The 56,756-nt window shown below is 45.2% G+C and overlaps 1 protein-coding gene and 1 long non-coding RNA gene across 3 annotated transcripts; both read right to left on the bottom strand.

The window, feature by feature from the left end:
• Positions 1–19,451: 19,451 nt before the first annotated feature.
• On the bottom strand, positions 19,452–30,703 carry LOC119401444 (uncharacterized). Of its 2 annotated transcripts, none has more exons than XM_037668264.2 (5): positions 30,569–30,703; positions 22,737–22,885; positions 20,968–21,035; positions 20,268–20,351; positions 19,452–19,742 (listed from the first exon to the last, which is right to left on the bottom strand). In XM_037668264.2, exons 1-5 carry the CDS (start codon positions 30,692–30,694, stop codon positions 19,603–19,605), a joined length of 567 nt encoding a protein of 188 aa, XP_037524192.1. In that variant the 5' UTR covers positions 30,695–30,703; the 3' UTR covers positions 19,452–19,602. The 2 variants fall into 2 exon arrangements, with proteins under 2 accessions (XP_037524192.1, XP_037524193.1); XM_037668265.2 differs by having other exon boundaries at positions 19,452–19,736.
• A 4,921-nt stretch (positions 30,704–35,624) lies between these two features.
• On the bottom strand, positions 35,625–52,036 carry LOC119401448 (uncharacterized). Its single transcript, XR_005185441.2, has 5 exons — positions 51,700–52,036; positions 47,623–47,826; positions 40,142–40,315; positions 38,150–38,320; positions 35,625–35,791 (listed from the first exon to the last, which is right to left on the bottom strand). It is a non-coding gene; the product is annotated as an uncharacterized LOC119401448 (long non-coding RNA).
• Between the last annotated feature and the right edge of the window lie 4,720 nt (positions 52,037–56,756).

The following is a 56,756-nucleotide window of genomic DNA, read 5'->3' as shown; positions in this document are numbered from 1 at the left end:
ATGTTTGCCTTCACTTTTTTTTTTTTTCATGTCCTGTCTTACATGCTGCTTGTTTCTTGTTATAATTCTCAGATACAACTAAAACGCGCGTTTCGCTCGAGCCAAGTGAAATAAGAGCGACTACCACATCGAGTTAATCGTTGTATCGTTGTGGTAGTAGCTTGTCGACCTCTTTCAATTAGTAGAGCAGTAGCAGACGACGCGCCGAGACCAATCCTAACGCGACCGCAGCGCTCCCGCCTGGTTGGCGATCGCGGCGAGCCGCTCCGCGCCACTGGAAAGCCGCGCTCTTTGCCAACTGAAGTAATCTAAAAACGTTGGCTACGACCAAGAAGCGACTCAGTGAGTGGTGGACAAAGGCACTGATCTCCACTAGGGGGAGCTGGATGGCGCATCGAGAGACAACGTTAATCAGGAAATTTTGTGGGATATATTGAAGGAAGTGGGCATAGGTGACGACTGTGTACAGCTTTTGAGAGAAATATACCGAGAAAATACAGTTTGTATAGAATGGGAAGGAATAAGTAGCAAGGACAGCGTTGAAATTAGCAAGGGACTGAGACAGGGATGCCCTTTGTCCCCGCTGTTATTCATGCTGTACATGGCGAGGATGGAAAAAGCGCTAGAAGGTAGCAACATTGGATTTAATTTGTCACACAAACAGGTCGGAGCGATGGTTGAGCAGAAGCTTCCAGGTCTATTTTATGCTGATGATATTGTCTTATTTGCGGACAGTCAAAATGATATACAGCGACTGGCAGATATATGCGGAAGGGAGTGTGAGGCTCTAGGACTAGGATTTAGTGCAACAAAATGTGGATTGATGATATTCAATGATCACGGAGACCATACGGTCTTAATACAGGGCCAAAAAATACCGAGGGTAAGCGAGTACAAGTACCTCGGAGTATGGGTAAATGAGGGGGATAGATATATGGAGGTACAAGAGAAAGCATCGGTAGCAAAGGGAAAGAGGAATGCTGCAATTATGAAGCACAGAGCTTTATGGGGATACAATAGGTACGAGGTGCTTCGAGGGCTGTGGAAGGGTGTGATGGTTCCGGGGCTTACATTTGGGAACTCAGTGGTGTGCATGAAGTCAGAGGTACAATCAGGAATGGATGTAAATAAAAGGACGGTGGGCCGCCTCGCCTTGGGCGCTCACGGGAAGACGACAAATGAGGCGGTGAAGGGTGATATGGGATGGACAGGCTTTGAAGTGAGGGAAGCGCAGAGCAAAATGAGATTCGAAGAGAGGCTGAGGAAAATGAAGAAGAGTAGATGGGCAGAGAAGGTTTTCAGGTATTTGTATAGGAAAAGCGTTGACACGCAGTGGAGAAAAAGAACTAGGAGGCTCACCAGTAAATATACGGCTGGCAGTGCGGGCGATATGGCAACAAGGAGCATTAAGCGGAAGGTCAGAGAGGCGGAGAAGACTTATTGGATGACAGCGATGGAAAAGAAGCCGGCTCTGAGTAACTACCGAAAAGGAAAAAACGAAATAAGGAGGGAAAGGTTTTATGATAATTCAAGGGGAAGCGCTTTACTGTTTGAAGCAAGGTCGGGCTGCCTGAGAACGCGTAGTTATAAAGCGAGATTCAGTAACGAAGAACTATGTACATGCTGCGGGGGAACTAAGGAAACGATGGAACATGTACTGATTGAATGTGGCGATATTCACCCAGGTATACGTGTGGGCACGAGTCTACATGAAGCCTTGGGTTTTAGGGACAACAATGGAAAGCTGAACACGCCCGCGATAGAAATAAGTAAGAGACGGTTAGAGTATTGGTGGCAGAAAAGTAGAGATAAAGTACAAAAATAAATAATTGGGGGAAAAAAGGTTATTCTGCCTTAAGAGGCAGAGAGATGGACTGTGAATTTATATTTTTTGTTATAATAACATAGATTTAATCAATGTAGATAAGGCATTAGGACAACATGAAACAAGGAAGTTTTTTTTCTTTTTTTTTCTTTTTTTATCCTTCGAGCCTGGTGGCAGACATGTCACCGCCCCGTTATAAAGGGGACGCTCATAGCATCCATCCATCCATCCAGATCGAGCCAATCGAGCTTAATCGAGCCCGCGGGCGTGAAGCCACCGGAAGCCGCCGTTTTTGTCCCGGAAGAGACCTTTTCTCTTCTCTTTTAAAGAAATACCTACCTGTAGCGCAGTAAACTGTACGAATCGGCCGAAAAAGTCGTCAGCGAAGACATTTCACGCGTAAGTACCTCAAAATTGCATTACTTTTTACGCATTTTGTACGTAACTCTATGGTTGCAGCGCTCCGCCGTATTCGGACGGTGTCGGCACGGCGTCTGTCATCTTTCGTGTAGCGTTCGTCGGCGTCTAAAGTGAGGCGTAATCGCAGCGTTTGAAAAAATAAATAAGAAAAACGATCATAACAACAGCCTTTGTCCACTGACCTCCATTAAAAAGGCTGGACGGCGCATCCCCGCTCTGCGAGGCGGGTACTTGTGAAGCCACCGGAAGATACCCTGTTTGTCCCGGAAGCTGGCGTCTTCTGTCCATCTCAGTCGCGCAATTAAAATATTCTCGGCTGGCTGTTTTAAAAATTTCTACTCACTTTCCAGAGAAACCGCTGCACGGTTGGACACTTCAGACGGTACGCTTTCTATTGCGGTACAAAACAGAAAAGCGATGAAGGACAGCTAGTAGACAGTCCCTTTAAAAAAAGCCTTCGGCTTCAATATCGAGGGGGTGGCTTCTCATTGTCTTGTCATCGCACTGTGACGTCACGGGGAGACCGCAACTCGCGATGTACTCGCGGCAGATCTGTCATCTGCTCCTGGTGCACGTAAACAACGATTAGTGAATTGCCGTCCAGCGAGACCGACATTGATTTCAGCGATTTAGGCTGCACGCAGGACGCAGAATTCGCAAATTCAGTGGAACTGTGTTGACTGGTCGGGATAATGTCCATCGCTGTGGAGCTGGCTTGCATATGCTGAGCGATGAAAACTTTAAAATCATAGTAAAATATTTTACATGCGTTGTCTGACTCCGTTATGTGGATGACGTTAAGACTGCATACGAAGGAAACGAAAAATATCTCTTTTGCGATGTCTCAAAATCATGTCAATGCTCCTTTAGCTAGTGCATACCGAGAGATAACACAATGAACTGGTGATAACTCACTGACAAACAGATCAGTTGACGTACAGAACAATTCATATATCGCGCAACAGGTAAGTATAATAATCGCAGGAGCTTGAAAATTTGGTAAGTTTGCTGAAAAAGTACACAAAAATATCTCCGAAGCACCGATATTCTTATTCAGATAGCAGATTTGGCAGCGATGAAATTACGGTAATGACATTAGAGTCATTAAATCGTATTTTACTGCAATGAGTAACGCAATGAATTACTTTTGTGGACTGATAATTTAGTAATGTAATGAACTACTTCAGGCGGGTAATTTCAGGAAATTTACTCATTATTTTACCTATTACTTTTCACTATAGTATGTCCGCTTCCTCTATGGCATGAAAAAGTGACCAAGAATGAAAAAAAAGACAATTAAATTAATAAGTGGCAAACCTAAAGTGTGGGAGCAATACAACAAAAATCCACGATATTTCAATGCATATATGCGGTAAATAAAGTGTACATGAGCTGGTGCATAAATAATGAACGTTTGTTAAATTTCAAAGTAAAATAGGCAAATGCCTATATTGTTCCTTGCGCTCCTACCGCGCCATTTTGATATATGAGCATGAATTAGAGGTTAAGAAGGGCTTTTATAGTGTTTTATAGTGCCCATAAATGCCTATTTTTGGCGTTCGTGCCTAAATGCTTATAAATGCCTTAAATGCCTATAAATGCTTATTTTCGAAATTGGCGCTTGTATGAACGCTATTTAGCCTCAAGTTTCGCTCCCGGGTGCTGTTTGAGACCGTTATTCATGTTACCGCGTAAGATTGACTGTTGGGTACTATGGGGTTCAATCTATATAGTCCTCTAGTTCAACCAACTCCCGGAAACAACCGCTAGCAGCAGTGAAGCGCGGGACACGCCGGCGAGCATTCGCCGCCGCGCTGACATGGCCCGAGCGGTTGGTGAATGAGAAACCGCGGAGAGCCGTCAGCTGAAAGGAGAGTGAAGAACAAAAAAAGAAAGAAAAATGTGATGTGCACACAGCTTTTTTTCTTTGTAATTTACTTTTTGAGGTGTTCACTGCAGTAGCGTAGCCAGAAATCGTTTTCAGGGGAAGGACGGGGGGACAACCATACTTTATATATGTTCGTGCATGCGTTTGTATGTGTGCGTGTATATACACACACGCAAAACTGAAAAGTTTCGGGGAGGGCGGAGGTTGAACCCCGCCTTACCCCGGGGGGGGGGGGGGGGGGGGGGGGAGTGCGACCCCTCCCCCCAGTGGTTCACTGCCAGGCGAGAAATTGGCTCTACGCAATTCGACCCGGCCAATAGGAGGAATTTCTTCCTTCTGGTCTTTTAGCAATATGGCTGTCTGCTCCTGCTCTGCACTTCTCAGTCATGTCGAAAAGACACTCAGGAGTGTACAGCAGAATGCATTGGCGGGCTAGTTGGTGAGAATCCATAGTGCTTATTTTAGCGCAAAAAAAAAAGACACTACAAGAAAGAAGACAGAACACAGCGCTGTGTCGCCACAAGAAAGAAGACAGAACACAGCGCTGTGTTCTGTCTTCTTTTCTGGCGCCGTTTTTTTTTTCCGCTAAAATAAGCACTATGGACTCAGGAGTCTGTTGACTCGACAGTGGCCACTTGACTCACTCTACAGAACACGGGAGTGCGAACCGTGCGGGACAAAGCACGCTGTGTTCAAATGTTGGCTCCTTTGCGCCGTCTTAAGCAATAGCATTTTTGTTTTCCTGTCGTAGATAGAGGTTGCGTAGGTCTTCGTTTGAAACTATTTGCCTTTATGTGAAAGTTTATTGTGCCTTTATTTACGATATTGGAGGCCTAAAACGTTGTTTTGCTTGCCTATTTTTGGCGCCTAAAACGAGCTTTTTTAGTGCCTAAAAATCCGGCCTCGATTCATTACTTTTCGAAAGTAATAGTAATGAAATGTCATTACCTTCGGCCATCTGTAACTTGTAATGTAGTTTAATTACACTTAAAACATTCTTAGAAAAGTAATTTGTAATGCTGTTTAGCTACTTTTTTGGAGCAATTTTGCCATCCCTGTCAGAGAGCAACAATTTTTGTCGTGTATTTGCATCTCATCGTCACTTCATCCATCTTAAGTTATCAAAGCTCTCCTTTGCAAAGGTCCTCGCTGTAGGCGGGCACTTCCGCGTCGCATATGTCTTCGAAGTGGTCGACGCACTCTTGCGGCACGGAGTACCTGCTCGATCCGGTGACCCACAACATACACACTGAAAAAAGGACAGACAGGCACACACAACAGTGTTAGTTGCAAGATTTTATCGATAAAACAGCAGCGCGATGGACGATTTGCAAAAATCTGCGGAACGGTTTTTCTGCTTTTTTTCTTCTTTTCTTTGTTTGAGTGCGTAGCACTTTAGGGGCCTGGCTTGTCCGCCGTCTCATGTCGCATGACCACATGTTGATCAATACAGGCCTAAAACAAGGCCCACAATGCTCAAAGGCAGTGCAATATAAAACTAGCAAGGTCTAAAATAATATAAACTACAGAAATAATCAAGAATTAATCGCAATAATTTACGTGCAATTGCGAAAAATGCTTCTGAAACATGCGGCTGATACCCGCGCCGCGCAAGAGAGGGCGCCACCGCCTCCGCAAGCGCGCGATCGTCGAGGCGGTGAGAAGTGGCAGGGGAATCGCTTGGTTGCCCGTGTCACGCACTTCCTCGGGTTTCACGGTAGTGGAGGTGTATTAAGCGCAGGATTTAGAACTACACAAAGACCTACACAAGAACTACATCTTTTTTTTTTTTAATCCCTGCACTCCAGTTCAGAGGCTGCATAGTTCGCAGACAGCCATTCAACTTAGTCAACATAACTCTTGCTTCTCTATGAAAAACGAATCACTGTCAAATGAAGCTTCGAGATGTTTGGGACCCCTGTTTAGTTAGACAGTAACCGAACTTTCATACACAGCTGGCAGCAACGTGTGTACCGGATGCGAGAAAAAAAAAACTGCGGTAGTAGCCTAGCGATGCTGCTAATGCTATTAGAACTATTTTAGGCGCACTCGCGCCCTCAAAAGTGAAAATAAAGAAAAGCACCGGCATCAATTGCAAAAAGACTACAATATGAACTGCGCCCCGCCACGGTGGTCTAGTGGTTATGGCGGTCGACTGCTGACCCGAAGGTCGCGGGATCGAATCCCGGCCGCGGCGGCTGCATTTTCGATGGAGGCGAAAATGTTTGAGGCCCGTGTACTTAGATTTAGGTGCACGTTAAAGAACCCCAGGTGGTCGAAATTTCCGGAGCCCTCCACTACGGCGTCTCTCATTCTCTCATAATCATATGGTGGTTTTGGGACGTTAAACCCCAGATATTATTATTACAATATGAACTGCGAATTTATATATACACGTACAGGACAAAAGACTGCATATTTGTGCATATACAACGCATGTTTTACAGAACTTTACAGAACACGTATTGCGCCTTTTCACACGAATTCAACAAAAGGGGAAGGGTTTCACCCAAACGATTGCAGCAATACTAGGGACGCTTTACATCATGTCTCATTTTCAAATACTATCCTGATGTTATTTGAATATTATTATTCTTCTAGTTATGAATGCACAAAGTGCTTGTTTAGCATACGAGCATTTTTGACGGGTTGTATTAACTTCCCTAAACATTATGTCGGGAAGCCATTCGTAATAACATTATTATGCATACTTCTGTAGCAAAACGTTTTGGTATTATATATTAGACTGCTTAACATCTCTGCCTTTCCTCTCTCTCCTGCTCCTTCCTTCGTTCCTTCACCATGTAAGCCATACTGATACGGATAAGCGTGCGGTTGTGCTACACTAGCTGTATGCCTGGCCTATGGACAGTCACTGTGGTGCTTAATTTAGCCAGCATATTAAAAATCTATATAAATATATTGATGATAAATTTTATCGAGTGTTTAGTGTGAGCCTTGGAAAGTAAAAGAAAGGGTGGGGAGATGTTGCAGCGTTGAAGTTTGTGAGATCACATGTGCAGCAGATGTCTCAGTGGCCAATGTGTCTGGATGGTGAGTCTCATTATTGAGTTTGTTGGGAATGTGTTACAGCGTCATTGGTATATTTGATTAACTTTATCTCTATATTGTGCAACTTATTTATTTCAGCTTTTTTTTTATTTGATGACTCTGTCAAGTCGCGCATGCCTTGTGTTCACTGCGGTGATTCACAGAAGCGATCTCAGGCACATTCTTAACCCAAATCATATATGCAAATGGACGCTCACATTGAAATTTGTGTCACGACTAATCACGGCGTGCACGTTACTAAGCGTTTTACCAAAAAGGTGAAGAAATACCAACTGATATTTTTAGCCATTCTATGAGTGGCGACGTCTTACCATCTCCGTGGAAAGGGAAATTCGCGGCGATGTTGCAGTTCTTGTTGTTAGTGTACTGGAACTTCACAAGGTGCGGACGGAAATGGTCTGGAACAGTTGTAAAATGAACATACTTGAAACACATTCAAAATCTTAAAATACAAATATTGCAACATAGGTTATTTGATTCGTATTCCATATAATACACCCGAAGCTTCGTTAGAAAGCAACTACTATATACAATTCTGCCTGTGTACAACCAGGTACAGAAGCCGGCGATCAAGCAAACTTGGCTGAACATGTTCGAGTCTGAAATCATTGCTTAAACGCTTTTGAGGAATGCAAACCTGTAATAAAATGGAATAGAACATGCACGTAAATTTCTTTGAGATGTATACCGTTAACTTAACACATAAATATCCACAACAGCAAAGCAGTGAAAACAGAATAAAATACGAAAATTAGGGAAGGTACGATCAGAGTTACAAGCTTATGGACCATAAAAACAATGGTATTATAGTCGGTCGTTCACAAATTGGACTTTGGAAGTACAGGTGGCATGCCGCGGTAATAGCAATAATATTCTTTCCTCAGATGTCACGCTTCGCAAGCTTCTGATGTCAAATGCGGACGAGTTGCTTCGTTGTAATTGCAAAATGTCTGGATTGAAATGTTTCATTCCAGTTTACGCGATTGTAATTGCAAAATGTCAGGATTGAAATATGTCATTCCACTTGTTAACGCGAGCATTGCACTTCCTGGCAATATTATTACTAAAAGCGTTGCTTCTCCTAAGAGACAGCTGATGTATAGGCGGTCGTCGTATCAAAGAGGTTATTGTATATGTCCTAGCTTGATGCCGTACAATTAAGTCGCATCGCGTTCATGTTGTTGGCACGTTTGTGACATTGATTTTTCAAAATGATGTTTTTGATATTTGTTCGACACATCTGGCCATTTTCGCAGCGCTCAAATTAATTTTGGTGAAGCTGTACCACGCCTGAGAGCGAAAAATTGGAGACCCCTTTACGTGACGCACAGATGACGTGGCGCAGACAAGACTACTGAGGGCAACAAAGCCTCAACAGAAATGGAAGAGGATTTTTATAAAAACTTTTCTGAAGGCCAACCATTTGTAGCACGAGGCTACTAGGAAATCCATACGAATTTCTCAAAAGTAAAGCTTCCCAGTTGACAAACAACGTGGACTGGGTCACGACTCGAACCTGGGACCAACTTCTACGCGGGACCAACGTCCTTTCGGAAAAGTCACTGGTGCCGGGTTTGAATCCTCGACCAGGACAAATTTATCGCCGCGTGAAATGCTTTTGCTTCTGAGAAATCCTCGAGGACTTCCTTGTAGCTTTGTACTTTTACTGAAGCTATTATGACAATTTTTTCATCTCTTGAACACTTCTCCAGTTTGCGGGCATTCCGCAGAACACATTTGCCATATTCGATATCTTTGGGTCCTCCTGCGGACAACCAAGGAAGTCACTTTTACTTCATGGTGGAATATGGTAGAGTCAGTGTTCAAAACTGCGCGACCCCTACATATTATCGAAAATGGAAAGCAGTGCAAATTCAGCGCCTGGAATAGTACACGTTTTAAAAAATATTACGGGTTCAGGGTTCGACGAAAAAAATTCGGTTGTCATCCACATCGTAGTCACCGCGTTTAAAATAATGGAACCCTATGCCAGTCATGTACAACCCTACTGTACCTACATTATTATGTTTGAAATCCAGGTCGCATCCCAAGGCTCAGGCAAGCTGCCATAAACTTTCGACTTTGCCTGTACATCGATGCTAATTTCACTGCGCCACTTTTCTAGACAACCAGACTAAGTAGAACTAAATTCTATAGTTTGAACGCGGTTTCATTCTGAGATCTCCTCCCATTGTTTAGGCGGTCGTCATTCTCGGTCGGAGTATTATAGAATATAGACCTTTATGCCCAATTATGGTGTTTTAGACTTCGAGTGGTCTTCGAGAAGGTTGCGATGTAGGCAAAACATCTCACCATCGTTGGTGATAGCGACTGCAGTGTCTGGTGACGGCCCGGGACGAAATTCAATCTTGTGCGTTCCTCTGCAATGCACAGCGTGTCACTCACTTGAAGGCAATAGTAAAAGTAGCTAAGACACTTTAATTTTATGACCTAGAGCCACATGCAGTTGAAGATGCGGTCTTTCATTCGCCAATCTGTGATAACTACACAGTCACACTGTCTCCACCACAACTTAACCCTCTCTCTTTCCCTCTCTCTTTCGCTTCATCGAACTGTGCCCCATGTGTGTACTTTTAAAACGAAAATTTAGTTCTCTAGAGCTAAAACTTTGCTTGTCTTTCAACATCAGATCAGTCTTGTGACCTCTACATGTGAAAATTTACAGACGCGGAAAAAATACGATAAACCGCAACGTTTTGCTTGGACAAAGAGGAATACCTTCTAAGAAGTATTTTTGAGAGTGGATGAGACATACGGTTTGAATCCATAAGACCTCTTTCTGCATTCCTGCATTGTATTTCCTAATTGTGCCATATTTAAGGACTGATTCAGGGGCGGAATCAGAGTCTGAACAAGGCGGTATAAATTGACCACGCGCCAGTTGATAGGAGCGTTTTGTCCTGATCACTCGACGAGGTCAGTTATTCTGAGGACATTTAAGAGAAGTTACTTGTACAGGACCGATGTGAGTGGCGTCTTTCATGTCTCCTTCTTGTGTCGTCTTGTATGCACTAAATACAAAAATACATACGCGACGACTGGTTATTTATTGTGTTCTGCCGAAAAATCCCACCACCGACGTTTCAGAGATATCGTTTAGCGACTACTTCGTACGAGTCAGCGAAGTGCTTACTTCTGCGTGCCCCGATGACCTTTCAATGACCACAGGTACACTGCTCTCTGTTTAGGCACGTATTCGGTTCTGTTGGCGTAGATGCACTCCAAGCTGGGATCATCGCTGGACGTGTACACCGCGACGGCGTCCGGGAAGTAATCGGCAACCTGCGCTCAGGATGACGTCACAAAGCACGTGACTCAAAAGCGGAACTTTTCAGAAAGTGAAGAATATGTTGTGATGGAAGGTTCTGTTTCATAATGACTGTCAGGAAAGAAATATCAGAAGCAAACGTGCGCAATAACACAAAAGACAGTGTCTTGCTTTCTAAGGTCCGAGATGGTGCTCCTTAAAAAATTCTTTCCAAGAAACGTTCCCTAAATATGGCATCTTACAACTTACAGTGCAGTTTGGGCACTAGCCTACATGAAGCTTTGGGTTTTAGGGACAACGATGGAAAGGTAAACAGGTCTGCGTTAGAAATATGTAAAAGGCGGTTGGAAGATTGGTGGCGTACAGTTAAGGAAACAGCACAAAAATAAATGGTGGCGAAAACTATGGTTACTCTGCGGTAAGGCGCACATAGTTGGGCTGTCAACTTATTGGCTTTTTTTTTCTATAGGAAGGAAGATTTAATTGATGTAGACAAGACACTAAGCCAAGTTTAAAAATAATAATAAAAAGTGTTTTTTTTTTAGCTCGGCGGCGCACAGGTCATCATTCTGTTTGGATGCTCATCGCATCCAAACATCCATCCATCCATCATTCTTGCAATCAATCAAGGAAGGTCTGCCCGAGATGTTATGTTTCAAAGACAGCTTTAGGAACCTAAGAAAATCTGCTTTATACACCGGCAAGAGAAGCCTGGGTGATTGGTGGCGGCAAACTATGGAACACACGGAATGAAACGATATTGTACAGTGAAAATGAAAATTTGGAGTAGGGGGTAGGTCACAAGTCCCAACTTATTAGCACAGTTAATACAAGCTAAGAGGTGATAGAGGACTAAGAAAAAGCTTGGTGGCGCTTGCCGTCACTCCTATTCAAAGGTAATGCTTCAAACATCCACCCATCCACCCATCCCCGTATAAACAAATTTTGAAATGATGCCTAATGAGGGGTCCATTAAATAGAGTTCAAATAAGTTAACTGCGGAGGAGTTCGCCCTCCCGTCGTCTCATGCATCGCGTTGGGGTAACGCAGGTCCCACGCTTGATACGTATAAGCCGAGCAGGGTGCACGTTTGGAACGCCAGCGCGCTTTTGCCCGTGAACGCCAGCGTCATCGAAGGGCTATCCGAGCCAGCGAAGCGACAGCGAAACGCCAACGTCGGCGTTAGACGCAGATCTAAGGAAGAGAGAAGCGGAGGAGAAACGGCAGCGCAGGGAGTTACCGCTCTCGGAGCAGCAAACAGTAGAACAGTAGAAAGGAGACCATAGAACCGAAAATGGATAATCGTAAAACAAGTAAGATAATCACAAGAAAATAACAAAGAAAAAGGATAGAAAAAGTCACATAATCACGCGAAAAGAACAGAAAAAGCAGCCAAGCACAAGCAAAGGATACAAAAGAGCAGAGAAACACAAGGGAAACACAAGCGAATCAAGGCTCCGCAGTTCGTGCAGCTTTCACGTGAGGTGGAATTGAGTTAGAATATTTTAGTGGATATTTCACGGGCACTTATGGACAATGATAACATATAATAATTGGGGGGGGGGGGGGGAGGTAGAGGGGTTACGTCTTGAAACCACGATATGGTTATGAGGGTCGCTGAGTGAAGGGATCCGAAAATCTTGACCACCTGCAGTTCCTTAACGTGCACCTAAATCTAAGTACACGGGCCTCAGGCATTTCGCCTCCATCGAAATGGCTAATGGGCAAAGTTCGCGCCTTACCTCGAATGCATCGACCTGGTTACGATGCAGTCTGTGCTCACCGAGAGATGTCACTGTCGAAACAAGCGCTAGCCACAGGACGGCCACGGCCGCTGGTGCTCCTAGTTTTACGAAAGCCATTTCTCCGTCGCGAGTTCCTTTGTAATGCGCGAGAGCTTCGTGTGTGCCTGTCCTTTTATCTCAAAGTGCCACTACGTTATAATTTCACTTAGGCTGCATCTGTGTACATTCAAATCGAGCAAGCTTTTTCAATCGAGGTTCTCACAGAAACCATTGTCCCATGTATTTGGGCAGGAGAAAATCGAATCTCAAACAACTCATTTTTTATCTCTTCCCTGGCTACATGCTGTGGCTTACAAATTGACAGCTGGTCTATACTGGGGCCTCATTTTGTAAAGATGGTTTCTTCTCTATCTCTCTGTTTCGCTTTTTGTTCTTTTTATCTTTATAAAACACTTGCTTTCATTATTGTTATCGCTGCACACTGACTGGATTAACTGAGGAGCGGATGATAAGGAGTAATAGACTCATGGGGAGAAGAATTCTCACAAAACAAGAACCTTCCTTTCCCCTATGGTGGTATAACGACGCAGCTCTAATCAGATAAGCAAAAGAATGCATTGACTCAGTTGCACAAGTCTGCAGATGTCATTTCATACATGTGGTACGGTTGATTAGATATCGCGACGTTGATTATGAAGTGGATTATATGAATTGAGGAAGACTGAGCCCGATAAATGAAAACATGATTTAAAAAAAAAACAGCGGTATTTATCAGTTTTCTATACACACAAAAAGTAGCACGGTTGAATTGGAAGTTATAAACACGTTAAGGCGGATTTAGTCATCGAATCACGTAGAATGGTATAGCCACTTGTACAGAGCAGCAGTATTAAAACGGGGCAAACCTACTGTAAAAAACAAACAAAAAAGGAAGAAGACACCGAAATAATGCGGTAGCTCGAAACGAAGTTGAATATTGGTGGTGCTCCCCATCGCGCACATACGTATTGTTATAACAATTCCCTCCAACGATTCTTAATTTAATGAGCTTTCGTTGATGTTATTTGGCTATTTCTGTTTTCGCAGAACAGAGGACGATATAGTTGTCGCGGTAATCTACAATTTAATTACTTCTCAGAACTCGTGCAACAGACGGAAGCCCTAATCAGTCATCTGCCGGCTAGACTTTGGAGCAATGCAGCGGTACACCCATTCTATCGGCTCTGACGTAACTGTCGATCAATGTCAAAACACATCAGGGAGGCTATGCAGCCTCACAAAGAAATGAAACATAGTCTGAAAATGAACATTTCGAGGTATATGCAGCTGTCTTGATGTGGAATGAAACCGACAGCGTATATAAAGCAAGAGAAGAATAACGAAATATTGCGACTACTTATACATTACCACATGTAATCAGGCCCGTAGCCAGGAATATTTTTCGGGGGGGGGGGGGGGGGGATTGCTGAAGGCCTTGATTATCTGAGAAAAACACCTATTTTTCGAATTAATTTTCGCTAAAACACCTCCCTCCATTAAAATTTCGGGAGGGGGGCGGGCTAACCCCTCCCCCCCCCCTGGCTACGGGCCTGCATGTAATAAACTCCGAGTGGCATTCGCTCCTGTTCAACGAAAACGCATATTTTATCGGAGGGTCAAGATATTATTATCATTTCTAAAGTTCTTTATTAGCAGACGGGGACCAGCTGTTTGACAAGGGGGCGTAGAACTTTGAATGACATGGTTGTCACTATAACAACGCATTCGGTCACTCGCGTGAATTTCTCTTCTGACTTTGTTAAAAATAAAATTTCGAAAAAAAAGACATCAAAGCACGAAATCGGTGATGTATTTTGAACTCAAATATAATGAGACCGTTGTACGACGGCCAGACACAAAAGAATAATACATTATCAGTACATGTGCACGTCTATAATGCAACTCAAGTGTTCTCGCTTGAATTATTTCATTAATTTATTAATTTATTTAGAGCGAACAGGATTGAGAAAACCGATGGTCCATGTTTTTCGTTCGCAGAAAATCGTACGTTGCCAACTATGAAGGCAAGAAAGCATAGCTTAAGTTAACCGAATATGGAAATCATAGAGCCAAATAAAAGACATTTTAAAAATACACCATTTGCCTTTATTTTTTTCTTATTCTATTATGTGTTCAAAGTTAATCATAAATCCCCCACTACACTTTAAGCAAAAAAGAGAGTCCTTTGACTCGTTTTTGAAGGCGTTGGCTTGCCAGGTATATGGCTGTCTTTAAAGAGTGGCGGTAAATCGGGCTAGTTGGTTGCTCATGATCGTAAAATAACAGCGCAAAAGACGACGGACGAACATGCAGTCAATTTTGAAGTCTGTTGAAGATAGCATTGACAAGGTTGGTGCCGTTCATTTTCAGAACACCACTGGGCTATCTGTTAGCAAGTTTGTAGAGTTACCCGCTTTTTACCTGCACGCGACTTGCGTAAGTTGGGAGGACTGCCTTTATATTTAGAAGCAAGGAGTGTGCACTGGTTCCTACCTTGCACCCATACTTAACGATGTTAGCTTCACTGGACAAACGAATTTCCATGCGCGTAAAGAGCACTAAAGTAATCGAAGTATTTAGATTTGTAGAGGATTACTTGGTATTATTTGACCTCGGCACTTCGCGGAAAGCCGACGTAGCAGATGCATTGGCAATCTTCCAGGAAGTTCTGTATCCATTGATAATCACGCATGAAACAGTAACAGACGACACCATCAAATTTCTAGACATTAAACTAACATTTAGTGACGAGCACACTTGTTGGATTTATGAACAGCGCGCAAACAAACCTTTGCTTCAGTATGACTCCGCACATTCAAAACTGGTCAAGCGAAGCATTGCTAAGCTATGTTTCACTAATGCGCTTAAGAAATCATGTTCTCATGCCATGACCGAGAGCCTTAACAGACAAGCTCTTCGTTTAGCATACGCGGGGTTTCCCAATTTTTTTGTCAACCTCAATACTTGAGGGTTTGCTCAGGAAGGAGCACAGGTTTGAGCAATCAGCTTGCAGGTTGGCTGCACAAAAAAAAAACAAAAAAAAAACACCGTTGTTGCATATTTACATACTCTTTCTCACAATCTGAAAAAAAAAAAGCTCAGCAAGCTAATGTTCGTGTTGCATTTTCTGCACCTGATAAGTTGTCTGAGATTTCCAGGATCACTGACCCGAACCGCAAAAATAGTTGCAGCATGCACTATTAAGCACAAGATTAAGTTTGTCCAGTGCACATTGAAGGTTGTGTGCCGTGTACCATTATCGTGCGGAAAATTGTACATTCGCCAGACGGGCAGGTGCCTAAATTCTAGATTATCTGAAGACAAGTACAATGTAGAAAAATATAAGCAAGGCAATCTAGCTCATCACTGTTCTCGCTGCCAGTGCGTTCCGTTGTTTGTCAAGTCGAGTGTCGTCGCTAAAAACCGGGAACAGATTACGCGTGAGATCCTAGAAGCTGACTTGATTGATAAGCTTTGTGATCAATGCGTTAGCATTGCTTTAGCTCTTCTTCATAAAGAGAAGGATTTTCTGCGCGTGATGTAATTCTCTGTTTTTTGTGATATGTGAGTGCTATAAATTTCTATGTTTCCGCATAAATAAACTAGTTGGAAGTCAGCGCTCGTTTGTCTCTGCGTGTTCGTGCGTCGTCTTTTGTGCTGTTAATTTTGTAGATCATCATACTCTCTTCGGAGAGTCGTGTGACCGACAAGAGAATTAACGCTACTCTTTAAAGAGAGTCGTATACGCTAGTCAGGACTCACCGAAAGGAGTCACACACACTCTTGTTTTCTTAGAGTGTACGCGGTGTCGCATAATGATGTTGCATCATGTGAAATAAACAATCAATATGATTCGAGTAGCTAATTCAACGCCCTGAAATGTAGATTGCAATTCTCATGATAATGCGAGATGCTATGTGCAGGGGAGTTTGTTACATTGTTGTGTTAAATATTAGAAGTTTGCACAAAGTGGCAAATCCACGGGAGATGCACACTACAAAAAATATAGATACAGAAAAATAGTTTTGGTATATCTGCTGTATCGAGGCGTTGCGCAGAAGCTCAAAATAATTGATGGCATACCGTTCAATTTTTGCGATTTATCATGCGCCTACGTACGTCTCCTCCAGAAGCGTCATAGGCTATTGAAGATATTGTTCAGCTGGTGTTTGTTGTATTTGCTAGATAGCATTGGAATAAGCCGTGCATTGAACCCGCGAAATGTACAGGACATCTGGCTGCGTGTAATTCTGACTCCCGCTGTACACGGCAGGCACAGCTTTCGCAGATGACACCCCGGGGTGTTTCCTTCATTACACTGGGACCAGTCGCTTCTCTCGTCTAAACAACCCACAAAAACGTAATAGCGCACGTGCTGTGTTCGTGTGCGCATGTGTGTGCTTACAATAAGCACCTGCTGCCATCTAACACATTGAAAATAAAAGCGATGTTTAGCACATTACGTGGTTTCTCATTTGGAGATATACATTCAGGAATGGACGAAATAACGTACCACGAATTGTGATCTTCAAGTTGTTAGTTAAATATTAGGTAAATAGTTAGCCTTCACTATGTACACACCATTAAATTTCGCTACTAAAACGTTTCGTATGTCATCCCCATATTTCTATATATGTTTCCTTAAGAATAGCTGAAATATATAAAAATATATGGACTCTATATGGATTCCGCACTCTAAGAAAAAAAAGAGTAGGTGTAACTCATTTCGGTGAGTCCCGACGTTTATGACTCTCTTTAAAGAGACACGTTACCTTTCTCTTGGGTCCCGCGACTCTCCGAAGAGAGTGTAATGATTTCCAAAGAGCGTTCCCTTGTATCGTTAAAGAGAGTCATATACGTGGCAAGCCAGAACTCTCAAAAAAGAGTGAAAGGACGCTTGTTTTTTCTTGGAGTGCGTAACGAACATATGGAATTATTGGAGCGAGACATTTAAGTAGAGTTGAAAGATATTTCTATTCTATGTTTTACTTTTTCATACAAGGACAGATTTTAAAATGGGAAGACGAAACCGAATACCATGTAAAGTCGTGGCGCCCAAGCTGATTTTTGTCGTCGCCGTCGCCGTCATGTCCCGGATACGTATATATATATATATATATATATATATGTGTATGTATATATATATATATATATATGTATATATATATATATATATATATATATATATATATATATATATATATATATATATATATATATATATATATATATATATATATACGTATCACAAAGAAAAATAAAGCGCAAGAAAAACATTCCGAAGCACCCGACCGGGAATTCGAACCATCGACCTCTCGCTCACCAGCCCGCTGCATTAGAGAACTCAACCATGCCCCATGCATGCACCAGCGAAATAACGGCGAGCTATTTATATACACCATTTACCGCTGGTGGTAAGCAAATGCCGGAGCAGCTTGAGCGTGTTTTCTATCACGCAACGCTCCTAATTTTCATTCAATTTGAAAACTGCCCTTGAGACGCGCACGACAATGTGACCCTTTTATGTACCCACTCGTGATGTGGAAGAAAAAAAACAAACAAATAATACCGGGCACTCCTAAAGGCACACCTAGACTTACTGTATATCCTAGGTAGCACATACAGTAGCTCTAGGCACACCTTGCATCAGACGCCCCCGTGTGGCAGGAAACGCAGGGGGTCACTCCACGCGCCGCAGTTTAAAAGAAAAAAGAAATATCTAAGAGCATCTGATTCTCCACTATCGACACTTGCAGCGCGTTGCTCAAGTACAAAGACGTAACTGCGACAGTTGTTAGTTCACGCTTGCCCTGTGCGTTCTTTAAGGGCGTCCTTCTTTGCGCTTCAGCGGCGAGCTGCAAGTATCGAGCTGCTTCTAGTTCTTCTTGTGACATTCCAATTTCTTTCTATCGCATTCATTGCTTCGGCCTTGCGGTGAAACTGCGACTTTTTTTTTTATTGTCGCTCTTCTTCCTCCGATCCAACAACACACGTCCGTCCCATAGTGAGTCTAAAGGGCAACTGCAGATAATAGCAGCTCTGGCTCGATCTCCACATCACGCAACAGAGGGGCACAGCGATGGGTGGGGAGTGCCGCCGCCGAGTATCGCGACTCTTGTGAAAGAGGCATCGGCGGTGGCGAGGGGCACCTGTGATGAGGCGCTTTATACATAAACCGGTATATATCCGCCAGCGAAAACGGTTTTAAATGTCATTTTGTCCGCTGCGTGACGTGATCCGCCGGAACCTAGCCATATATACACCGCTTTGCTGTAAAACAACACCGCACCTGCTGTAGTTGAGACAACTTCCGCATAACGACCGCGGTGTGCCACCAGTCGCACTACGGTGGCGCTTGATCCCCCGTCCAATGTCTTGAGTACTTATCTACGTGAAAAGCTGGGAGTATTAGCGACCACAACTAGGGGCACAAGGCGGCGAAATTTCTGCTATGTTTGCCTGAATTTATATGGGTTAGTGCAGGGGTCGGCAACCTGTGGTCCGTGGGGCACCATTATGCTGCCCCCGATACGACGTCAGAACATCCCCCCCCCCCCCCCCCCCCCGGCCAACTAACCGATGAACATCACCAGGACTGTCGGCGTCTATCGGTGAGCAACCTTGATGTAGATATTTTCGAATTGGCTAAGAATGTTCAGCACCATATGTCGCATTGAAAGAGGTTTATTTTCGGCTTGTAACCTGTGTTTCTAAATTGCTACCTTGTGACATGCGGGCTGAAAATAAACATGATTCCTATTCCAGTTTTTTACATCATGATTGTCAATTCACCGAATTTTTTCTCTTTGCCTGCAAAGCCCCCCCCCCCCTACCCTCCCAACCGATTTGCCGTGCGTGTCGGCATCATGCAACTCGGCCCTCCGCCTCAAAATGTTGTCGACCCCTGGTTTAGAGAGCTGTGTTTAGTGAGGCACAGCTCACTTGTGTGAGCTGTGTCTTACTAACACACATTCATTCTGTAGAATTGGTCGAGAGATCGCATGCCCAGTGAGCAAAGTTGCTGTCCACTTGGCGAGACTTCCTGTAATATGATTACGAGTGCAGGGACACTTTTATTCTTATCATCAATGAGACAGGAAGAGGTAAAGAACGCTCCGCTTCGTAGCAACTGTCAGCGTCAATGGAGCGAACAGTATAGCAGATATTTTATTATATTTTTAACGTCATGTGGTTACCATGAACAAGTGATCCACAGGTCTTATGCATAGACAATCGGCGAGCATTTTAATAAACCTTCGTTTGACGACAAAGGAAACGAGTGCCGTCCAGCCTTTGAGTGTCAAAGGAGTGCGTGTCCATCGTATTACGCGCTGACAGCGTCGTCGCACAAGCCCTCTTGGTAGTCGGGAACTTCGGCGTCGCAAATGTCTTCAAATTGATCAACGCATTCTTGCGGGTATGACGATACATCTTTTTTCGGCACCCACAGTATGCACACTGAAACTAGAAAGCGAATTAGTATGAAAGAGGCCATTTGTCCGGAGATTTAATAACACTTGTTTTTGTGAGAAGCGAACACGGTGGTTACTGCAGAAGACGGACACGGAGACTGCATGGAATTTATTTTATAAACCATCGCTTTCAAACACATTTGTCAGGTACTGTTAGACCAACTAGCACCTTAAAGGTGCGAAAGAAATTTAGAGCGAAGAAATAGAGTATATGTAGGCTATTATGCATCAACTTTTCATGATCAACCTTGTGTTTTCTGCGTTGAGGATCACGCTGAACACGGCGACTTATATGGGGAAATGAAATGGAGTTTCGCATGTCATTGTGCTGAGCCACTAAGTTGGCTTTTGTCTCAGGTGTCGGTGAAACCTTGAACTGTACTGTACTTTACAACATTGTATGCTTCGTACAATTGTTGTAAAAATTTGGCAATAAAAATAATGTTCATATTATCTTGTACATAGTGAAGTAAGTTCGGGATTAGTCCAAGTTCCCACCTCTGCTTCGAATACTTACCGTCACCCTTGTATGGGAAATTGGCGACAACACAGTTCTTGTTATTGGTGTAGTCGAACGTGACTAATTTCGGGTGTTTCTTGTCTGTCAGAAAAAAAGGTTAAAATGTGATCAGATTACAATCAAAGCGTAAAAACCAAGCCACCCCATCATTGGCGTAACTAAAGGGATTGGTGGGAGGGGGGTTGAGGGGGTACAAACTCCTCTCCCCAAATTTTTCAATTTTGTATGTGTATGTATACACGCATACATACAAGCGCAACATGTACAAAAGTATAGTTAAATCCCACCCCCACCCCCTCCAAAAAAAAGAACTTTCTGACTACGCCACTGCCCCTCATTGTATCTGTTGGTTACCACTTGCTTTATAAAAGTAACAAATTTTACTCTCGAGCACACGTGAAAGCGTAGGCGTGTCATTTTTCACATTCTTGTAGAATAGTATGCATTTTATACAGTTTCACTCGACAAATAAGAAAATATTGCACTCTATACCGGCCATTTCAGCAGACAAACTCCTACATACAAACTCCCCCACGAACATATATAAAGTATAGTTGAGCCCTCCGAAAAAATTTCTGGACACGCCACTGAAGCCCACGTCTTCCTCAATCAGATTTGCACTGTCATACTTTGTTTAGCGCTTATTCAACTGCTTAGTGAACAAAGCAACGTGATTAAAAGCGACGTATTCACGTACCGTTGTTGAAAAAGGCTACTACAGTGTCCTGTGTAGGTCCTGGGTAATATTCGGTCACGTAAGTGTCTCTGCAAAGGTCACCAATAGAAATAACGCCATTATAAATAGTTAAACCCTGAAGTGTTCCCAAACATCTCTGATATTGTTAAGGGCTGCTTCTTTAAAAAAAAAGTCACAGTTTCGCCGCAAGGGCGAAGCAATGAATGCGATAGCAAGGAACTAATGCTATACGAAGTGAGGCTCGCCAATGGATACTCTCAGTTTGAACAGCGCTTCTGTTGCAAAGGCGGCCGAAGCAGCGAAGGAAACTAGCGCGCTTCAAGTGTCGAGCTGTGACACTTGATAGTTCGCGCTCATCTTCTGTTCGTTTAGCGGCGTCCCTGAGCTCGAGTGACATTCGTACGCGCCGTAACATGAGCGCGGACATCACGGTGAAAGCGTGAAACATTCCTCTACCCCGCGCCACGAGAAAACCGCGCGAGCAGACAGCGGAAGGGCAAGGTTCTCCCATGCGCAAATATAAGAAGAAGCGAGCGAGCTCGCCGACGACTTTTAAATGCGCCCGTCGGGCTCCTAGCGCCACCTCGCTGGTAATGAAGAAACGCTTATTATCGCCTTTTGTCTCTGAGTCCGTCCAGCGCTAAATGGTGTGTATATAACGCTCGCCGTTAGCTACGTGGAGGATCTGCGTTTCGTGGCGTAGTGGATAGCGCCGCTCGCTGCGGAGCAGGAAGTCTCTGGTTCGATTCCGCGCTTCGGAAGCATTTTTCTGAGTTATTTTTCTTTGGGGCCTTTATATATATATACATACTTATACATATACGGTGCATGACGGCGGCGACGGCGACGGCGACGGCAAAATCCAGCCGAGACTGTCCATATAATTGCTATCGCAATAAAAATGAGGCCTTTTTCACCCTTTTGAAAAATACAAACTGCGGAGCAGAGCTGACGATTCGCTTGCCTCTGTTGACGCTTGTGTTGTGTTTGCCTGAGTCGAAAGTGCACGTTCGCCTGTCTTTGTTGGAGCTCGTCTTGTGTCATAGTCTTCCTAAGTTGAGCGACACCTCGCATTCGCTGGCGTTTCGCCTCCGCTTCTCTCTTCTGTAGATCTGCGTCTAACACCAGGCGCTGGCGTTTCGTTATCGCTTCGCTGGCTCGGACAAACGAATTACACCTTCGGCGATGCTGGAGTTAACGGGCAAGGGCGCGCTGGCGTTCCAAAAATGCAGCCTGCTCGGCGTCCATGGCGGGAAAGGAAATCTTCATTTGGTATGCAGTGGCGCCATCTCTTGACCTATTTGTTACTGACTTGGCCTATAGCGCCCTCTTTTGACCTATTTCGGTGCATTGCGCGTTACGCCAAGCTACGACATGAGACGACAGCCAAGGGCCCCTAAAGTGCTCCGCGCTTAATAACTTGATTATTTCATAATTTAGTTATGTTCAATTAACTGTCCAAAATAGATTAGTGCAGCGTAGCAAAAGGTTAAGTATTAATACTATTTGAAATGTTCCTAACCGCTAAGCACTGACCTTTAGGTGTGAACAATTCTGGAGTCTGTGCACAAACTGATCCCATGCCCATGAAAAAAAGGTCATTTCCGACGTATGAGTTTAACGAAAGGCTACTTTTTATTCGCTTCTGTTTTCAGCAAACATTGCTAGCAATGTGGATGAACATTCGCTGACATAACATTTTCAATTCTTAAAACAGTAGTTAAGAAGATTACGAAAACCTGTTTTTCGGACATGTGGGAATGCCTTACTTGTCTGACCGTTGGCCGCCATGCAGGTGCCAGGTGTAAACGGACTTCTTGTTCGGCTCATATTCTATCCGGTCGGCGGTGAGACACTGCAGGCTAGGGTCGTTGCTGGATGTATACACACCCACGCCGTCCGCAAAGATGTCGAAAACCTGCGCACATGTTTGCGCACACGAGGCCTCTTCGCTTATACCACGTAGGTGGATACAACGGTTCAGTGATTCCCCGAGCGGTTATGTTGTTCTAGATCTGTTTTTTTTTTCTGTGTAGAACCATCGAGTGGCTGCGGACTTCTGGTGAAACCATGAGTACGCATAAAGGCCCAGTAACGTGTACCTAGCACACGTTCTTTAAAGGAGTACTGACACTAATTTTAGAAACTTAGAGCGAAACTTAGAGCTGTAAATAAGAACGATGGTATCGAGAACCCCTAGAAGAAGTATCGTGGTGCCTCGGAACGCATTGAATATATTTTACAGCGAAAGCTGTTATGAGATCATTTCACCGGCCGTTTTTGGTGCCGTAGTTGTCCGCCGCCGCCGCCGCCGCCGCCGGTGTCCGTAACCAGTATCGCTCGAAATAAGAAAAAAAAACTAAATAAGAAAAAAATTCCAGGATGGAACGAGGTTCAAACCTGGACCCTCTGCGTGGGAGCCCAGTATTCAACCTCTGAGCCATGCCGGTGCTTGAAACTGCTTTGCAAAAAGGTCCTGTACAGGCTTCATGTCGGGAAGGAACCACATTATCATATGCAATATAGCGTGGTAAAAGAGTAGAATAAGCACCAAGCGTCGCACAACGCGAATTCTGTAACCAGGCGTCACACAATGCGAATTGCGCAACGAGTAGGTTGTTGAATGCTTCCAACCCATTACAAAGAGCTCTGCCATAATTCTTCATCGTCATCACGCACAGCATCAACAAAGTGCGCATAATGCCTTACATGCGTTTAGCAGGTACCACGGCTGTCTGTAGAATGACGAAAAATGGCACAGTGCCTACTGCCCTACTTCTCAAAAATTACAATCATTTATAGCGTAGTGGGTTCCTCGCAAGTGCACATCTGTTGGTTGCCAAGGAAGCCCATAAGGCTCCCATGATCCATTTCCTCAGGGTCTCAATAAAGTCAATTCTCTCTCTCTCTCGCTCTACGTTTCTCCGGTTAAAGTGTGTTATAAAGCGTGTTGGGACAGTTAAATAACGACCAGGCGTCACACAATATGCATTACGTAACTAGTGGGTCGTTTAAAGCTTCCAACCCATTACAAAGGGCGCAACCATAATTATTCATCGTCATCAACCGCCGCATCAACAAACTGCACATAATCGCTTACATATGGTACCTCGCTTCTCCGCAGAACATTGAATAATGTCGTGCTGGGTGCTTCCCAACTTCCCAAAAATTACGCTTTGTGGCGTAGTGCGTACGTTGCTAATGTACCTGTATTAGTAGCCACAGGAGAGTTTATAACGGGCTCTAGAAATGCCGCTCTTCCAGCTTTCGCTGTGACTGTGCTGCGCTTTCCGCGCAGGCCTGGCGTTTTTTTAATAAGGCTATTTAAAAAAAAAAGTCACAGTTTCGCCGCAAGGGCGAAGCAATGAATGCGATAGCAAGGAACTAATGCTATACGAAGTGAGGCTCGCCAATGGATACTCTCAGTTTGAACAGCGCTTCTGTTGCAAAGGCGGCCGAAGCAGCGAAGGAAACTAGCGCGCTTCAAGTGTCGAGCTGTGACACTTGATAGTTCGCGCTCATCTTCTGTTCGTTTAGCGGCGTCCCTGAGCTCGAGTGACATTCGTACGCGCCGTAACATGAGCGCGGACATCACGGTGAAAGCGTGAAACATTCCTCTACCCCGCGCCACGAGAAAACCGCGCGAGCAGACAGCGGAAGGGCAAGGTTCTCCCATGCGCAAATATAAGAAGAAGCGAGCGAGCTCGCCGACGACTTTTAAATGCGCCCGTCGGGCTCCTAGCGCCACCTCGCTGGTAATGAAGAAACGCTTATTATCGCCTTTTGTCTCTGAGTCCGTCCAGCGCTAAATGGTGTGTATATAACGCTCGCCGTTAGCTACGTGGAGGATCTGCGTTTCGTGGCGTAGTGGATAGCGCCGCTCGCTGCGGAGCAGGAAGTCTCTGGTTCGATTCCGCGCTTCGGAAGCATTTTTCTGAGTTATTTTTCTTTGGGGCCTTTATATATATATACATACTTATACATATACGGTGCATGACGGCGGCGACGGCGACGGCAAAATCCAGCCGAGACTGTCCATATAATTGCTATCGCAATAAAAAAAAGCACTTTCTGTTCCGATATTGAGGGAGCGGTTTCACGGTGACGTGTAAACACAGTGTGACTTGGGCCTATGTCACGTTGGGACAGCAACTCGTGATGTACTAGCAGCAGCTCTGACGTCTGCTGTCAGTTGCACGTGGCGCACGTAAACTGTGATGAGCGAATTGTCACCCAGCGACTCCGACAGTGATTTCGGCCTCATGCAGGACGTGAAGTTTGCAAACATAGCCAACTGTGTTGCTTCGTCATGATGATGTCCATTGTGATGCGGCTGGCTTGCAGATGCACGACGACAAAAATTTGAAAGTGATACTGAAATATTTTATACATGTTTAATGGCTCCGGTGTAGGAAGAGTGTTAACACTGCATGCCACGGAACCAAGAAATTGCCTTTCTGAGATGCGTAAAAATCCTGTCAGTACACTTTTAAACCCACTAAAGGCTGAATAATGCCGTCAAATCTGGCGCACGGGCGACCTCATTTTTTTGTTTACCTTCCATTGAGCTAGTATTAATCAACGCTCCATTCAAGCGGCAGCCAATGACATCATCAAAATAAGAAAGCTTTAATTTGAGGTTCTTTTGTTCGAAGGAATGTTGGAGTTTAATTTTCTTCCTTGGCAAAATACCGGTGCGTTTGGAAGTCAGAGAACATCTCGAGACGCTCGGACAGCTCCAGAGTTCGAAATGGACCGGATTTTGCTTGTTCCAGAAGGTGCACGATTCGCACACACGCATCGCCAGACGAAGAACCAGTGCTTTAACCACAAGTGTCTGAGTGTTGACGTATTTGTCTTTCATGCTCAAGGAAATATCGGAGGGGAGAAGAGAACGTGCACTACTCCTACCTAGTAACAGTTGCTACGTTCGACTTCACATACTGTGAGTCAGTCCGGCAGCGTTGCTTTTTTTTTTGTTTTCGTAAATGTGAGGCACAGTTGCATTGTCCCAGAATCTCTGTTCGCAGTGAAAACTTTTTCTAATTACTTTCCCTTTCTCAAACGCCGGGGACAGGCGCCGGCTCCAAAGCTTCGTTTGGTGACGTTAATTAAACGCCGCTTGTCACAGAGCAATAACAACGCTATGATAGGAAATTCAGAAGACAAATAGGTGGATCCATTAACCTGACAATCCCGCTGTATTTCTCCTCTCTCCTCATCTACCCTATTAAATTTTTCGAGACTTGGAGAGGCCGATCAGCCATTGACGGTGTCATCAACTTGGTCTCCGACGTTGAGCAGGAAAGATGTCGACGCAGATTAGTGGCCGCAGTTTTTCTTGATATAAAGGGCGCCTACGACAATGTCTTGCATTATGCCATCCTTGATGCGCTAGAGGATTTAGACATCGGCGGCCGAATGTATGCATGGATCGTGAGTTACCTTAGTGGCCGTACCGTGTATATGTCGACGAGCGACGGAGATACCGATCGTTATAATATTATCCGCGGAGTTCCCCAAGGGGGTGTTCTCAGTCCGACCCTCTTCAACATCACGTTGATTGGACTTGGTGCTGAACTTCCTGACACGGTGAAGGTTAGCACATATGCTGACGACATCTGCATATGGGCGTCTGGAGCTACACGTCCTCAATTGCGTGCCCGACTGCAACGTGCAGTGACCATCACAGCAAGGTACCTACGACGTCAAGGTCTCGCACTCTCAACTGAAAAATGCGCACTTCTAGCATTTACGCGCAAACAAATGACGAGGTACCCAATAATCGTGAATGGGACCGAGATTCCTACAGTAGCACAACACAAATTCCTTGGTGTCATCATCGACCGGAATCTATCGTGGTCTAAACACGTCGCTGCTATGAAGACAAAGCTGAAAAGTTTTGTCCACGTGGTTCGGTTCTTGGCAGGAGCAAGATGGGGTCCGCCGGAGGCTGCTCTCCTACAACTGTACCAATCTTTATTCGTAGGATACTTACGATACAGCATGCCCGTGCTCTCCAACATGAAACCTAGTTGTGTGCGCACGCTAGAAAGCATCCAAGCTCAAGGTTTGCGCACATGCTTGGGCCTGCCACGGTGCACATCAACCAATGGTACTATCGCCGAAGCTCGGGCTTGTCCCATGGATGTATATAGGCTCTGCGAGCCCCTTAGAGTCCACCTTCGCTTGCTGACCCGACACAGGCAACATCCCCTATCAGCACTCCCTGTTACCCACCCAGACTGCTGTTATTCTAGAGCTCTATCGCGGCACGAGAACATTATGCCATCAAGATTCTCTCCAACATCTATTCCTGTGACACCTCCGTGGGTTCTGCCTAGACCGCTTGTTAGGCTTCAGATACCTGGGATTACGAAGAAGTCCCTGGTACCATCTATCGGCCTAAAGCAACTTACCCTCCTGCACATTTATACAATGTATGGCGGTGCGGCACACGTATACACTGATGGATCTACCACCTCACGTGCTTCCGCCGCAGCCTTTGTCATTCCGCAAATGACCGTCGCTAGAAGTTTCAAGTTGGATCACAAGACCACTTCAACTGCTGCGGAACTTGTTGCTATTCGGGAAGCAATACGATTCATTTCCGCAGAGCCCGCTCGAAGATGGACGATATTCTGTGATGCCAAAGCTGCTCTCCAAACCATCGATTGCATCATGATACAAGGCCCGTATTATACCTTATCGATAGAAATTGCTGAGCTTCTTGGCAATGCTATGAAAAATGGACATCATGTAGCATTCCAGTGGATACCTGCTCACTGTGGCGTGATGGGGAATGAAAAGGCTGACGCCGAAGCTAAAACAGCTGTACATAATGCCCCGGAAGTGTGCATTGCGTTTTCGCGAGCAGACACTAACGCCTTACTTCGGCAAGTAATGCGCACCTACACTTCGGAGCACTGGAACAAACCAGAACGCCGGCACAAGCGGCTTCATAAATGGGACCCAGAAATGAAGTTTCGTATGCCTCACAAGCTGAAGCGAAATATGACATGCATCATTCACCGCATTCGTCTTGGTGTGGCATTCACAAGACGCTATGCCCACTTGATCGGCTGCAGTGACACAGGTCCCGATTGTGGTCATTGTCGGATACCAGAGACACTTCAACATATATTTTGCGTCTGTCCAGCGTACGCACGAGAACGACAAAAACTGATCTCATCGATTGGGCAGTATCATAGTAGGCCTTTAACCGATGAGGTTGTGTTAGGTCCTTGGCCTGACGTCAGCAGCACAAGCGTGGTCATAGAAGCAGTCGTAGCCTTCTTGCAAGCCACTGGACTGGATGCACGTCTTTAGATTTGCCCCAGCGTCACGAACTATATTCTCATCTCCCTACCTTACCATCGTCATTCATCACTCTTTCGCTCCCCTGTCCCCCCTCCCCAGTGTAGAGTAGCAGGCCAGAGCAAACTATAGCTCAGGCCGACCTCTCTGCCTTTCTGTAAATAAATTCTCTCTCTCTCTCTTCTTTTCTGTCCCTCTAAACTAGCTCCGGGTAGTCAATTATGACTTGTTCATATTGCAAATTAGTTCAGAGGAATCTCGCTAGGTGAATGGAAGTTCTCGAAAGGAACTAATGCTATCATTCACCCGTTTGCAACGCAAAGCTGCAAACGAAATTCAGTTAACTTCCCACCCACGATGTCGTATACGTTTTGTCATATTTAAGGACCATGTGCTTCGATTTGTTGATTAATTCGCACTCGCACTGCCAAACTAAAGAGGTCCTATTACAGTTTTCACACTAAGGAACCTCATTCTGTATAGCTTTCCCTATGTGTAACTCTCCACATAAGTATGTTCAATAAACTGAAATTGAAACTGCTGGTTTCCCGGTTAGCTGAGATGGTAGAGCGACTGTCCCGAAGAGTCGTCGGTGGAGTGTTTGAATCCCGAAATAGACGAATTAGTTGTTTATCGGGAAGCTTTGTTGCTCAGAAATATTTCCTTTGTACAGTGTTGTGCAACAAACACTTGGATGACAATGTTCAATTTAACAAAGTTTGCGGATTTACATCGAGGCCAGTATTCGCTAGTGTCATTTCCGATGAAACGTTCCTGCAAGTGTTACTTGCATGGAGATACAGATCTACTGTGCCGTCATTATCTGTTCGAGTCCTCTATCCTCCCATCACTGATCACATTTAATATGCTTGGTATTTCGCTGGTGCGTATTGACCACAGACCGATGTGAGAAGCAATAATTTTACAATGTACCGACCTCACAAGCTGCCTCAACTGCTGTCTACGAATGCATTTAGTGCGGTTATTACGAAGAACAAAGAGCAGCACGAACCATTCTAGTGCTGCTATACTGTGCTGTTTGAACAACAGTAGTTGTGTGCCGAGACCTCTGTCCCCTTGCTCTTTTCAGTAGCAGTTGTATAGAGGTCACTCCGCTTTGCCGTTTATGGCCAAGAGTGGCTTTCACGAAGTCATTTTCCTTTCGCATTGGAGCGGCTGACAACCGTTTTTGTGACAACTGTGTTAGCGAGGAGACATTACAGCACATCTTCTGCGACTGTCCTCGCTAAAACGTGCAGGGACAATCACTTGCTGTTGCTCTAGCTCGCATAGACTACAGACCAATGACGGCAGTAACCATTTTGTAATGTCGTCCTGAGAGATCATCGCGGATGAAGGCGAGGAAGACATTACGACAGATTTGCACCGGCGGTTGTAGACCAATGGCGATATTGTGACTGTGAGGATTGTAGCTTTGTGTGTGTGTGTGTGTGTATGTGTGTGTGTGTGTGTGTGTGTGTGTGTGTGTGTGTGTGTGTGTGTGTGTGTGTGTGTGTGTGTGTGTGTGTGTGTGTGTGTGTGTGTGTGTGTGTGTGTGTGTGTGTGTGTGTGTGCGCGCGCTACCCCTCTCCCTCTTTCCCTTTCTCTCTACCAGTAACTTTCAAACTCCCTCATGCCTTTCCCCAGTGTAGAGTAGCATACCAGTTTTTCTAGACTGGTTAACATTCCTGCCTTTCCTCTCTCTCGTGTTCCTTCCTTCCTTTGATGCAGTCGTTAACGTGCAGTTCCATTTAATAACGTGTTAGCATTAGAAGGGACACTATAACAACAGGTGCAAAAGCCCCTGCCTTTCTACGCATTCTTTCTCTTAAAAGGTATACGCTTAGAGGCTAATCCCGCTGTAGTCACTGACCAGTGCTTCTTTATACCATGCGTGCCGTAAAAGCGGTTGGCAACCTTAGTAAAGACGCCAAAGCAACATTCCAAGTCAGGAGTAAATGCAGGGTATGGATGGTCCCTCCTACGCTCACCTGACTGATGATTACGAAGCCGCACTAGGAACAAAGCATGAAACTAACCGGTCGCAACGTTGGTACCAGGGAAGTTGTCAGTGCAAACCTTCAACACACTATTCATTGCGTAGTGAGTCAAAGATGAATACGAAAGGAAAAATACGAACGCAGGGCCTGCGAAGTCTTACCAGCGCTTACGAAGTCTCTCGAATATTTCTGTTCTACTTGTGGCAAAACAGAACGCCTCCGCGAATTCGTATTTGCATGGCTTTATAGTCAGTCATTTGCAGCGATCATAACATGAGCCTCACCTGAAATGCATTGGTCGTGTTTCTGTGAAGTTTATGTTCGCCTAGACACAAGACAGTCGGCAGTAGAAACGCCAGTAATACGTGTATACCGACGACCGTTCGGGACATTCTAACTTCAGAAGTCATTGTCAGCTTGTCCCTACGCTGCTGTCCACTTTCCTCCTGAAGGATAATGCTTCAATCGAAAACACTGATCGGCTTATAAGCCGTAACACGGTCTCATTTGCCGCGTTGATTTTTTTTTTGTATGTGTGGCCTACTTCAACATTGTGAGCGACAGGTTGAAATCTGGTTAAACTGAATCAGCCCTGAGCAGCAGAAAAAGCAGCAGACCATTACTTAGTATTATTTGACCTCAGCACTTCGCGGAAAGCCGATGTAGCAGATGTATTGACAATCTTCCAGGAAGTTCTGCATCCATTGATAATCACGCATGAAACAGTAACAGACGACACTATCAAATTTCTAGACCTTAAACTAACATTTAGTGACGAGCACACTTGTTGGATTTATGAACCGCGCGCAAACAAACCTTTGCTTCAGTATGACTATACGCGCATTCAAAACTGGTCAAGCGAAGCATTGCTAATCTATGTTTCACTAATGCGCTTAAGAAATCATGTTCTCATGCCATGACCGAGAGACTTCACACACAAGCTCTTCGTTTAACAGACGCGGGGTTTCCCAAGTTTTTGTCAACCTCAATACTTGAGGGTTTGCTCAGGAAGGAGCACAGGTTTGGGCAATCAGCTTGCAGGTTGGCTGCACAAAATAAAAAAAAACACCGTTGTTGCATATTTGCATACTCTTTCCCACAATGTGAAAAAAAAATAGCTCAGCGAGCTAATGTTCGTGTTGCATTTTCTGCACCTGATAAGTTGTCTGACATTTCCAGGATCACTGACCCGAACCGCAAAAATAGTTGCAGCATGCACTATTAAGCACAAGATTAAGTTTGTCCAGTGCACATTGAACGTCGTATACCGTGTACCATTATCGTGCGGAAAATTGTACATTGGCCAGACGGGCAGGTGCCTAAATTCTAGATTATCTGAAGACAAGTACAATGTAGAAAAATATAAGCAAGGCAATCTAGCCCATCACTGTTCTCGCTGCCAGTGCGTTCCGTTGTTTGTCAAGTCGAGTGTCGTCGCTAAAAACCGGGAACAGATTACGCGTGAGAGCCTAGAAGCTGACTTGATTGATAAGCTTTGTGATCAATGCGTTAGCATTGCTTTAGCTCTTCTTCATAAAGAGAGGGATTTTCTGCGCGTGATGTAATTCTCTGTTTTTTGTGATATGTGAGTGCTATAAATTTCTATGTTTCCGCATAAATAAACTAGTTGGAAGTCAGCGCTCGTTTGTCTCTGCGTGTTCGTGCGTCTTCTTTTGTGCTGTTAATTTTGTAGATCATCATACTCTCTTCACAGAGTCGTGTGACGGACAAGAGAATTAACGCGACTCTTTAAAGAGAGTCGTATACGCTAGTCAGGACTCACCGAAAGGAGTCACACACACTCTTGTTTTCGTAGAGTGTACGCGGTGTCGCATAAGGATGTTGCATCATGTGAAATAAACAATCAATATGATTCGAGTAGCTAATTCAACGCCCTGAAATGTAGATTGCAATTCTCATGATAATGCGAGATGCTATGTGCAGGGGAGTTTGTTACATTGTTGTGTTAAATATTAGAAGTTTGCACAAAGTGGCAAATCCACGGGAGATGCACACTACAAAAAATATAGATACAGAAAAATAGTTTTGGTATATCTGCTGTATCGAGGCGTTGCGCAGAAGCTGCGCAACGCCTCGATACAGGTTGAAATCTGGTTAAACTGAATCAGTCCTGAGCAGCAGAAAAATCTGAGTGGCTGTCTGTCTGAGGCTTGAAAAACAGCGTCTTATCACTTTGAATAAACTGTCCCGCTGTCTCTGCAGCTGCTGCAGATTTAAATACAATTTAAAATGAAATATTTGACATCAAACTTGAATCGCCTCTATTTGTTCTTTACACATCATTTTACTGGGTGAAAGTACTTTATCTAGGGTGTATGACACTTGTTAGTGGCCAGAAGCTAAGAAAGCCTGATTTCTGCTTTGCTTTGCAGATGATTTATGTTGCAGTGTATGACGCTTGCTCAATTGCTTTCGTAGGTGAACTCATTTAGACTAGTACACTTGCATATTCTCGTGTGACTCGCTCACTCTAACTGGCCACGCTTGATGAGGTGAGGCTGACAGTATGTAAGTGAGACAAGCAGGTTAACCAAAAAAATAACGGTTCGTTAAACTGCCGGACTTTTAATAAAGTTTATTCATTCATTCGTTACGCGGCAGCTCGAAAAAGAAAATATGTCTGCGTCCGGCCTTTCTAGATTTGATATCCACATGTAATCAAACAGTGATAAATTTAACTTAGCATCTTTATGCGCATAAAAAAGTGCTCTTGGTAAGAAACGTCTGGCGGAAAATACCTCACGATGGCCTTCGAAGTTAATGCGGATTGCATTTAAGCAGTGTAGCAAAATCTCATGTTGCCAGGACGAAAACCATCATGCGTGAGCGCTATACTGGTAGCCGGACTCCTCTTTTTGCTTTTTTCTATACATAACCTTGCTAGCTTACTGTACTTGTTTAGTTGATTACCTTTAACTCCTTCTATACGTCTGCCTATAACAATGAAAGAAATACGTGTACGCTGCACCATCATCGCCATTACTGCGTTTTATCCCCCCCCCCCAAAAAAAAAAGACAACGCCGCTGGATCTTCATGCAAAATTAGTCCCTATATAACAATCGAATGACACAGCTATCGTCTAACAAAAAAAAAAACGAAAAAGAAATATTCTATTCGCAGGTTTGGTCTCTAAGGAGACCATATTGTGTGAAGGAGACCGCATAATGTGACTAACAACCACACCGCCGCTATCACTTGCGTAGATTTTATTTATAAATGCGATCAATAACTCGCTTCGACTAATTAAAAATAGTTAATAACGAACAGTTATAGCGGTGACTGGGAACAAGTAGAATTTAATCTAGCACGACAATGTTAAAATGTTTAGATGTCTAGCAGTGATATAAATGCTGCACTATAGCGTGTGTCAACAATATTGTCAGGGAGTATTTTTCACAATTCAATGCTGAGCTGAACGGCTAAGAATCAAATGCTTTCAAGTGTGCGCGAAGGGGTGCCTGAAGCAACGTTGACCATGCAATCTTTGGGTTAGTTCCAGCACGCTCTATTCCGACCTTACAGAAGCGCACCTTTCCTATCCTCCTGAAAGGGGAGGAGAGGGGGTTTGAGTCAGCAAGCGTAAAGATTCGCCCAACCCTTCTTAAGAAAGCCGCTCTTACGACAACGTCGATATAGGGTGCTACTCTGGACACTGTGAAATTCAATGGGCGTGAAAACGTTATTTATGAGTGCACTGCGCCCTCTCAAAACTCCTAGGTAGTACCCGAAATGTTATAACCGAAACTGAGACGAGACAATCGCCCATCTTCTCTGTGACGGCCCTTGCTTCTGTGTTGCCAAGAAAAGAACTTTCAAAAGTGCTAGATAGACTTGACAATCATCCATTGTCGGAGGAAAGGGTCTTAGGACTCCGGCAACACTGTGGTCAAGGCTTTCAGAAAGTGCCCCCCCTCCCCGCCCCCGAAAGAAATTCCTGGCTGCGGGCCTGACTCAGAGCCGGTTTTTTCTCCATAGCTGTCGTCCAGTAAATCCTTTCCGCCTGTCTGACTTTTCGCTTAACGCTCTTTGTTGCCACATCGCCTACACTGCCAGCCGTGTATTTACTGTGAGCCTCCTAGTTCTTTTATTGCGATAGCAATTATAAGGACAGTCTCGGCTGATTTTTGCCGTCGGTGGCCGCCGTCATTCACCGTATATGTATATGTGTATATATATATAGAAAAGCCACAAAGAAAAATAATTCAGAAATTCTTCCCGACGCGCGGAATCGAACGGGCGACCTCTCGCTTTGCAGCCCGCCGTGTTAGACGTTAGGCCACGACAGCACAGTCTTTCAGCCTGCTAACGGCGAGCTATTTATATACACCATGTAATTCAGGATGCTTTCTTAGTGGCCACATAGATGGCGCGACGTGCGCGCGCGCTTTAAAGATCGTCGCCCCGCCCCTGCGAACGCCGTTAGAGTGTACTACGCCGTTGCTGTTCGCTCTACAGGGCGTCGTCGCTTTCGTGCGCTTATCTCAAGGAAAGAAGGGGCGGCCTGTGGGGTGCTTCGCTTCGCTCGCTGCAGCGGCCGCGTTTGCGAAAGGAGCGCGCTGTTCAAACAGAAATAAGTAACAACTGTCACAATTAGTTCGCGCTCGTCTTGTTTATATACACCTCTTACATCAGTATCCTTTCCGAGTTACCACATAGATGGCGCGATGTCCGCGCGTGGCGCGCTTTAAAGATCGTGACCCCGTTCCTGCGAACGTGGTCGCCTTCGTGCGCTTATCTTGAGGAAAGAAGGGGGCGGCTGGCGGGGGAGCGGGGGGTTGTATGTCTTGTGCTCTCCCGGCGATGTCTGCGCTGAAGTGACAGAGCGTACGAAGGTCGCTTCGACGCTGCAGCGGCCGCGTTTGCGAAAGAGGCGCGCTGTTCAAACGGAAATAAGTAACGACTGGTACAGTTCGTTCGCGCTCGTTCTGTGTGTACCTGTTCGTTCGTTTCGTGCGTCCTGCTTTATGTTTGAGCAGTGCGCTTCCAGTGTCGAGCTGTGACGCATGATAGTTCGCGCTCGTCCTGTGTGCGTTCTTTTCGTGCGTCCTTTGGGCTCGAGCGACGCGCTGGCAATTTCGAGCTGCATTCCGTTCTTCGCGTTACATTCCAATTTATTGCTATCGCATTGATTGCTTCGCCGTTGCGGCGAAACTGTGACTTTTTGTGATGCTAGGCCACAAATCGTAATTTACAATTTTTGCTTTTAATTTTTTATCCTGCCTTGTGTTAACGTCACGTACCGGTGTAACAAGATATTCCACATTTATTAGGCAAACAACAATAAAGAATAACGAAGCGTTGACAACGTTCTCCTACGAAAGCGAACTTATTTATTGTCCGATTTGTTCACGTATGAGAGAGAAGTCTGCAGCGCTTTCGGTAGTTGTGAAAATGCGTCGACGGTAAGGCGTTCCTTTTGAAGTTAAGCATTTTATTTACGCTCCTCCATCAATGAAACCTTAATTGGAAGTTGCATTTCTTCTAACTGAAACAGCGCAAGAGTGTTATTAATGAGAACGCAAAAAGTATGTGACTTTCTCCAAGCAATAGTTAGCAACGTGCATTTGGTCGCTTAAAGGAAACAGAAAACCACGTTGTTAAGCTCAAATAGAGCTTGTAAGGCGATGCTACGTTTTACTTCCTATACTAAACCGACACTGTCAAGGCACGAAATATTGCTGCTGCTCTACTTCTATTGGAAGTCCTTCGGCTGTGGAGAATTCTTACATATATACACTGTTATGGTAGGTTTAAAAGTGAAAGGACTGAATCTGACGCGAACATCACGCTTAAACGTGCAGTGGGCTAGTAAACATTATTTGCAGCTATCAGAGCATTAACTATACTTTCGCTGCGCACGTCACGTCGCTGTTTAGAGAATGTGTAAATGCCCCCGCTTAGGGCGAAAGGTTTAATTTGTCTGTAATTCTAACTGTAACACTTAGTAGCAACTTACAGATTATCGCGTAAGCAGGAAGTCACATTTTTTGTCGCGCTTATTGCAGCGATTGTTAGTCTATAAATATAATGTAACAATAGGCCTAGCGGACAGTTCGGTTCCGCAGACAGTTGAACAACAAAATTCATTTTCAAGTACATTCGTACTGCAAAATTTTGTATCATCTACGTAAAAGACATATATTTGCGTCATTCTGAGATGTGGACGCTTGCATGTGCACCCAACAAATAATAATAATAATAATAATAATAATAATAATAATAATAATAATAATAATAATAATAATAATAATAATAATAATAATAATAATAATAATATACGGGACATTATACTTGCGGGAAAGCGGAATTCTCATTAAGCACGAGAACGTATATCGTCACGTCGATTTGATGGTAAAGAACCAAATAGTGGCACTAGTAAAGATGGAACTCTTTATTGGGTGAACTCACTAAAACAAAAAAGAGCATTTAATGTACAAGCAAGTAGTCTTACTATGACAGCGGTGAGCACGGTCGTCCATAACCTGATCGTCGGCGAAACGCGTTGGCTTTTATGCATGTGTCGCCGTACATTCCAGTGTTATCGCTGCTGGTCACGAAAATTCGAGAATGTACACGGATTTTCTTGAAGGTTGTCGACGAGGACCCCGCAGCAAAAGGGGAGGTCCCGACTCGAAGGGAGCTCGCCATTGTTGGCTTTTACTTCTGTGGAAACAGCGCAGAAGGTGGCGGCGTGAAGAAAGGACACCCCGCCTGCGCTTTGCGAGCGTAAACCCTAGCTGGCGGCTGACTTTTAACATGACGCGCCTGGTAGCCCATCGTTCCTCGCCATCATGCTTGCTGAGATCAGTAGCAAATTGAAGACGCCAGTTGAGGTCACCACGACGTCGATAAGTACGTGCATCGACCTCGCATTTAATCACGTATGACACATGGTGCCGGATGTGACGTCTGTCTCCACCTACTACTCGGACCAAAAGACTACGATAGTACCTATGTACCCGGCCGTAGGTACGCCGCCACAGGAACGACAAGATGATGACGACACCGGAGCCTGTAAAAACACACCACTAACGACGCTGCGGCGGCCGTACTACGTACTACTGTTGCCGATTCCTCTTTGGTTGTACCAAATCATACAAACAAATACAACTTGGCCTTCCATCTATCGGCCGCGCTAACACCGACGAATGATTGGTGGAGTCATTGCAGCACAAGACAAAAGTGCGGCGTCGAACCTGTGGAGGCTCCCGTGCGTCCGTGAAGAAAGAAAAACGCGCAAAACGTCTCAACGTACAATCTTGCAAGCAGGAAATTCTTCAGCTGTGTCTATTTACCTTGTCGACGCATGCGGCCATGGCATAACCAATAAAAGAATAGCAGCCATGACGTAATGATTACAGTATTACGCTTCGCCGTAAAACCCTTGTGTTCGATTTCCGCGAATTTTTATAACTTGCTTTTTTTTCTTATTTGTAATTTCTAATCAAATTTTCCCAAGCGTTACTTTGTATTCGTTACTTCATTTGCTTTGTTTTTACGTTGGGGGCGCTGCTACCGCGGACGGGCTAGGGCGCCTCGATGCCAGCGTTCCTTCACGAAGGAACGCCTGCATCGAGGCGCCCTAGGACGGGCGACTCAAACACACTCTGCCTGCGCTTTTCGCCCATATAGAGGATTCTAATGATTAGGCATTAATAAGGAGAAATTGGTGCGCGAAGCATACCAACCATTTGGGATTCTAGGTCTTTCTAAACTTATTTCTTTAGATTGTTAGTGAAAGGGCCCCGACTTGCGAAGGCGCATATTACGACGAAAGCATATTAGGCAAAGAAATCCAATTTGCTGTGCTTGTTTTCCTATGTGACTGAAAGAAAAATCTCACGTATGCATCTCCGTTTGCAGTCTTTCATTGTTTTATAGTTACTGCCATCTCGGTTGCATTTTCCGTGCTTTATGCAAGTACCTTTGACCGTACTATAATAAAAGAAATCCATGGTCAAGGACTCGGCGCAATACTCCGGATCAAAAGTGAGAGTAGTGATGCATGGTGAGCCTAGAGAGAAAAAGTGAGAACAGCACCTTCAGCAAAGACAAGAAATAATTCAGTAGTTGTAAGCAAATAAATAAAATACATGTTTTTGTTTCCTAAGTCACTACTTTAAACAATGTTTATGGATATCAATCTGTGTTCAGAATATAGGGAAATTTGCATTTGCTAAATGCTAAGCATAATTAAATTTTGTGGTTTTACCTGTAAACGCCACCATGTGATTGAGGGGACAGTAGTCAAAAGCATGCTTACAACGCTCAGGTGAAACACAAGTAATGTACACCGCACAATACATACATCACGTAGTCCGATAACAACAACATAATTTTATTGCCCTTTCGTTGAACGACACAGCCTCTAAAAACGTACGATGCCTTCGGCGCATGTTATGTACGGCGCGTCAGACGCCAAAAACAAACGTTCACGTGTGTTCCGAGTTGACACAACGAGTAAGAGGCAACAGAGCGCACATCCGAGAGATTCGCATGCAAATACCATGCATTAGTGATCAGCAATGAAGCGAACGTGTACGTACACATGAAAAGTGACACCCGGTACTGTCCGCAGTGCACGCGATTTGCTTCTGGGTATACGCAACAGCTGGGCATTGCGTAGCTTTCCTAAAGAGCACACACAAGGAGCAGCATGCGTGAATCAACTGCGCCGCGGCGCCGCTGGCACCGCGAAAAAAAAAAGGCTCGAATCGCGCATGCGCTTGCAAACAACACGGCGGAAATCGCGAAACGTTTCGAGGCTCCTTCGCTAGGAGGCGATGCGGGTTGCGATGTGGAGGCTTCACGAATGTGACGTCAGGGCCTCTCCTTATTTTTCCTTCCTCCATGATGTATGGACAGTTTAAGGCGTCTTGTTACAGGCGCGTATGTGATGCAAGAATGTTCGTTTATGAAGACTGCCTCGAGCGTTCAGCTGTTTCTTTATTACGAAAGCGAAAGCCTTAGATGCCCCACACAACGCGAAAATTGACTGTCGGTGTCCCGCGGCGTCGGCGCCAACCAGACTGATGCAAGAAATGCTCATCACGTGATGACGTAAGCACATGGCGTCATCATGACGTCACACATTACCGAATTTTGTGACGTCACCGGGACGCCGCACAATGGAGTCATCACATCACACCTTCGCTTGGTCAAAGGTGGGCCGATCGCGGAGGCAGTGCGAAACCATGTTAGGGGCAGAAAGCTTTCAGAGGGGGCGGGGGAGCATCAATACATCGACTGACAAAAAAAGAAGAGGGCTTTCGCCATCGAGTCGTCTTAGACGAATGCATAAGGGGCCCTGTGAGTCTTGCATGTGCTGTCACCCCTTTAGTCAGTCGGTCAGACCGACCGACCGACCGACCGACCGACCGACCGACCGACTGACTGACTGATCGGTCGGTCGGTCGGTCAGGACGCTTGCCTTCGGATCAAGGATACGCGTGTTCGACTCCCGCCTCATGAAGAATTGTTTTTCGCTAAGAATTTTTCTCTTCCTTCATACCTATTTCTTTCTACCTATCTCTCTCTCTTTGTACTCACCCACCAGGGTTATTACAGGCCAAGCCGGAGAAATCGGCGCGTGTGTTCTGGGGGCGAAGCATAATAGAACGAAGGTGAATAAGGTGATGTAGAGAGCGCGCGCCGGTTCATGATGATAGTCACTTCTGTTTCCGACAGACAAATTACGGCAAGCTTAAACAGTTTCCCTGTTAAAAAGGCTCACGTTGGGCTTGGAAAACAAATTTAGCATCAGCGGATGTAGAGGTTGTTTTTTTTACTATTTTGCGTTAAACTTAGGCTATGATGCGCAATGAGTCATACATACCTCTACACGTAACTTCGCATTCATGCATAGTTTGAAATCTGTTTTCATTTCCGCCACATCCTTCGTAAAGAAACAGCTCACAGCTTTGCTTGCCTCCGTCAAAATAATACATTAGCTGCTTTTCGCCTTGGCAACCTTGACCCCCGTTTTCTTTTTTAAGATGGCAGACGTGAGCTGAAGGGAGGAAAACATATATTGTAATAAAAAATGGAAATTATATATATGTGTGAGAAACATATATATATATATGTGTGTGTGTGTGTGTGTGTGTGTGTGTGTGTGTGTGTGTGTGTGTGTGTGTGTGTGTGTGTGTGTGTGTGTGTGTGTGTGTGTGTGTGTGTGTGTGTGTGTGTGTGTGTGTGTGAGAGAGAGAGAAACATATATGTGTGTTATCTGGGTGCACAAGCAAACACGAAGAAATCTCACTCGATGACTCCGAAGATTTTATTTCCTATTGCTGGCACTTGATCTGGTGCGTAGGGGCACCACATCCCAACTTGAGCAGACAACAAGCCCGGGATTGGCGCTGCCTCCAAACGAACACATACCCCCACATATCAAAACTACACGCAATTTTTCCACAGGAATACATAACAGGGGTATGCCCCTGGTGTAGTGACCACACAGCCACACTTACACACATGACTTACCAAAGTACCGAGCGGCCAGCCAATGCAGTATCTAGGTTAGTGCGCTCACTATAAACACTCACAAAGTGGTCTTGGGAGACACGGCTTTCCGAGCTGGCACTGGGGAGCCAACTGGTGACCCTAGACCAGGCCCGACGAGCCGCCGTGGCCAGTGGGGCTCTACAAAAGGGCTCCACGCAGGATTAGCCACCTACTCTAATTCTGCAATAAAGTTTATTCTCTCTGTATCCTGTTGCTGGGTTCAATGGGTGGAGGGTCAGCCCCTTTTACGAGCAAGATTAAATGCCCCATTTGTCAAACTGTCGTGAAGCGTATCAAAGCCATCCTGGGTAGATGTTCTATGGACAATGCCCAAGGGATAGCACCGATTCGCTTGCGCGTCACCCGCGTTCACGAAGTGAAACGCCACTAACATTTTAAATGCGAAGCATTTCTTAGTGAACTTCTGCCACTTTGAGCGTATCTATCTATCTATCTATCTATCTATCTATCTATCTATCTATCTATCTATCTATCTATCTATCTATCTATCTATCTATCTATCTATCTATCTATCTATCTATCTATCTATCTATCTATCTATCTATCTATCTATCTATCTATCTATCTATCTATCTATCTATCTATCTATCTATCTATCTATTTATCTATCTATTTTAACGTGCACTGACATCGCACAGTACACGGGCCTCTGCCATGTCACCTCCACCGAAATGCGACCGCCACGGCCGGGATCGAATCCGCAACCTTCGGGCCAGTAGCCGAGCACCATAACTACGGCTCCACCGCGGCGCGCTTGTTGAATTCATACACACTGAAATTGGTGTGACGTGACAAGAGTGTACGACGAACAAACTGGCAGGTCCTAATGTGAAGCTCATGACATGCATGTCATGCACGGAATATTTACATGGCACAGATTCGGTGCGCTCGCGGCCGTTTCATTAAATGGATATATGCTAAAATTGGTATGGCGTGACATTTTCTTGTTGTGCTGCCGTGTCCTTAAACTCCGTTAAAAAATGTCACAGTTTCACCGAAAGGGCGAGGCAATGAATGCGATAGCAACAAATCGTAGTGTTATACCAAGTGAGGCTGGCAGCTAACTGTTTTGTATCCGATCTTGCGTAACTACAAAACACTGGAGTAAGAGAATACGGCAGCTCCAGGGAGAGATGCTGTACGCATAGTCACATCACGTTGAGAGCGCAGCACGTAGAAGGGTATACGAGCCGTTCGCTGGGATGGCTGTCGAGATAGCGCGCGCGCCAGCGATCGCGACCGCGCCCTTAGATTCAAAGTACAAAGCGGCTGCTCGCGCGACACCCCCCCTCCCTTCCTTGCGTCTTTTCGTGGTCGTTAAAGACGGGCGGGGCGTTTCCTGTCTGCTTCGACAGTGGGCCTTCAGAACAGGGCGATGTTATCGTATGCACCCTCCGAGCGACGGAAATGGGCCGGCTCGTTTGGTCTCTGCTTCGGCCGCGTTCGTAGCCCCCGCTCACGCGCTTTTTACCCGCGGTAGATCATACGATGCGAGGGGGGATCTTATAAATTTGGACTTCATACGGGAGGGACATGACGGCAACGGCGATGGCGACGGCAAAAACCCGTCGAGATTGTCCATATAATTGCTATCGCAATAAGAAGAAAAGAAAAGCTCCAGGCTTGCGCGCTACACGCAGTACCGTCACAGCGTAAGCAAGAAGAGCGGTGCTTTTAGAGCCCGAAGTAAACTCTCTCAGGGTGACTGTTGTAAGTACAGTTGAACGATGAAACCACTACGTGTCGGAAAGGCTATATACGCACCTACGTAGCGGCACACTTTGTTGATGTTGTGCTGGTGACGACGAGTAATTATGACTGAGCTCTTTGTTAAGGGTGGGAAGCTTGAGACCACCCAGTCGTTACGCAGTTCACATTAGGTGACGCCTGGTGTTATTTTCTTACCCTGTCACGCAAACATCTGTTAACGTGATTCCCCGCCCGACTTGGCATCTGTATTGGCGGCGAGATCGAGCAGAGTCGGCACCTAGCGGCGAGCGGACGAAACCCCGCGGTGTGGATGGCTCCTTGCGTCGTCTGCTACCCACACCGTGTTCGCATGTGTGCGTACGTCATGCGCGTCCTCGGATTACAGCTTATTCCGTTGTACTAGCACAGCATCAAATGCTTGTACGTATGCCTACACGATATACATAAGCATTTCGCTTTACTAGACTTGTATGCACTCTAATAAGTGAGTACACGCCCGTGTCGGTATGGCGCTAGGTCTAACCATCGTACCGTCCATTTGCCAAAATCATTTCAATGTGGGTACCGCTTTCTCGTTCAGGCACGTCACATAGTTCATTCGGCGTCGTCCTAAACGAAAAAAGGTACTAAATGCTGAGGTGTGAATGCGGAATTTTAGTGACACCATCTCGTGATGTGTTGGCGATTTGGAAATCCTTGTGATACCCCAAAGCATGAACTAGCCTCTGCAGAGGATGGTAAGCGGTAAAAAAGACCTGAAGCCACGCATTTCTACAGCAATACGCGTATTGATGCAAACAGAAAAGCAGAGTGCACAAAGTTCTACTTCATCTAATTACGCAGAAATACAGGTTCTCTTTCTTTGTAGCCGTTAGAGCAAGAAGTAAATACTTCAGTGGCTCTGTCGCGCAACACATTTTATATTGTGGTATAGGCAAAACACAATTTAAACACGTGCAAATAAACCAAGAAAAAACATCAAGCAGAGGCCAAACACGAATGTGACTGAAGGCCAGTACCCCATTGACTGGCAGGTTGCACTTCTCTCACAATTAATAGGTACGTTAGGACGGTTGCGTGCATTGATGTGGCAATGGAGGGCACATACATCACCATTAGGCTGCAGTCAACAGCGCTTTACTCGCCAACAGTTGACTCAAACCGCATACGGAGAAGCGCCGCTGCGTACATTTGTATACCCGCCGCCGACCGCCTATCCACACAAACGCGGCGACGGTGCTGCCACCTATAGCCCGATCTCGCGGCGAATAGGGTATCTTCACGAAGAAGTCTTAAGCACTGGCGTAATTATAATATTTGGGGTTATAAGTCCCAAGACCACGATATGATTATGACGGACGCCGTAGTGCTGCGGGCCTTCAGAAACGGCTGCTGGCCTTCAGAAAAGCGTGGTCGCCATAATCGCACCACAATCGCGTTGTTGGCGAGAAACACTGCAGCTGCTGCGGTAAACTAAGCATGTTTCGTTTTCGATGCATTGTGTGCGGTGTTGTGTCATCTTTCGCGGACATGTAGACTGACCGATCAGTGAGGTAGTCCGAAATTCAGAGGTACATACGACCACCAACTCCAACAGACTTCAGGGCGTATTGGATAGATTCTCGAGTCACGTTATCGAGCGCTCCCTTGATGTCGAGGAATACGCCAATAGTGATGCTGCCTCTAGCTTTGTTGACTTTTACATAGTTGATAAGACTAATCACATTGTCAATGCTGCTGCGGCCCTTTCTATAGGGTCATCTTCACCGACTCAAGATCGGCGCTGCAGTCTCTGAAGTCCGTAAGCACGCAGGAATGACTCGTAATGGACATCAAATGCTTATACAACAAAACCTGCGAACTGAATCACCGTATTGTTCTACCGTGCATGGGTACGTGCCCACTGCGGAATGCAAGGCAACGTCCAGGCTGATGACCTTGCCAAAGCTGGACACGACGCCTCGAGAGAAGTGGTCGAGATACCTTTCATGAGAAAAGACGCGGCGACACTCGTATCGGCACACGCTTGGCGCTTCCAGCGATCCCTCTGGACAGATGCTAGTCTCCAGTATGAGCCTGTACAAAATTGATCCATCGTGCGACTTCGATATGCCGCGAAGCCTTAACAGAGGAGACATGCTTGCACCGCCTCAGATTAAACGTCGCCTACACTAATTACTAGAGGCCGGATTTTTAGGCATTAAAAATGCTCGCTTTAGGCGCCATAAATAGGCAGGCAAAACAACGTTTTAGGCCTCCAATTTTGTAAACATATATATAGGCACAATAAATTTTCACATAAATGCAAATAACTTCAAACGAAGACGTGCGCGACCTTTAGCTACGACAGAAAAAGAAAAAAAATGCCAGTCCTGCGCTGAAACTGCAGCACAGTCACAGCGAAAGCTGGAAGAGCGGCGTTTCTAGAGCCCGTTGTAAGCTCTTGTTGTTGCTGTTGTCCTTTGTGCATGGTTCATACTCTCTTGGGGCTACTAATACAAGTACACTAGCAAGGTACCCACTACGCCATAAATCACAATTTTTGTGAAGTTGGGAAGCACCTACTAAGCCAATATTCGCCATTCTGCGGAGAAGCCAGGCACCAGCTACACGTCTGTAAGGCATATGTGCACTTTGTTGAAGCGACGACTGATGACGATGAAGAATTATGACCCAGCCCTTTGTAATGGGTTGGAAGCTTTAAACGGCCCACCAGTTATGTAATTTGCATTGGGTGACGCCCGGTCGCTATTTCCCTCTCTCGCCATGCTGTATAACATAAGTTGACGTGGGAGAGGGGGGGGGGCGAAGAACTTTACTGAGACCCCGAGGAAATAGATCATGCGCTTATGGGCTTCCTTGGCAACCAATACAAGTGCACTTGCGAGGAACCCACTACGCTATAAATCATTGTAATTTTTGAGAAGTAGGGAAGCAGGCACTATGCTATTTTTCGTCATTAATTAGCAAGGTCTTAAGAAGATGAAGAGGACGAAGAGAGAGAGAGAACGCCGGTCGAGAAACGTGCTAGAAGGTGGAGGCCGATCATGATGGTAGTTTTTTTTTTTTGTTCGCTCTGCACGGCCTCACCTCGAGCTTAAACAGCATCGCTTTTAAAATTACAGTTGTCAAGTCACTTTGGTGCTTACGTGAAGTTGCAGAACGTTTGCTTTTCGGAAGTGGAATTCACGGAAACCAATTAATTTGTTGTAATCATACGCATCTAATGAAGTACCAAGCACTTAATTATTCATCCCCGCTTCCGCTACTGCGGGGCCGCTTCTAGGGCTTCTAGGGCCGTGAAGCCGCAGTGCTCTGGGTAGAATGAGTAGCGCGTGTGCACACATGCCCGTGCCGCCGCCACTGCAAAGTCCGGTGACAAACCGCCTTCGCCAGCAGCGTCTATCCTCAGCAACGAAATGCAAGGTCGATTCAAATAGGTCGCGAAGCTTCGGGCGAAAAGCGGTTCAGAACCTATGGCCAGCGACATCAGCAAGGGAAGTTATCGCTGCTGCGATTGAAGTGCGACTAGGTGTGGAAGGAACAAATACTAATAGCGAAAAGCCAAGTTTTATTCAAGAGCGAAGCAATCTTTATGTTTTACAAATCACATATTTATTTCCCCAACAATATTACGTAGGTGCAATGTGCCAAGAATATATGCCAGTGTTTAGTTATTACGAAAAAAAATTTGCAGTGGCTTAGCTCGGCTATATGCCAGGATATACGTAGCGTTAGCAAAGGTTCAGCTGATTATTCTTAGCTTTCCAGATTGTCTAGGATTATTAGCCTTCTTCTGTTCATTCTTCGTACGCTGAACCGCTAACTGCCAGGCAACTGCTTCGGGATCCGATAAGATAAGCTTCTCGGCTCTTCTGCACCGTCGAGCAGCATTTGCGCTCTCCTTCTCCATGGCGTTACCCACCTGCAAACGCCAGTCAGAGGCGCTATCAAGCCGCCCCAGCGCAGCGTCAGGCGGCGACTGCACAGCGAAGGCGAAAAGCTGCGAGCGAACCGGCGCCACTGGGGTGTATGGCTACGACGTCACTCCTCTCGAATGCGGCACAGACCAGCAGCGGCGAGCATGCAGCGTGCGGCGGTGTCGGAGAGCGCGTGAGATGCCAGCTCCGGTGACCCAGCTGTGTGACATCACTGATCCTCGCGCATGCGCAGCACGGCTCATGACGCTCCACGCAAAATCGGCTCCCGCTAGGCAAGTGTAGCTAACGCTACAAAACGTTTTTCTTAGCGCCCTCCGAAGAGCGGGGCAAGCCATAACTACTCAGTGCAGCGCTCGTGAAAGGCGCGCTCGTAAAGTTCATCTGTAACGGCACGCCCCGTCACGTGTTTTGGTCTTCCACTCTTGCATACGTTCTTTGAATCATTGTGGGGAGAATTTAAATTTTGCTGTGCGCAGGCTTGTGAGTTGTGTTTCATCGTTGGTGAACGTGTTGGGTACAGTGTCCATTTTGTCGTGACTAGGCGTCATTTCTTCTTGTTAGAACTGAAGCACACAAGCAATGTGCACTTTAAGGAACCAGCGTACGTGCGAGGCAGATAAGCAACGCTACATATATGAGAGGTACGCTGCAGCTCGCTTTAATCTATCTGCGAAGATGCCACGAACGCCGAATAAAAGTTCCAGGAGTAAGTTTCGTAGTAAAACCATGGCGAATTTAACGGCAGTAGACCCAAACACCAATGTCTGGTCATGAGTCGATATTAGTTTAGCTGTAGTTGACTTGAAGCGTGCTCGTCAAGGACTCGCCGGCTCGCCTTAGCGCGAGTCCTTAACGAGCAGGGGCCTACGCCAAGCGTCCAGCCCAAACTTGAGCTTGGGTACCCCATTCGGGCGTCATCGTGCATTCCAGCGTTATCACTGACGCTCGCGTAAGTTCCAGAATGTACTAAACTATGCGCCGAGCATGATGTCTGAGCAGAAGTCTCCGAAACCACTTGAGAACGTACTCGCAAATTTAGGCGCGACATGCGCCGAGAGGCAATCCGCGTGAGAGTTTTACAGACGATGAAATCCAGTAGCCTTGAAAAGTTAAAACGAGTACGTGTGTCAATACTCACGTGATACGCAGTGCCAAACACACATTTCTGGCCATGGAAAGCATGTCCTGTAATTGCGGCCATCATTTCTCTTCGCTTCCTTTACACATACTTTAGCAGTCTCGTTATAACAATACCTTGAAGTGCCATCGCCGGCGTTGGGATTTCGAAACCCTATATAGGGCTTACATCCGCCAAAGCCAGTCGTACCCACTGAAAACAAAGCTGTAAAATTGGCTGATTATAGATAAATACACCTGTGATCATTCCAAGCGTTCTAAGTGACGGCAGGTATAATTACTTTAGTAATAACGAACAGAAGACGGAGACCGAGAAAGAAAAATCAATTCAAAGAATTGGCACAAACGTGATTGCGAGGAGGAGAAAACATTGAAAACCAAGAAGAAATTTAAGGCGATCGCTGAACTCAACGAGGCACAAGCCATCCTCCGCATGAGACACGTGGAACTCGATGGAAGGGCATTGACAAATTGGAGAAAAGACCGAGTTCCGGAAGGAATTTCCCACAATTTCGAAACTCCCAGAAGTTATCTTCAACCAGTCCACAAACTACGAGTTACTGAAGATAAGATTAACCTGGTCTAGCTTTGTTTAGTGGAATGTGTATTTGGTCTTATAAGACGATAAGTAACGTAACATTATGCACTGTTGTTTGAAACATCAAAATAACGAACTTTTTCATTTGTCTGCCCTTTACTCATACTCTGGTGCGGCCAGAAGCAAACGTATGAAAACTTTTATCTTTCTCCTATTAAGAATGTTAGCGACCTGCGTTTACTCAATTTACTAGGCCTAAAGCTCATAATGACCTGCCGGTAGCAACGAAGGCCAATGATTCTTCTTCCATGCTTAAGAAATACTTTCTTGTGCTAAGTAGAGCTCTCTGATTTTATTGCTCACGATTCCTATACTCTTATAGCCCTTTTTCGTATTACATTCTTTAACTTGTGTTGCGCGCTGGCTCATAAGTTCCCTGATGGTGTTTTGAAGTGCTTATAGAAATGAATGAATGAATGAATGAATGAATGAATGAATGAATGAATGAATGAATGAATGAACTTTATTAAAAGTCCGAAAGAAATTTAATACTTTATTATTCTAAATGCTTCGGCTCAGTTTGTGAAACACTTACGAATTATCTAAAATGCAGTATGTCATTTTTTGTTGCATTTCTCTGTATGTTCCACCAGATTGTGTAGAAGTGAGTGTAATGTGTAGATGAATATTATTTATTTACTTTTTCCATGATATTATGTTCTGACCATATCTTATAAGTTATAACGCTAGTGCCAGTAATTTTTAATTGTTACCCTCTCATTGGGCCTGTGATTAGCCTTTGGCTAAGGATTTCACCATTTTATGAAGCTTTGTGCGTTTTACGGATGCAAATAGTAATTTAAAATAAATTGAAATTGAATGGTTAGAAATAGCAATCTCTTGAACGAACGACATTTTCAGCATGCATGTACGTACCTCAAAACATGCGCCTTGTTTGTTTACAGTGCATGTCTGGCGTTTTTTTTCTCTCATTTATTTCTTGGGTTGGCAATACATGATTGTCGCGATGCAGGTAACTATGTATTGTGGCGTGTTCCTTCATAAAAGCTTAACCCTTTGCGATTGCTGGCGGTACATTTTCGCAAAATTAGCTTCTGCAGCAACAGCGAAAGATAACCTTCTCATTGTTCTATTGAGTGAGCCTTGCAGGAAGGAAGCAAACGCTACTCTCCAATTTCGGACAGTGCCTGGAGTGTTTGCTATGTGTATGCCTACGACAAAACAACAAATGCGTTTGCATTTACTGTTTTCTTCCTGGAACATTCCTGTTTTCTTCAGGAAATGCTTAGGAGTTTAGGTTTTTTTTGATGAGTTTCGTTCAGCAAAACTCTACAGCTTCGGCTGTATGACCTGCTTAGAGACAGCATAAAAAGGCGGTATATTTGAACAACACTTCGTCACATATTTCATAAGACGAGGTGATTCCGTTAAAAGCGCCGCGGCTATAGACCTTTGCATCGGGTGAGGAGGACCGGACTGGCAACCAACGCATTCCCCCTTTCTGGCATGTGCGCGAAGGCGCGGAGTGTGCATGCTGGTGCTTGGATAAGTGGCGTTGTCGAAACTTTTGTCGTGTTTTAGATCGAGTTGCCAATTTTCTTCTCTTTTATTGCGATGTCAGCTAGCGAAAGGTCAACGGGAAACCACCGCGCCGTTTTAGGCTGTTCTGACAACTACGGAAGAAAGGAAACTACTGTTTGAATAAGTATGCGACGTGCATCACCAAACGCGGAGTGTTTGGGATTGCGGACTCTTCAAGTTCCATCATTTGTGTTACGTTACAGGTTTTAAATCGTCAAGTACCGTAATATATACAGAATGTCCAGTGTTCCGCGCAGACAAATGAGAATCGGATATGGTCTATAAAAAAAGGTCTATAGGACGTTTTTTTCGTGGGCGCCGCCACATTGCCCAGCGGGCGGCGCCGTCTCTGGTCTGGGAACCCGCTGGCATGTGCGAAGCTCCGTGTTTGTATGGCGGTTTTTTTTTTTTTCGTTCTGGTGAGCTGAATTTCGCATCAAGTGGTGTAGTCTAGGTAGGAAATGAGTCTGTGAGACGTCCTAAAGAAGTTTGATCCGTTGAGAGTCAATGATGTTAATAACGTCGGCGCGAAAGTGTCGCAAGTGGTTGACGTCATATATTTTCGGCACTGTTTGTTGGAAAAAGTGCGCAAATCTCTCGACTCGTCCTAGCAGGACAAGCATAGGAACTTTTTTTCGTGGGCGCCGCCACATTGCTGTATGTGTGTCAGCTGCTGCATAGCTGTATTGCTGCTGTATGTAAACGTAAGAAACCCAAATGTCCGCATATCAGATCTGTATTAATAAATGTGCAGATGAAAATTGATGCTGCGGGAGTTCACCAAGGTTCATGACATTGCGGGTTAACACAACCAATATTACGGTACAACATTCATTCAGAGCATTTCATGCTTGTAGAAAGGTTGTACAATTTGAATGCTTAAGATTATACTGTGAGAGAACGAGCTAAAATTTCCTCCAGAGGGCCCATAAAAACTCTGAGTGACATCTTGAAAACGAAAAGTTCAGCATTCTTGTTTTTATTGCGATAGCAATTATATGGACAGTCTCGGCTGGTTTTTGTCCGTCACCGTCGCCGCCGCCGTCATTCACCGTATATGTATAAGTATGTGTATGTATATAAAAGCCCCAAAGAAAAATAATTCATAAAAATGCTTCCGAGGCGCGGAATCGAACCAGGGACCTCGCGCTCCGCAGCCCGTGGCGCTAGCCACTACGCCACGAAACGTCGATCCTCTGGGAAGTTAACGGCAGCGTTATATACACGCCCTTTACCGCTGGCCGGACTCAGAGACGTCAGGCGCTTATAAGCGTTTCTTCATTGCAAGCGAGATGGCGCGAAGAGCGCAACGAAGCTTACTTCGCTCGCTCCAGCGGCCGCGTTTGCGAAAGGAGCGCACTGTTCAAACAGAAATAAGTAACAACTGCGACATTTACTTCGCGCTCGTCCTTTGTGTGCCTGTTCGTTCATTTCGTGCGTCCTGCTTTATGTTTCAGCAGTGCGCTTCAAGTATCGAGCTGTGCGCATGATAGTTCGCGCTCGTCCTGTGCGCGTTCTTTTCGTGCGTCCTTTGGGCTCGAGCGACGCACTGGCAATTTCGAGCTGCTTTCCGTTTTTCGCGTTACATTCCAATTTGTTGCTATCGCATTCATTGCTTCGCCGTTGCGGCGAAACTGTGACTTTTTAATAACATGATGGATCTGAGAAGTGTAATAAATGAAGTTCTTACCTGTTTTCTTCTAATAACGTGTACCGAACAACCCCATAACAACTTCCTTAAGACGTGTGTGCGTTTCAGGGCAAAGAAACACGTGACGAATACAGGTCTGCTTATATTATCGCCTGTGGTTTTTTTTTTGCAGACACACTGTTGAAATATTAAAGGCTCGATCTTCTTGGAATCGTTTCTCCAATTTTAGTTTGCATCCTCTTATCTATCGTACGAGTGCGAAGAAAATACATCACGAAAGTACTCACCCGAAGATGCACTCAACAGCACAATGAAAAGATGGCCAACGGACAATGTGGACTTGCAAAAATGCATGAAATACTTGCAATTGATTTCTGCTTGTAATCTCTTTCTAATGAACATAGTCGTCACTTATTGGAGGCGCTAAACAGTCGGAACTTTGAAGTAGGGCCTGCTTCAGGAGCTCCTCTACGGATTCTCAGTCACACACATGACTTCTTTTCATTTAGAATGTTTCGGACAGAGTTCAGCGCAGTTCTAACTCAGAAATAGTTTTCTAAATACCGACCCTAACACTGAGCGAAAAAGTGCTTTTGAAATCATGGATTACTTGCTAAAGAAAGCTTCGTATTGAAGCGTATGCAAAATAACACAGAATGTAGGATTTCGATACGCAGATACGCTTGTGCGTGTTGTTTATAACATGCCTTATTGCCATTTACTGTGGCAGTCGGCTGACGGAGCTTGATTTTTAGCACGCCGAAATAAGCTACTCTGCACATTACAATGACCACAAAGCGACGAGAAATCGTCGAACGGTGATTGTCGCTGGAGCCAAACTGCTGACAGCGAACTAGTATTTGTGACCTTTTTTAGTTATATGTTTGCAGATGGCATATGTACGAGGCAAAAGTGAAACGTGCCATTCTCCGTGGCCTTTGGGGACTTCCTCATCTGCAAATTCATTCCTACTGGTAAATGTCGCTCGCAGTGTCGACCGACAGCACCGTCAAGCCGCTATTGTGACGTCAAAAAATCAGAGAGTCCGTTGTGCATCAACCTAAGACGACTAGAAGGCAAAAGCTATCTTGTGAATGCATTGAGATGGGATAGTTGGTACTGACTGAATGCTTCCATAACACTTGTCCTGAATTCTTGTGTAGTCTTTGTGCATGTTCGCTGGTGTTATAGATGGAGCCGTCTTTTTTTCTTCTCAGTCGATGCATTCATCCTCCCCCGGAACTTTCCTAAAGCTTTCCACACCTAACCTGATTTTGCACAGCCCCCAGGATCGGAGGCATTGCTGGCTTTCTGCACCTCACCTGTTTTTGCATTATCTCCGTGGTGAGCCCGCTTTGGGCCAAGCAACAATGTCATGTGATAAGGTCACCATGTGACGTACGCCATGTAGCCATGGCAAATAAAAAAATACGGGGGGAGGGGTAGGGGCACAGGCCTGGTGTGCCACCCCTGGCTACGCCACTGCCACCGACGGTCAACTTTCGGGTTTAATGAGGCTTTCACCTTAATACCTGTTCATCCGAGGTACTAGTGTCAAATCCAATGTTGGTTTGGTTGCTTTTCTGCACGTTAACGTCCCAAACAGACCTGGGCTGTGAGCCACGGCGTAGTGGAAGGCTCCCGGTATGTTTAGACCCCCTACGGGGCTCATTAACGTGCGTTCGCATCGCACAGTACAAAGGTTTTAAAGACGATAGCAACGATAGTCTTTCTTGGGAAACTTAAACGCAGAAATTTTGATCTGTCTGTCTTTCTGTTTGTCGGCACGTCACTCGATTCAGCCACCCGGCCAAAGTTGAACCACTTGCCCAAGGGCCAGCCATCTTGAACGGCTGACTAGGTTCATACTTGTGTACATTGTTGATCAAAAAGCAAACATTACGCATATCTGAGGCGCAACATCGCTAGGTAAGTATTAGGTGGTGTGTTCCTTTAATAGAAAATACATAGATACGTAATTCTAGAGACCCTAGTTTCTTAAGCTGCGCTGAAAATGCGACTGCGCTGAAACTTGCTTTCCTCCGTGCCCTCTGCACGAGCTCATTGTTGTGTTTCGGTTTCGGTTCAGTATTGCACTGTACGAATGCCATGGGGCGCCGCTCTGGCATTCCTCTTTTACCCAGGCGACGTGTAAATAAAAGAGTGTGTGGAGAGTACAAGGAGGTTTTTTAACCTCCTTGGGAGAGTACTCGTTGAGTGCGGACGTTCTGCTTCGGCGCTTCGCGCCAAACCGCGTGTTCGGGCTGGCTGGCGTCCGCGCCGGTCGCGTTGGTCACCGCCGGTCTTCGCCTGCCGCTGCGCCGGGACTACCAGCCCGCAACACAGCACTCATGTTTCCCGACGTATTGCCAGATGGCGTCCATATCTCACGCAGCGCCTCTTCTATCGTCTTTAGACGACATTTGCAGCGAAGTACGCAGATACGCGGCCAATTTTTTAGCAGTTCACCTCCATGGAAATGCCATCGCGGAGGCGTGGAGGATGTAAGCCAGGTGTGTCGCGAAGAAATAAAGCAAGTTTAAAATGAAGTGGAAACTCTCGAACGTTTCTTAAAGGGACACTAAAGAGAAACAATGAATCGGCTTATCTCGATAAATTGTGCTCTCAGAATTCTAACGTCGTTAATTTCGCCATCAAGGTTTATTAATAGAGGGGAAAATCGTTCAAAGTATCATTTTTAAATTTCGCGCCGGAATCTCCCCGCGTGACGTCAGGGATTTCAAAGTGTATTTACCGTATTTTGGCGCCATTGGCTCAACAAAATTTCCCCAAAGTTAATATGTTAAGTTTATAACCCCCTCAGAGGAGAATGTACTTCATTTTTACCGATTAGGAACTACGTAGTCCCTAGTAGGTGCCGTCAAGACATGTAACGCCACGGTAAATGGTGCGGAAGCTTCAAGGTGGCGTCGCCACCCACATTTTGTTTTTGGGCGTTTTCTCGCTTACTAAGCGTCTTCTCGCAGCAAGCGTGGTGCTTTTGGTATCGCGAAAGAGTACTTTACTAATATGAGAAAAATCGTTTTGCTCTTTAATGACCCTTTAAACAATACCGGTTTGGCCTCGCGTTTATAGGCACTTTTCCATGTGACTGTTTATTTGTGTTTACGTCTGTGTTATTTGTTTTGTTTTTTCTTTCCTCTTTCTTTCCCCCTATCTACATTTCCTCTGTTTCTCCCTTCCCGAAGGAGTAGGCAGGCGTTGTCAGCCTGTTCCCTCCCTATTTCTTCTGTGTCTTTTTTGCTGACCTATGGATGTATATACTTCCTTCGCACAAAATCACATTGCTTCTCTGATGCCATACTGTGGCCCTATTTAACTCGTCTCCTCGTGAGTACCTTCGCACTGTATTTCGAGGCTTGGCCGGCACACAGTGCGTATGAGGGAAAAAATACAAATAAGAAATTTCGTTCATGGTAATGAGATGAATAGTTCATAGTGTCAACAACATTTGGGCAAAGAGACGTCACAGACAATTTTAAACTTACAGGACGGGCACGAGAGAGCGTTCGCTGAGAAAAAAGAATACTGAGACCATGGCCTCGACCGACATCTGCGCTGTAGGTCAAAAAGCCATTGCTCCTTCTAAAAACCATTAAGTTCAGCGACCGTGTATGATAGGTCGATGAACGGTGTTATCTAGGTGACGCGTGTATCATATGTTTCCCTTTCCTTTTTCCTTTCGCTTTCTGTCGACTTCCTCCTCTCCCAGTGTAGGTTCAACTTCCTCTTCTTTCCTCCTCCTTTCGCGCGCGCTGTCTCGCAGGCTATGTTACAACAATTTCGATATGGCAACATATCTTTTAATAGGTGTACAGTGCCTGACGCAGACAGCCCAAACAGATGTTGCTATTGGTTTTGAAGAAGGGTATAGTTTACGGGGCCAGTTGGTCCAGCATCTAAAAAAAATGCAGCGCGAAGTAACATAGTCGAAGGTAAAGCTTCTTCCTGTGTTTCCTTACCTTCGGCTTTGTCATTTCGCACTTCCTTCTTGAAGTCGCTGTTAAGTTTTGCAGCGAAAGCTATTATGAGAACACAACAACAGCCAATTTTGGTGGCGTGATTGTCCGCCGCCGCCGCCAGCGTCCGTAACCGCTATCACGCGAAATGAGAAAAAAAGTATCCAGGATCGAGCGGGATTTGAACCCGGGCCCTCGGCGTGGCAGTCGAGTATTCTACAACAGAGCCACGCCGGTGCTTGCAACTCCTTCGCAAAAAGACCCTATACAGGCGTCATGTCGGGTAAGGAATCACGTTAGCAGATGCAACATAGCGTGGTAGACGAATCAAATACATTTTATATTATTGTTGAGGTCTAACGTCCCAAAACCAAGATGACGAATAAAATCAGATAGGCGTCACACAATGCGAATTTCGTAACAGGTGGGTGGTTTAAAGTTTTCGACTCATTACAAAGGGCTCAGCCATAATTATTCATTGTCATCTGCCACAACATCAACAAAGTGCACATAATGCGTTACAGATGTATAGCGGGTACTCCGTTTGTCCACAGAATTACGAATAATCACATAGTGGGCGCTCGCCTACTTCGCCAAAAATTACGATGATTTATGGCATAGTGGATACTGTGCAAGTGTTCTTCTATAAGTTGCCCCAAGAGAGTTTACAAAATGTTATCGGAAGGCCGCTCTTCCAGCTTTCGCTGTGATTGCGCTGAATTTTCCGCGCAGGCCTGGCGTTTTTCGGGCATGCCACGCAGTAAGATATCGGAAACAAACGAGACAATTAATTGGCCCTTATCTATAGTTATGCTCCGATATCCTCTTTATCCCATATTGCTCTTAACTTGAACCGAAACAATCAATTTCAGTTTCTTAGTATACTGTTTATTAATATTCCGAAGACCGGAAGTAACTGCTCGACCGGAAGCGCTTGGAAGAGATACAAGAGGGTCACTCGGGGCTCGAGCCACTAAAAATAGGAAATGGAACGCCAGTGTATTTCAGTGGATAGTTTAAAGGGGCCCTGCAACGCTTTTTCAGCATGGTCAGAAAACGCTGCCGATCGGTAGTCGAGGCTCCTGAGAACACGCGAGCCAAACATTATAGCGCAGCACGCGGCCTGTAATTTGCACTTGATTCTGAAAGTCGGCTAGGAATCACTCCCTCTTCTCTCTACAAATGATGCCGTATACCGAAGTTACTGCGCCATATAACCAAAGTCCACGGCCGTTGGCTGAGTTGAGCACGTGAGCTGCATAGTGACCGCGGCAGGCGCGGGAGGCCGCCACGTGCCCGCGCGTGCGCTCACGATCACACTGAAAGTAAGCAGCGCATTCGTAGGAAACAAAAAGTGCTAAAGG

Source organism: Rhipicephalus sanguineus, chromosome 8 (assembly GCF_013339695.2).
Source record: "Rhipicephalus sanguineus isolate Rsan-2018 chromosome 8, BIME_Rsan_1.4, whole genome shotgun sequence".
In the NCBI taxonomy this organism is placed as follows: domain Eukaryota; kingdom Metazoa; phylum Arthropoda; class Arachnida; order Ixodida; family Ixodidae; genus Rhipicephalus; species Rhipicephalus sanguineus.
Note: the sequence above shows the minus strand (reverse complement) of the source record. Positions and strands in the feature narration are given on the sequence as shown.

What these genes read in the sequence shown, in the direction of transcription:
- LOC119401444 (XM_037668264.2), bottom strand. Translation starts at nt 30,694, where the DNA reads ATGACTTCTGAAGTTAGAATGTCCCGAACGGTCGTCGGTATACACGTA. An exon ending in ACACGACCAATGCATTTCAG is followed by an intron (nt 22,886 to 30,568) that starts GTGAGGCTCATG and finishes ACATGTGCGCAG; the next exon opens with GTTTTCGACATCTTTGCGGA. An exon ending in TTTCCCATACAAGGGTGACG is followed by an intron (nt 19,743 to 20,267) that starts GTAAGTATTCGA and finishes TTCGCTTTCTAG; the next exon opens with TTTCAGTGTGCATACTGTGG.